Source organism: Spinacia oleracea, chromosome 1 (assembly GCF_020520425.1).
Source record: "Spinacia oleracea cultivar Varoflay chromosome 1, BTI_SOV_V1, whole genome shotgun sequence".
Taxonomy (NCBI): Eukaryota; Viridiplantae; Streptophyta; class Magnoliopsida; order Caryophyllales; family Amaranthaceae; genus Spinacia; species Spinacia oleracea.
The window spans coordinates 15825331-15886278 of NC_079487.1; the positions used below are offsets into that span (position 1 = coordinate 15825331).

At 37.7% G+C, this 60948-nt stretch overlaps 1 protein-coding gene across 4 annotated transcripts; it reads left to right on the forward strand.

Annotated features, from left to right (window-relative positions):
* The first annotated feature begins 48092 nt into the window (after positions 1 to 48092).
* Positions 48093 to 57167, forward strand: LOC110793658 (protein TOO MANY MOUTHS). 4 transcript variants are annotated; one of them, XM_021998561.2, is made up of 10 exons: positions 48096 to 48299; positions 48712 to 48955; positions 49642 to 49713; positions 49829 to 49900; positions 50014 to 50085; positions 50591 to 50662; positions 53856 to 53966; positions 54073 to 54130; positions 54211 to 54309; positions 56946 to 57167. In XM_021998561.2, the coding sequence occupies exons 4-10, from the start codon at positions 49890 to 49892 to the stop codon at positions 57048 to 57050; spliced, it is 528 nt and encodes a 175-aa protein (XP_021854253.1). In that variant the 5' UTR covers positions 48096 to 48299; positions 48712 to 48955; positions 49642 to 49713; positions 49829 to 49889; the 3' UTR covers positions 57051 to 57167. The 4 variants fall into 4 exon arrangements, 3 of the variants coding, with proteins under 3 accessions (XP_021854253.1, XP_021854254.1, XP_021854252.1); XR_008926345.1 differs by lacking the exons at positions 54211 to 54309; positions 56946 to 57167 and adding an exon at positions 51431 to 51608 and having other exon boundaries at positions 48093 to 48299; positions 54073 to 54102; XM_021998562.2 differs by lacking the exon at positions 48712 to 48955.
* Positions 57168 to 60948: the final 3781 nt, after the last annotated feature.

Genomic DNA, 60948 nt, shown 5'->3' on the forward strand with positions numbered 1-60948 from the left:
AGGCTAATTGAACCATAACTTTCGTTGGTTGACACTTTAGATTTTAACCCTTGGGTGTTCATTTGTCATGCGCCATTTTGCTTAATGTTGGCAAGGTAGTTAGTTGGGGAGATCGAATTTTCATTTTTGCAAGACTAGAATCATTAGTGCGGCTTCCCTCTTAGTGTGTATTGCTTTACCCCAATGGTAGCCTTATGGCGTGCCGATTTGGGTATTTTGGTTCGTCATGTTGCATTCGTGGAAAATCTTTTAGTCCGTACTTAGGAGTACTTCAGGGAGCGAGTGGCTCGAGAGGACTATGATAGTCGTGACCCAATGTGATCATAAGCCTTGAGGCCATTAATTTTTTTTGCCAATGGTATTGACACCTTAGGTTCACTCCGGGGGCTGTGCGACTATGGAGGAATGATTTTCAGAATGTGACTGTTTCCATTTTGCAAATACTTGAATTAAATAATATATTCTTTTTATTGGTGAGAGAGAGTATTGAGGCCGTAGATTCTTAGCAAGGGATGACAATTACATATGGGTGCTTATTGATTTAAATGTTAGGAAGGGAGACTAAATATGGTTTAACTTTTTAACTTGCAGCACGACACCAAGCATTAGGACCAATTCTATGTATAAGACAACTAAGACTTAAGATTTAGATTGTACTTTGGCATAGCCTAGTCTAGACTCGGATTTTTTTTTATTCGAACATTATTTTTCCTTGAAAACTTTATTCGAACATCATTTTTTGAATACTTTGCCCATGTGACATTCAAGGTCATTTTAATTAGCATGCTCGGTTTCGGTGCCGAACATTGTCGTCATAGGAGGCCTAATGACGACACAAGGAGTTGTTTATTTTTTAAGTCGTTCTTAGAATCGAGTGCCTTTTTCATACGTCCTCGTAGCAAATTTTTTACGAATTTTTTTATTGCTACGTATATTTTATACGCGGGCACCGAGGCTACTATGCCTGACTAAAAGGCCAGGCAGCAACTTCAGCGCCTAGAAGGGGCGTAGAAAATAATTGGCGCCCAGCCAGGGGCGTTGAAAATGCGTCCCTGACTGGTACTCGTATTCTGTTCGTCTATCCTTTTTAGTACGATTTAATTTTGCGTGCTTGCCTAATAACGTCCTTTACGCGTTGTGCAGCGTTATGGGATCCGTTACAGGCCGTCCTAGGCGTCTCTTATTTTTGTGGCGATCGCCCGGGGCTGCGGAACACGTATTTTGGTATAACTCTTTGGCCAATCGGTGTTTATGAATGTTTGGGAAGTTTTTAGGGTCGTTGGTTTTCCGGTATTATTTGTCACACACAATCACAACACAATCACATAATTCGCTACACATAACTAGCATTACAACATGAAGCAAAAAATAATATGTCACGTAGTTTATGATAGGCTTCTATGGGTAATATTTGCGCCGGCTTGGTACCGCTTCTATCGTAGATCCAACACATGCCCCGGTCGAGGTAGTGCATTCAACAGACGAATTTCGTCCCAAGAGGCCAATCACGATGTAAGCCAAGGGGGCATGCACCAATGAGAGGGACCTAGTGGGCGAGCGATTGGGTTTGGGACAGGTGTACTACTAGCGAAAGTGCCGAGTGGACAACATTCGAAGCGTATGCACCCCCCGAGTGGCGATGGGTATCCTTAGTCCCAACTCCCGAGATGAAACACACCAAGGGAGCCAAGATTCGTTATGCGGTTCTGTCCGTTCACATTAATATGCTGATTTTCAGGTCGTCCCAACTTGATAAGGAAATAAACGCGGAGTAGAATCGTTTCACCCTTCGGCTATTTTGATTACCTACGAGCACGAGTATTTCATTAACGTTCCCTAGCAGAGTCGCCACTGTGAGGGGGTCGAAAAAGCACGAGGCTAATGTGTGACCTCGTCCCTCGTGAGCGTAACGTTGTCAGTGTTAGGTTATGATACATATGAATAAACATAAATCATGCGGAAAAACCATAAAGCCAGGAAACATATAATTTACACATAATCATTTAGCATAATTCAGATGCATACACTTTGTAGCGTGCCCTCCCTAGCTGCGCCCGAACCGAACAAGAACAAGTCTTTAGGACTCCAAGTGTCGTCCCTCCGTAGATAGGCCACAGCACGTCCGGATCCGCCTTAAGCTTGACCAACTAGAATTGCCCTTAAGGTTCTAGGATTTTCGGCTAATATGGGTTGCAAGTGTTTGGCTGATTTTTGCTTGAAAATCTTACCTTTTGAATACTTCAAATCTCGATTTAAATTGTGAACCCAGGCCACATATTTATAGGGGTATGGAAAGAGAATTGGAATCCTACTAGGATACGAATTAATTAAATTATCTTTTAGAATTAGGAATTTAATCATATATCGAATCCTGATAGCTTTAGGATTCGTATAGCACGCACACGAGCATCGCACGAGCACCGCACACTCGTGCAGGCCTTGCGGCCCACGCTGAGCGCACAGCGCCTCGGCCCATGCTTGTTGCATGTGTCCGCGCGCGCGCCCAAGGCCTTGGCTGGGCCTGGCGTTGCGCTGGGCCTGGTCGAGGCTTGGTGTGTGTTGGTGATGCGTGTGGCTTGCTGGGCGATGGCCTGGCTTCGTGCTGGGCCTTCGTCTAGCGAGCCTCGTCCGATGCTAATTCGTACGATACGCTTTCGATTAAATTCCCGATTCCGGAATTTATTTCCGATACGAACAATATTTAATATTTCCGATTCCGGAATTAATTTCCGTTTCGAACAAATATTTAATATTTCCGTTTCCGGAATTAGTTTCCGATTCCGATAATATTTCTGATTCTGACAATATTTCCGTTTCCGGCAATATTTCCGATTCCGGCAATATTTCCATTTCCGATAATATTTTCCGATACGTACCATGTTTCCGTTTCCGGCAACATCTACGACTTGGATAATATTTATATTTCCGATACGATCCATATTTCCGTTTCCGGCAATATCATCGTTTCCGGAGTATTCATTTCTTGCTTGTGACGATCTCAGCTCCCACTGAAACCAAGATCCGTCGATTCCGAATATCCATAGATGGAGTATTTAATTCCATTAAATACTTGATCCGTTTACGTACTACGGGTTTGTTAGGTTATGATACATATGACAATTCATAAATCATGCGGAAAAACCATAAACCCAGGAAAACATATTATTTACACATAATCATTTAGCATAGATTAGATGCATACTCTTTGTTGCGTGCCTTCCCTAGCTGCGCCCGAACCGAACAAGAACAAGTCTTTAGGACTCCAAGTGTCGTCCCTCCGTAGATAGTCCACAGCACGTCCGGATCCGCCTTAAGATTGACCAACTAGAATCGCCCTTAAGGTACTATTATTTTCGGCACTTTATAGGCAAATGTGTGACTGAATTTTTCTCTCAAAAACTCACTTTGAATACTTTGAAACTTGTGTTATAAATTGTGAGCCCTAGCCTCATATTTATAGCGGTATGGAAAGGGAATCGAAATCCTATTCAGATACAAATTAATTAAACCTAGAATCCTACAAGAACTCTAATTTAATTAATTTATCAAATAGAATTAGGAATTTAATCATTAACCGAACTCTGCATGTTTTAGGAAACGTGCACGAATACAAACACTTGCACACACACGCACGGCAGCCACGATGGGCCCCATGCGTGCGCGCGAGCAGCAGCCCACTCAGCGCCCGCGCGCGCTGCGCGCTGCGCGTGCTGTGCGCGCTGTGCGCGCTGCGCGCTGCGCGCAGCCTGCTGGGCCTGGCCTTGCGCTGGGCCTGGCGTGGCTGTTTGTGCGGCGCGCTTGGCTTGCTGGGCGATGGCCTGGCTTCGTGCTGGGCCTCGTCCGGCAGGCCTCGTCCGATGCTTATTCGTACGATGCGCTTCCGATTAAATTTTCCGATTCCGGAATTTATTTCCGATACGAACAATATTTAATATTTCCGATTCCGGAATTAATTTCCGTTTCGAACAAATATTTAATATTTCCGTTTCCGGAATTATTTTCCGATTCCGGTAATATTTCCGATTCTGACAATATTTCCGTTTCCGGCAATATTTCCGATTCTGGCAATATTTCCATTTCCGATAATATTTTCCGACACGTACCATGTTTCCGTTTCCGGCAACATCTACGACTTGGATAATATTTATATTTCCGATACGATCCATATTTCCGTTTCCGGCAATATCATCGTTTCCGGAGTATTCATTCCTTGCCTGTGACGATCTTAGCTCCCACTGAAACCAAGATCCGTCGGTTCCGAATATTCATAGATGGAGTATTTAATGCTATTAAATACTTGATCCGTTTACGTACTATTTGTGTGACCCTACGGGTTCAGTCAAGAGTAAGCTGTGGATTAATATCATTAATTCCACTTGAACTGAAGCGGACTCTAGCTAGGCATTCAGCTCACTTGATCTCACTGATTTATTAACTTGTTAATTAATACTGAACCGCTTTTATTAGACTTAACATAGAATGCATACTTGGACCAAGGGCATTATTTCCTTCAGTCTCCCACTTGTCCTTAGGGACAAGTGTGCATTTCCTAATTCCTTTGTCGCTCGATGCTTGCTCTTGAACATAAGGTAAGAGTTGTCATCCTTATTATGTCCAGAGGTGTTCCTCGGTTTCAGAGTTCAACTGATCAAATAAACAGATAATCATAGCCTATGATTCATCCGAGCACGGCCATGCATTTCACAGTTTCTAGCTCTCCGAGTGGCCTTGTACAACTTTTAAGCATCTCATCCCGATTTATGGGAGGACAATCCCAATCTTGCGATCTTGAGATTAGACTTCGTTTGATAGGTGATTACCTGAGCGTTGCCTTTATAGCCTCCTTTTACGGTGCGACGGTTGGTCAACGTCAAAGCAACCAGTTCTCAAACAAGTAATCTCAAATCACTCAGGTATTGAGGATTTAGTGTCTAATAATTTAATGAAATTTACTTATGACAGACTTTCATCTCTTACAGTAAAGTTTCATAGGTCTCGTCCGATACTAGTCTTCCCAAAGTAAGTATCTATGCAAATGATTATGACATTGCCATGTCCACATAGCTCAAGAAACAGAACTACTAGTCATCTTGCATTCTAATCGTCTAACGTTTTCTATGCGTCCAATTTTATAGAAAACTCCGATTAGGGACCATTTTCAACCTTTGACATTCAAGTTCACTTGATAGACATTTCTTAGTCACAGGACTGGTCCTGACAGTCTATCTTGAATATATCGTCAAATTGAAGGGACTCATCATTTAATAAACCACAAATTAAATGGATAAATGAATTCTTTTCATTTATTGTGAATGATTAACCAATAATGTTTTACAAAGATTTAAACTCTAAAACTTTAAAACATTAAACAGAGACATCAAAGCCATTCTCCAATATGCTTGATTCCCATAGCTGCAGTGTGCGAGTTGTGCTTTGCCTGCGGCAGAGGTTTAGTTAATGGATCTGATATGTTGTCATCAGTTCCAATTTTGCTTATCTCGACTTCTTTTCTTTCAACGAACTCTCGTAGAAGGTGAAATCTACGAAGTACATGCTTGACTCTCTGGTGGTGTCTAGGCTCTTTTGCCTGTGCAATAGCTCCGTTATTATCACAATACAGGGCTATTGGTCCTTTAATGGAGGGGACTACACCAAGTTCTCCTATGAACTTCCTTAGCCATATAGCTTCCTTTGCTGCTTCATGTGCAGCAATGTACTCCGCTTCAGTTGTAGAATCCGCAATGGTGCTTTGCTTAGCACTTTTCCAGCTTACTGCTCCTCCGTTGAGGCAGAAGACAAACCCAGACTGTGATCTGAAATCATCTTTGTCGGTTTGGAAACTTGCGTCCGTATAGCCTTTAACAATTAATTCATCATCTCCACCATAGACCAGGAAGTCATCTTTGTGCCTTTTCAGGTACTTCATAATGTTCTTGGCAGCAGTCCAATGCGCCTCTCCTGGGTCTGACTGGTATCTGCTCGTAGCACTGAGTGCGTACGCAACATCCGGGGGTGTACATATCATAGCATACATTATTGAACCAATCAATGATGCATATGGAATCCCATTCATTCGTCTACGCTCATCAAGTGTTTTTGGGCACTGAGTCTTGCTTAGAGTCATTCCATGAGACATGGGTAGGTAGCCTCGCTTGGAGTCCGCCATCTTGAACCTATCAAGCACCTTATTGATATAAGTGCTTTGACTAAGTCCAATCATCTTTTTAGATCTATCTCTGTAAATCTTGATGCCCAATATGTACTGTGTTTCTCCTAGATCCTTCATCGAAAAACATTTCCCAAGCCAAATCTTGACAGAGTTCAACATAGGAATGTCATTTCCGATAAGCAATATGTCGTCGACATATAATACTAGGAAAGCAATTTTGCTCCCACTGACCTTCTTGTATACACAAGATTCGTCCGCGTTCTTGATGAAACCAAAGTCACTGACTGCTTCATCAAAACGTATATTCCAGCTCCTGGATGCCTGCTTCAATCCGTAGATTGACTTCTTTAGCTTGCATACCTTTTTAGCATTCTTTGGATCCTCAAAACCTTCAGGCTGTGTCATAAACACAGTTTCTGTTAAAACGCCGTTTAAGAAAGCAGTTTTGACATCCATCTGCCATATTTCGTAATCGTAATATGCAGCGATTGCTAACATTATTCGAATAGACTTTAGCATTGCAACTGGTGAAAAGGTTTCATCGTAATCCACACCGTGGACTTGCCTGTAACCTTTTGCAACCAATCTAGCTTTGAAAACTTCAAGTTTCCCATCCTTGTCCTTTTTCAGTTTGAAAACCCATTTGCTTCCAATGGCTTGGTAGCCATCTGGCAAATCGACCAAATCCCATACTTGGTTTTCAGACATGGAGTCTAATTCAGATTGCATGGCTTCTTGCCATTGCTTGGAGCTAGGGCTCGTCATAGCTTGCTTGTAAGTCGCAGGTTCATCACTTTCAAGTAATAGAACGTCATAGCTCTCGTTCGTCAAAATACCTAAGTACCTTTCCGGTTGAGATCTATATCTTTGCGATCTACGCGGGGTAACATTTCTAGATTGACCATGATTCTCACCAGATTCTTCTAAAGATCTCTGAGTTTCATCCTGAATGTCATCTTGAGCATTCTCTAGAGTTTGTTGTTCGACTCGAATTTCTTCGAGGTCTATTTTTCTCCCACTTGTCATTTTGGAAATGTGATCCTTCTCCAAAAAGACACCATCTCGAGCAACAAACACTTTGTTCTCAGATGTATTGTAGAAGTAATACCCCTTTGTTTCCTTTGGATAGCCCACAAGGATACATTTGTCAGATTTTTGATGAAGTTTGTTTGAAATTAATCGTTTGACGTATACTTCACATCCCCAAATCTTAAGAAAAGACACATTTGGAGGCTTTCCAAACCATAATTCGTATGGAGTCTTTTCGACAGCTTTAGACGGAGCTCTATTTATAGTGAGTGCAGCTGTATTTAGTGCATGTCCCCAAAATTCTAATGGAAGTTCGGCCTGACCCATCATTGACCTGACCATGTCTAGCAAGGTTCTGTTCCTCCGTTCTGACACACCGTTCCATTGTGGTGTTCCAGGAGGAGTCAATTCTGATAGAATTCCACATTCTTTCAGATGGTCATCAAATTCATAGCTCAGATATTCACCGCCTCTATCAGACCGCAGTGCCTTAATCTTCTTGCCTAATTGATTCTCTACTTCACTCTGAAATTCCTTGAATTTGTCAAAGGATTCAGACTTATGCTTCATTAGGTAGACATAACCATACCTACTGAAGTCATCAGTGAAAGTGATAAAGTAGCTGAAACCACCTCTAGCATTTGTACTCATTGGTCCACATACATCTGTATGGATTAAACCCAATAGTTCATTTGCTCTTTCTCCAACTTTAGAGAAAGGTTGCTTCGTCATTTTGCCAAGTAAACACGATTCGCATTTACCATAATCCTCTAAGTCAAATGGTTCTAGAATTCCTTCCCTTTGAAGTCTTTCTAAGCGTTTCAAGTTTATATGGCCTAATCGACAATGCCACAGATAGGTGAGATCTGAATCATCCTTTTTGGCCTTTTTGGTATTTATGTTATATACTTGTTTGTCGTGATCTAATAAATAAAGTCCATTGACTAATCTAGCAGATCCATAAAACATCTATTTAAAATAAAACGAACAACTATTGTCTTTTATTATAAAGGAAAATCCCTTAGCATCTAAGCAAGAAACTGAAATGATGTTTTTAGTAAGACTTGGAACATGGAAACATTCTTCCAGTTCCAAAACTAGCCCGGAGGGCAACGACAAATAGTAAGTTCCTACAGCTAATGCAGCAATCCGTGCTCCATTTCCCACTCGTAGGTCGACTTCACCCTTGCTTAACTTTCTACTTCTTCTTAGTCCCTGTGGATTGGAACATAAGTGTGAGCCACAACCTGTATCTAATACCCAAGAAGTTGAATTAGCAAGTATACAGTCTATAACGAAAATACCTGAAGATGGAACGACTGTTCCGTTCTTCTGATCTTCCTTTAGCTTCAAGCAATCTCTCTTCCAATGCCCCTTCTTCTTGCAGTAGAAGCATTCGGATTCAGAAGTGGGTTGACTGACCTTTCTCTTTGCAGATTTGGCGCCAGTTTGCTTAGTTGGGCTGGCTTTGTTGCCACCTTTCTTAGCATTCCTCTTCTTTCCAGATTTCTTGAACTTGCCCCCACGCACCATAAGCACATCCTGCTTATCACTTTTGAGCGTCTTTTCAGCGGTCTTCAGCATACCGTGAAGCTCAGTGAGCGTTTTGTCCAGACTATTCATATTGTAGTTCAGTTTGAACTGATCATACCCGCTATGAAGAGAATGGAGGATGGTGTCTATAGCCATTTCCTGAGAAAATTGCTGATCCAGCCGACTCATATTCTCAATGAGTCCAATCATTTTGAGAACATGTGGACTTACGGGCTCGCCTTTCTTAAGCTTGGTCTCAAGAATTTGCCTATGAGTCTCGAATCTTTCGACTCGAGCCAGATCTTGGAACATGTTCTTCAACTCACTGATGATTGTGAAAGCATCTGAGTTGATGAACGTTTTCTGCAGATCCGCACTCATGGTGGCGAGCATTAGACATTTCACATCCTTGTTGGCATCAATCCAACGATTGAGGGCTGCCTGAGTGACCCCGTCGCCTGCAGCTTCGGGCATCGCCTCATCTAGGACATACTCCTTTTCTTCCTGCATAAGAACTATTTGCAAGTTCCTTTGCCAGTCAAGGAAGTTTTTCCCGTTCAACTTCTCCTTTTCGAGAATTGATCGAATGTTGAATGAATTGTTGTTTGCCATATTAAAAACTACAATTGAAAAGAATAAATAAATAAATAACCATTCACAGTTTCTCTTAATAAACTTAAATTCTAGCATACATGCATAATTCTATGTTTATTAAGCATTTTATTCAATTTATGTGTTCCGGCAGGTGTGAATAAAATGATTCCAAGATCCTAAAATCATTGAAGAACTAAGCACAGTTTGTCGACTTAATCCTAGAACATCTTAGGTAAGCAAAAGCCTTTTGCTAATAGTCTAGAAACTATTCTTGGTTGATAGGTACGTCTAAGAACTTATTAGGTAAACCTATCAAATTTGCCACGACATAAAAGGACTCCTTACTTATATCGTTGAGTTTCACCAAAACTAACATGTACTCACAATTATTTGTGTACCTTGCCCCTTTAGGACCAATAAGTAACACCTCGCTGAGCGAAAACTATTACTAGATTGATGTAAAGGATATCCAAGCAAGTGTATATTTTGGCATGGCACCTTTTAACTCAATTTTTAAGTTTGGAACTTAAGGCTCTTACTATGTTGGTTAGATTTTAAGTGAACTAAAATCCTTAATCATGCAACATAATCAAGCTTTTGATCTCATGCATTTTAAGACATATTTAAAACAATAAATAACTTAAAACATGCATAAGATATTTGTGATCTAGTATGGCCCGACTTCATCTTGAAGCTTTGACTTCAAAGTCCGTCTTGAAAATCTCCGTGGGAGGCACCATTTTCTTCAAATAGGATAAGCTATAACTAATTACAACTATTTGATGGTTCGCAGACCATATTTGAATTGAAAAATAACTTTGGTACTTTAGACCAATTACATTCAAATTAATGGTACGCAGACCATATTTTCTATCCTATTTGGGTCATACTAGTCACTTCATAACCTGCAAAACAGTACATATACAATATATACCATTCACCCATTCATTATCATGAATGGCCCACATAGCTGGTTAGTAAAACACATTATGCATCACGTAAACATTTGCAGCAATTAATCAAGGGCACCAATAATCTACCAATTATTCAGTCCTTATTAATTCTAATCAAGTTGTTTTAACCTTAAGGATTTGTAGACCTAATCAAGAGTTTATGACTAAAAAGCGCTCCCACTTAAACCAATAAATTCATATGCTTTACCAATTTTAAACATAAAAATGTATTTCTAGTCTAACCGGAAACATACAAATTTAATTAAAATTTAAAGCTCATATAAATTTATAATTGAATCCAAAAAGTTTAATTTAATTTCAGTCGCATTTAAATTAATTCATGATTTTAATTTTAGTAAAATAATTAGAATAAATAACATTTATTATAATTATAATATTCAAAATTAAAATCCAAGAAAATAATTATTAATTTTAAAATTAATTAAAATTACGTGAACTGAAATTTTCAAATTAAACATTCAAAACGATCTAATCGTAACGCAAACACCCTACGCGTTGCACGCCCATGGGCCGCACGCACACAGCCATTGCTGGCCATGTGCGCGCAGCCCATGCGCTCGTCGCATAGCTGCTGCATCCCTATCGCAAGCCTCCGCACGCATTGGTGCTCGCTGCGCGCGCCAGCGCTCATCGCACGCGGGCTATCGCTCGCAGTGCGCGCGCGACATCGCTCGCTGGGCGCGCGACATCGCTCGCTGGGCGCGCGAGCTATCGCTCGCTGGGCGCGCGAGCCATCGCTCGCTGGGCGCGCGACATCGCTCGCTGGGCGGGCGACATCGCTCGCTGTGCGCGCGAGCAATGCTAGGCGCAGCGCTCGTGGCACGCGAGCTTGCGCTCGCTGCGCGCGAGGCTGCGCGCTCTTGTGCGAGGCAGCGCGCGTTGTGGCGCAGCTCGCTTGCTGCCCACACGCGACTGCCTTGGCTCGCCCTACGCCCATGCCCATTCGTCCATTGGTCGTGGCACACGACACAAGGCAGGGCTGCTGCCTTGTGCTCGTGCACTACGCCCTTGCTCATTGCATTCGTGCCGCACGGGCGACGAGCTCCCTTGCTCGTCGTCGCATGCCCGCATTATACAACCCCCCTTAAGGGTAACACGAAGCGTCCATTGCTTCGTGCGTGCAAGTTATATGAACGAATCGCATAAAAATTTAAAATTTATATTTAAAATTAATGACAAATTAATAAATAATATTAATTTCATAATTTTAGGGCGAAAAAATCGAAAATTTATTATCCAATTGATTTCCGATTGTTATGGATTCAAGTCTAGGTCATAAAAAATTTAAAATTTATCGTAAATTTACAATTTTTATGGTGGTTTTTAATCATAGGTTTCTAATTAAATTACAATTAATTATGAAAATCAAATTAATTCTAAATTATTCTAATTTTCAACAAATTAATCATAATTACAAATTAGATTGCATAATTAACAAGACTAGGCATTCAAACTTGTTAAACATATGCAGTAGGTCAATCAAAAATTCAAGATTTATCAACAAGAATCGCAAATATTTAATTTAACATCTTAAATTTACGAAATTTTGCATTCGAAAAACTAAAACCCTCGAAAAGTCATAGTTAGGCTTCGAATTTGAGAATTCTGGGTTCGGCAGAAAAATATTATTTTTGTCAAAATTTTAGAATGCCTTTTACATGCGGAATTGACACAAAAATCACTCAATTCGGATGAGTAACGAAGAAACTGCCGAAAAACTGCGTACGTATAATTAAATAAACGCAATTTGCAATTAATTAACAATTACGAAAATTAATCACCCCTTTTAATTCTTGCAAATTTGTAATATTTAACCATGTTCATGCAATTTAGATTATGAAAATAATAAGGGGCTCGTGATACCACTGTTAGGTTATGATACATATGACAATTCATAAATCATGCGGAAAAACCATAAACCCAGGAAAACATATTATTTACACATAATCATTTAGCATAGATTAGATGCATACTCTTTGTTGCGTGCCTTCCCTAGCTGCGCCCGAACCGAACAAGAACAAGTCTTTAGGACTCCAAGTGTCGTCCCTCCGTAGATAGTCCACAGCACGTCCGGATCCGCCTTAAGATTGACCAACTAGAATCGCCCTTAAGGTACTATTATTTTCGGCACTTTATAGGCAAATGTGTGACTGAATTTTTCTCTCAAAAACTCACTTTGAATACTTTGAAACTTGTGTTATAAATTGTGAGCCCTAGCCTCATATTTATAGCGGTATGGAAAGGGAATCGAAATCCTATTCAGATACAAATTAATTAAACCTAGAATCCTACAAGAACTCTAATTTAATTAATTTATCAAATAGAATTAGGAATTTAATCATTAACCGAACTCTGCATGTTTTAGGAAACGTGCACGAACACAAACACTTGCACACACACGCACGGCAGCCACGATGGGCCCCATGCGTGCGCGCGAGCAGCAGCCCACTCAGCGCCCGCGCGCGCTACGCGCTGCGCGTGCTGTGCGCGCTGTGCGCGCTGCGCGCTGCGCGCAGCCTGCTGGGCCTGGCCTTGCGCTGGGCCTGGCGTGGCTGTTTGTGCGGCGCGCTTGGCTTGCTCGGCGATGGCCTGGCTTCGTGCTGGGCCTCGTCCGGCAGGCCTCGTCCGATGCTTATTCGTACGATGCGCTTCCGATTAAATTTTCCGATTCCGGAATTTATTTCCGATACGAACAATATTTAATATTTCCGATTCCGGAATTAATTTCCGTTTCGAACAAATATTTAATATTTCCGTTTCCGGAATTATTTTCCGATTCCGGTAATATTTCCGATTCTGACAATATTTCCGTTTCCGGCAATATTTCCGATTCTGGCAATATTTCCATTTCCGATAATATTTTCCGACACGTACCATGTTTCCGTTTCCGGCAACATCTACGACTTGGATAATATTTATATTTCCGATACGATCCATATTTCCGTTTCCGGCAATATCATCGTTTCCGGAGTATTCATTCCTTGCCTGTGACGATCTTAGCTCCCACTGAAACCAAGATCCGTCGGTTCCGAATATTCATAGATGGAGTATTTAATGCTATTAAATACTTGATCCGTTTACTTACTATTTGTGTGACCCTACGGGTTCAGTCAAGAGTAAGCTGTGGATTAATACCATTAATTCCACTTGAACTGAAGCGACCTCTAGCTAGGCATTCAGCTCACTTGATCTCACTGATTTATTAACTTGTTAATTAATACTGAACCGCTTTTATTAGACTTAACATAGAATGCATACTTGGACCAAGGGCATTATTTCCTTCAGGGTTCAGTCAAGAGTAAGTTGTGGATTAATATAATTAATTCCACTTGAACTGAAGCGGCCTCTAGCTAGGCATTCAGCTCACTTGATCTCACTGAATTATTAACTTGTTAATTAATACTGAACCGCATTTATTAGACTTAATATTATATGCATACTTGGACCAAGGGAATTATTTCCTTCAGTCTCCCACTTGTCCTTAGGGACAAGTGTGCATTTCCTAATTCCTTTGTCGCTCGATGCTTGCTCTTGAACATAAGGTAAGAGTTGTCATCCTTATTATGTCCAGAGGTGTTTCTCGGTTTCAGAGTTTAACTGATCAAATAAACAGATAATCATAGCCTATGATTCATCAGAGCACGGCCATGCATTTTACAGTTTCTAGCTCTCCGAGTGGCCTTGTACAACTTTTAAGCATCTCATCCTGATTTATGGGAGGACAATCCCAATCTTGTGATCTTGAGATTAGACTTCGTTTGATAGGTGATTACCTGAGCGTTGCCTTTATAGCCTCCTTTTACGGTGCGACGGTTGGTCAACGTCAAAGTAACCAGTTCTCAAACAAGTAATCTCAAATCACACAGGTATTGAGGATTTAGTGTCTAATAATTTTAATGAAATTTACTTATGACAGATTTTCATCTCTTACAGTAAAGTTTCATAGGTCTGTCCGATACTAGTCTTCCCAAAGTAAGTATCTATGCAAATGATTATGACATTGCCATGTCCACATAGTTCAAGAAACATAACTACTAGTCATCTTGCATTCTAGTCGTCTAACGTTTTCTATGCGTCCAATTTTATAGAAAACTCCGACCAGGGACCATTTTAAACTTTTGACATTCAAGTTCACTTGATAGACATCTCTTAGTCACAGGACTGGTCCTGACAGTCTATCTTGAATATTTCGTCAAATTGAAGGGACTCATCATTTATTAAACCACAAATTAAATGGAAAATGAATTCTATTCATTTATTGTGAATGATTAACCAATAATGTTTTACAAAGTATTAAACTCTAAAACTTTAAAACATTAAATAAGGACATCAAAGCCATTCTCCAATATGCTTGATTCCCATAGCTGCAGTGTGCGAGTTGTGCTTCGCCTGCGGCAGAGGTTTAGTTAATGGATCTGAGATGTTGTCATCAGTTCCAATCTTGCTTATCTCGACTTCTTTTCTTTCAACGAACTCTCGTAGAAGGTGAAATCTACGAAGTACATGCTTGACTCTTTGGTGGTGTCTAGGCTCCTTTGCCTGTGCAATAGCTCCGTTATTATCACAATACAGGGCTATTGGTCCTTTAATGGAGGGGACTACACCAAGTTCACCTATGAACTTCCTTAGCCATATAGCATCCTTTGCTGCTTCATGTGCAGCAATGTACTCCGCTTCAGTTGTAGAATCCGCAATGGTGCTTTGCTTAGCACTTTTCCAGCTTACTGCTCCTCCGTTGAGGCAAAAGACAAACCCAGACTGTGATCTGAAATCATCTTTGTCAGTTTAGAAACTTGCGTCTGTATAGCCTTTAACAATTAATTCATCATCTCCACCATAGACCAGGAAGTCATCTTTGTGCCTTTTCAGGTACTTCAGAATATTCTTGGCAGCAGTCCAATGTGCCTCTCCTGGGTCTGACTGGTATCTGCTCGTAGCTCTGAGTGCGTATGCAACATCCGGGCGTGTACATATCATAGCATACATTATTGAACCAATCAATTATGCATATGGAATCCCATTCATTCGTCTACGCTCATCAAGTGTTTTTGGGCACTGAGTCTTGCTTAGACTTATTCCATGAGACACGGGTAGGTAGCCTCGCTTGGAGTCTGCCATCTTGAACCTATCAAGCACCTTATTGATATAAGTGCTTTGACTAAGTCCAATCATCCTTTTAGATCTATCTATGTAAATCTTGATGCCCAATATGTACTGTGCTTCTCCTAGATCCTTCATCGAAAAACATTTCCCAAGCCAATTCTTGACAGAGTTCAACATAGGAGTGTCATTTCCGATAAGTAATATGTCGTCGACATATAATACTAGAAAAGCAATTTTGCTCCCACTGACCTTCTTGTATACACAAGATTCGTCTGCGTTCTTGATGAAACCAAAGTCACTGACTGCTTCATCAAAATGTATATTCCAGCTCCTGGATGCCTGCTTCAATCCGTAGATTGATTTCTTTAGCTTGCATACCTTTTTAGCATTCTTCGGATCCTCAAAACCCTCAGGCTGGGTCATAAACACAGTTTCTGTTAAAACGCCGTTTAAGAAAGCGGTTTTGACATCCATCTGCCATATTTCGTAATCGTAATATACAGCGATTGCTAACATTATCCGAATAGACTTTAGCATTGCAACTGGTGAAAAGGTTTCATCGTAATCCACACCGTGGACTTGCCTGTAACCTTTTGCAACCAATCTAGCTTTGAAAACTTCTAGTTTCCCATCCTTGTCCTTTTTCAGTTTGAAAACCCATTTGCTTCCAATGGCTTGGTAGCCATCTGGCAAATCAACCAAATCCCAAACTTGGTTTTCAGACATGGAGTCTAATTCAGATTGCATGGCTTCTTGCCATTGCTTGGAGATAGGGCTCGTCATAGCTTGTTTGTAAGTCGCAGGTTCATCACTTTCAAGTAATAGAACATCATAGCTCTCGTTCGTCAAAATACCTAAGTACCTTTCCGGTTGAGATCTATATCTCTGCGATCTACGCGGGGTTACATCTCTAGATTGTCCATAAATCTCACCAGAAACTTCTAAAGATCTCTGAGTTTCATCCTGAATGTCATCTTGAGCATTCTCTAGAGTTTGTTGTTCGACTCGAATTTCTTCGAGGTCTACTTTTCTCCCACTTGTCATTTTGGAAATGTGATTCTTTTCCAAAAAGATACCATCTCGAGCAACAAACACCGTGTTCTCAGATGTATTGTAGAAGTAATACCCCTTTGTTTCCTTTGGATAGCCCACAAGGATACATTTGTCAGATTTTGGATGAAGTTTGTCTGAAATTAATCGTTTAACGTATACTTCACATCCCCAAATCTTAATAAAAGACACTTTTGGAGGCTTTACAAACCATAACTCATATGGAGTCTTTTCAACAGCTTTAGACGGAGCTCTATTTATAGTGAGTTCGGCTGTATTTAGTGCATGTCCCCAAAATTCTATTGGAAGTTCGGCCTGACCCATCATTGATCTAACCATGTCTAGCAAGGTTCTATTCCTCCATTCCGACACACCGTTCCATTGTGGTGTTCCAGGAGGAGTCAATTCTGATAGAATTCCACATTCTTTCAGATGGTCATCAAATTCATAGCTCTGATATTCACCGCCTCTATCAGACCGCAGTGCTTTAATCTTCTTGCCTAATTGATTCTCTACTTCACTCTGAAATTCCTTGAATTTATCAAAGGATTGAGACTTATGCTTCATTAGGTAGACATAACCATATCTACTGAAGTCATCAGAGAAAGTGATAAAGTAGCTGAAACCACCCCTAGCATTTGTACTCATTGGTCCACATACATCTGTATGGATTAAACCCAATAGTTCAGTTGCTCTTTCTCCAACTTTAGAGAAAGGTTGCTTTTGTCATTTTGCCAAGTAAACATGATTCGCACTTACCATAATTCTCTAAGTCAAATGCTTCTAGAATTCCTTCCTTTTGAAGTCTTTCAATGCGTTTCAAGTTAATATGGCCTAATCGACAATGCCATAGATAGGTGAGATCTGAATCATCCTTTTTGGCCTTTTTAGTATTTATGTTATAAACTTGTTTGTCATGATCTAATAAATAAAGTCCATTGACTAATCTACCAGATCCATAAAACATCTCTTTAAAATAAAACGAACAACTATTGTCTTTTATTAAAAAGGAAAATCCCTTAGCATCTAAGCAAGAAACAGAAATGATGTTTTTAGTAAGACTTGAAACATGGAAACACTCTTCCAGTTCCAAAACTAGCCCAGAGGGCAACGACAAATAATAAGTTCCTACAGCTAATGCAGCAATCCGTGCTCCATTTCCCACTCGTAGGTCGACTTCACCCTCGCTTAACTTTCTACTTCTTCTTAGTCCCTGTGAATTGGAACATAAGTGTGAGCCACAATCTGTATCTAATACCCAAGAAGTTGAATTAGCAAGTATACAGTCTATAACGAAAATACCTGAAGATGGAACGACTGTTCCGTTCTTCTGATCTTCCTTTAGCTTCAAGCAATCTCTCTTCCAATGCCCCTTCTTCTTGCAGTAGAAGCATTCGGATTCAGAAGTGGGTTGACTGACCTTCCTCTTTTCAGACTTGGCGCCAGTTTGCTTAGTTGGGCTGTCCTTCTTGTCACCTTTCTTAGCATTCCTCTTCTTTCCAGATTTCTTGAACTTTCCCCCACGCACCATAAGCACATCTTGCTTATCACTTTTGAGTGTCTTTTCAGCGGTCTTCAGCATACCGTGAAGCTCAGTGAGCGTTTTTTCCAGACTATTCATACTGTAGTTCAGCTTGAACTGATCATACCCGTTATGAAGAGAATGGAGGATGGTGTCTACAGCCATTTCCTGAGAGAACTGCTGATCTAGCCGACTCATATTCTCAATGAGTCCAATCATTTTGAGAACATGTGGACTTACGGGCTCGCCTTTCTTAAGCTTGGTCTCAAGAATTTGCCTATGAGTCTCGAATCTTTCGACTCGAGCCAGATCTTGGAACATGTTCTTTAACTCACTGATGATCGTGAAAGCATCTGAGTTGAAGAACGTTTTCTGTAGATCTGCACTCATGGTTGCAAGCATTAGACATTTCACATCCTTGTTGGCATCAATCCAACAATTGAGGGCTGCCTGAGTGACCCCTTCGCCTGCGGCTTCGGGAATCGCCTCTTCCAGGACATACTCCTTTTCTTCCTGCATAAGAACTATTTGCAAGTTCCTTTGCCAGTCAAGGAAGTTTTTCCCGCTCAACTTCTCCTTTTCGAGAATTGATCGAATATTGAATGAATTGTTGTTTGCCATAATTAAAACTACAATTGAAAAGAATAAACAAATAAATAATCATTCACAGTTTCTCTTAATAAACTTAAATTCTAGCATACATGCATAATTCAATGTTCATTAAGCATTTTATTCAAGTTATGTGTTCCGGCAGGTGTGAATAAAATGATTCCAAGATCCTAAAACCCATTGAAGAATTAAGCACATTATGTATTTAGACTCAATTCTAAAATCTTTTAAGTAAGCAAAAGCCTTTTGCTAATAGTTCTAGAAACTACTCTTGGTTGATAGGTACGTCTAAGAACTTATTAGGTAAACCTATCGATTTTGCCACGACATAAAAGGACTCCTTACTTATATCGTTGAGTTTCACCAAAACTAACATGTACTCACAGTTATTTGTGTACCTTACTAGATTGATGTAAAGGTTATCCAAGTAAGTGTTATTTTGGCATGGCACCTTTTAACTCAATTTTTAAGTTTGGAACTTAAGGCTCTTACTATGTTGGTTAGATTTTAAGTGAACTAAAATCCTTAATCATGCAAAATAATCAAGCTTTGATCTCATGCATATTTAAGACATATTTAATAGCAATAAATAACTTAAAGCATGCATAAGATAAATGTGATCTAGTATGGCCCGACTTCATCTTGAAGCTTCAACTTCAAAGTCCGTCTTGAAAATGGATTGGAAACTCCGTCTTGAATTTCACCGTGGGATGCGCCATCTTCTTCAAGTAGGATAAGCTATAATTAAACTAATTACAACTATTTGATGGTACGCAGACCATATTTTCTATCCTATTTGGGCCATACTAGTCACTTCATAACCTGCAAAACAGTACATATACAATATATATATATATATATACCATTCATCCATTCATTATCATGAATGGCCCACATAATTGGTTAGTTAAAACACATTGTATGCATCACATAAATATTTGCAGCAATTAATTAAGGGCACCAATAATCTACCAATTATTCAGTCCTTATTAATTCTAATCAAGTTGTTTAACCTTAAAGGATTTGTAGACCTAATCAAGAGTTTATGACTAAAATTAGCTCCCACTTAAACCAATAAATTTATATGCTTTACTAATTTTAAACATAAAAATGTATTTCTAGTCTAACCGGAAACATACAAATTTAATTAAAATTTAAAGCTCATATAAATTTATAATTGAATCCACTTATTTAATTTATTTTTCAGTTGGTTTTAAATTAAATCAAGGTTTTTAATTTTAGTAAAATAATTAGAATAAATTAAAATTTATAATAATTATAATATTCAAAATTAAAATCCAAGAAAACAATTTAAATTATTAATTTTAAAATTAATTAAAATTACATGAACTGAAAATCTCAAATTAAAATTTAAAACGATTTAATCGTAACACAAGGTACGCACATCACTACGCAACGCACAGCCATAGGCCACACGCACACGCAGCCATCGCTGGCCACGATGCGCGCAGCCTCTGTGTTGTGTCGCGTCTGCTGCTGCTCACCCTCGCAAGGCACTGCACGCGAGCCAGCGCTCGCTGTGCGCGCTGTGGCGCAGCTCGCTTGCTGCCCATACGCGACTGCTCGCTTGCCTTGCCCCTCGCCCTCGCCCATCACATAGCACACACGGCCAGCTCCTTTGCTTCGCGCGCGCGCCACGCTTTGTTGATCGCTGCATTCGTACCGCACGGGCGACGAGCTCCCTTGCTCGTCGTCGCGTGCCCGCACTATACAACACCCCTTAAGGGTAACACGTAGCTTCCATTGTTTTGTGCGTGCAACATTCATGAGCGTTTTCATAAAAATTTAAAATTTTTAATTTAAAATTAATGACGAATTAATAAAACATATTAATTTCATAATTTTAGGGCGAAAAATCGAAAATTTATTAATCAATTAATTTCCGATTAACATGGATTCAAATCTAGGTCATAAAAATTAAAAATTTAACATAAATTAACAATTTTTATGGTGGATTTTAATCATGGATACCTAATTAAATTATTAATTAATTATGAAAATCAAATCAATTCTAAATTATTCGAATTTCAACAAATTAATCATAATTACAAATTAGGTTGTATAATTAACAAGTCTAGGCATTCATAATTGTTAAACATATACTGTAGGTCAATCAAAAACTCAAGATTTATCAACAAGAATCGCAAATACTTAATTTAACATCTTAAATTTACAAACTTTTGCATTCGAAAAACTAAAACCTCCGAAAAGTCATAGTTAGGCTTCGAAAATGGGAATTCTGGGTTCGGACGAAAAATATTGATTTTGTCAAAATTTTAGCAAAGATCAAAGGTAAGATTTTGAAGCAAAAATCAGCCAAACACTTGCAACCATTTTAGCCGAAAATTCCTAGGAACCTTAAGGGCGATTCTAGTTGGTCAAGCTTAAGGCGGATCCGGACTGCTGTGGACTATCTACGGAGGGACGACACTTGGATTCCTGAAGACTTGTTCTTGTTCGGTTCGGGCGCAGCTAGGGAAGGCACGCTACAAATTGTATGCATCTAAATTATGATATATGATTATGTGTTAATAATATGTTTCCTGGCATTAAGGTTTTCCGCATGATTTATGTTTTGTCATATGTATCATAACCTAACAGTGGTATCACGAGCCTCTTATTATTTTCATAATCTAAATTGCATGACATGGTTAAATTTTACAAATTTGCAAAGAATTAAAAGGGGTGATTAATTTTCGTAATTGTTAATTAATTGCAAATTGCGTTTATTTAATTATATGTACGCAGTTTTTTGGCAGTTTATTCGTTACTCAACCAAATCGAGTGATTTTTGTGTCAATTCCGCATGTAAAAGGCATTCTAAAATTTTGACAAAAACAATATTTTTCGGCCGAAACCAGAATTCCCAAATTCGAAGCCTAACTATGACTTTTCGGAGGTTTTAGTTTTTCGAACGCAAAAGTTTGTAAATTTAAGATGTTAAATTGAATATTTGCGATTCTTGTTGATAAATCTTGAGTTTTTTATTGAACTACAGTATATGTTTAACAACTTTGAATGCCTAGGCTTGTTAATTATACAACCTAATTTGTAATTATGATTAATTTGTTGAAATTCGAATAATTTAGAATTGATTTGTTTTTCATAATTAATTAATAATTTAATTAGGTATCCATGATTAAAAACCACCATAAAAATTGTTAATTTATGTTAAGTTTTAAATTTTTATGACCTAGATTTGAATCCATGTTAATCGGAAATTTATTGATTAATAAATTTTCGATTTTTCGCCCTAACATTATGAAATTAGTATGTTTTATTAATTTGTCATTAATTTTGAATTAAAAAATTTTAATTTTTATGAAAAACGCCCATAAATGTTGCACGCACAAAGCAATGGAAGCTACGTATTACCCTTAAGGGGTGTTGTATAGTGCGGGCACGCGACGACGAGCAAGGGAGCTCGTCGCTCGTGCGGTACGAATGCAGCGAGCAACCAAGTCATGGCGCGCGCGCGAGGCGAGGAGCCTGGGCGTGTGTGCTGTGTTGATGGGAGGTGGGCGAAGGGGCGTAGCACAAGGTCGAGGCGCGCGCGCGGGAGAGCGCAAGCTGGGTCGCCCATCGAGCACTGCTCCACGCACCAACGAGCGCTGCCTCGCCACGAGGGACTGCTCGCGCCTAGCGAGCGATGCATCCCTTCGAGAGCTGATGCGATGCATGCGGGCGAGCAGGCTGCGCGCAAGCGTGGCTTGGCTTGCTGCGTTTGCGCGTGGCTGCTGCTGACATTGGGCCATGGCCATACGATCGGTCGTGCACACGATGGGGCTTGGGCGCAAGCCCAAGTGCTCGTCGTGTTACGATTGAGTCGTTTTGAATTTTAATTTGAAATTTTCAGTTCGGAAATAATTTTAATTAATTTAAAAATTAATAATTTAAATTGTTTTCTCGGATTTTAATTTTGAATATTATAATTATTATAAATTTTAATTTATACTAATTATTTTACTAAAATTAAACCTTGAATTAATTTAAATTCATTTAATTCAACTGAAAAATAAATTAAATAAATGGATTTGATTATAATTTTATATGAGCTTTAAATTTTAATTAAACTTGTATGTTTCCGGTTAGACTAGAAATACATTTTTATGTTTAAAATTAGTAAAGCATATAAAGTTATTGGTTTGAGTGGGAGGAATTTTAGTCATAAACTCTTGATTAGGTCTACAAATCTTTTAAGGTTAAACAACTTGATTAGAATTAATAAAGACTGAATAATTGGTAGATTATTGGTGCCCTTGATTAATTGCTGAAAATATTTATGTGATGCATAACGTGTTTTACTAACCAGCTATGTGGGCCATTCATGATAATGAATGGGTGAATGGTATATATTGTATATGTACTATTTTGCAGGTTATGAAGTGACTAGTATGGCCCAAATAGGATTGAAAATATGGTCTGCGTACCATTAATTTGAATGTAATTGGTCTAATGCACCAAAATTTGTTTTTCAATTCAAATATGGTCTGCGTACCATCAAATAGTTGTAATTAGTTTAATTATAGCTTATCCTGTTTGAAAAAAATGGCGCCTCCCACGGTGAAATTCAAGACGAAGTTTCCAACCATTTTCAAGACGGACTTTGAAGTTGAAGCTTCAAGATGAAGTCGGGCCATACTAGATCACACTTATCTTATGCATGCTTTAAGTTATTTATTGCTTTTAAATATGTCTTAAATATGCATGAGATTGTGGCTTGATTATGTTGCATGATTAAGGATTTTAGTTCACTTAAAATCTAACCAACATAGTAAGAGCCTTAAGTTCCAAACTTAAAAATTGAGTTAAAAGGTGCCATGCCAAAATAACACTTACTTGGATAACCTTTACATCAATCTAGTAATAGTTTTACGCTCGGCGAGGTGTTACTTATTGATCCTAAAGGGGTAAGGTACACAAATAACTGTGAGTACATGTTAGTTTTGGTGAAACTCAACGATATAAGTAAGGAGTCCTTTTATGTCGTGGCAAAATTGATAGGTTTACCTAATAAGCTCTTAGATGTACCTATTAACCAAGATTAGTTTCTAGACTATTAGCAAAAGGCTTTTGCTCACCTAAAAGATTTTAGAATTGAGTCTAAATACATAATGTGCTTAATTCTTCAATGGTTTTTAGGATCTTGGAATCATTTTATTCACACCTGCCGGAACACATAACTTGAATAAAATGCTTAATGAAAATTAAATTATGCATGTATGCTAGAATTTAAGTTTATTAAGAGAAACTGTGAATGATTATTTATTTGTTTATTCTTTTTCAATTGTAGTTTTAACTATGGCAAACAACAATTCATTCAACATTCGATCAATTCTCGAAAAGGAGAAGTTGAGCGGGAAAAACTTCCTTGACTGGCAAAGGAACTTGCAAATAGTTCTTATGCGGGAAGAAAAGGAGTATGTCCTGGAAGAGGCGATGCCCGAAGCCGCGGGCGATGGGGTCACTCAGGCAGCCCTCAATCGTTTGATTGATGCCAACAAGGATGTGAAATGTCTAATGCTTGCAACCATGAGTGCAGATCTACAGAAAACATTCATCAACTCAGATGCTTTCACGATCATCAGTGAGTTAAAGAACATGTTCCAAGATCTGGCTCGAGTCGAAAGATTCGAGACTCATAGGCAAATTCTTGATACCAAGCTTAAGAAAGGCGAGCCCGTAAGTCCACATGTTCTCAAAATGATTGGACTCAGCAATTCTCTCAGGAAATGGCTGTAGACACCATCCTCCATTCTCTTCATAACGGGTATGATCAGTTCAAACTGAACTACAGTATGAATAGTCTGGACAAAACACTCACTGAGCTTCACGGTATGCTGAAGACCGCTGAAAAGACGCTCAAAAGTGATAAGCAAGATGTGCTTATGGTGCATGGGGGTAAGTTCAAGAAATCTGGAAAGAAGAGGAATGCTAAGAAAGGTGGCAAGAAGGCCAGCCCGACTAAGAAAACTGGCGCCAAGTCTGAAAAGAGGAACTTCAGTCAACCCACTTCTGAGTCTGAATGCTTCTATTGTAAGAAGAACGGGCACTGTAAAAGAGATTGCTTGAAGCTAAAGGAAGATCAGAAGAACGGAACAGTCGTTCCATCTTCAGGTATTTTCGTTATAGACTTTATACTTGCTAATTCAACTTCTTGGGTATTAGATACAGGTTGTGGCTCACACTTATGTTCCAATCCACAGGGACTAAGAAGAAGTAGAAGGTTAAGCAAGGGTGAAGTCGACCTACGAGTGGGAAATTGAGCACGTATTGCTGCATTAGCTGTAGGAACTTATTATTTGTCGTTGCCCTTGAAGGAAATAATGCCCTTGGTCCAAGTATGCATTCTATGTTAAGTCTAATAAATGCGGTTCAGTATTAATTAACAAGTTAATAATTCAGTGAGATCAGGTGAGCTGAATGCCTAGCTAGAGGCCGCTTCAGTTCAAGTGGAATTAATGATATTAATCCACAGCTTACTCTTGACTGAACCCGTAGGGTCACACAAATAGTACGTAAACAGATCAAGTATTTAATGGCATTAGATACTCCATCTATGGATATTCGGAATCGACGGATCTTGGTTTCAGTGGGAGCTGAGATCGTCACAGGCAAGAAATGAATACTCCGGAAACGATGATATTGCCGGAAACGGAAATATGGATCATATCGGAAATATAAATATTATCCAAGTCGTAGATGTTGCCGGAAACGGAAACATGGTACGTATCGGAAAATATTATCGGAAATGGAAATATTACCAGAATCGAAAATATTGCCGGAAACGGAAATATTGTCAGAATCGGAAATATTATCGGAATCGGAAAATAATTCCGGAAACGGAAATATTAAATATTTGTTCGAAACGGAAATTGATTCCGGAATCGGAAATATTAAATATTGTTCGTATCGGAAATGAATTCCGGAACCGGGAATTTAATCGGAAGCGTATCGTACGAATTAGCATCGGACGAGGCCTGCCGGACGAAGGCCCAGCACGAAGTCGGGCCATCGCCCAGCAAGCCAAACGCGCGCCCAGCCAAAGGCAGCGCCCAGGCCCACCGCAAGGCAGGCCCAGCGCGCGCCTAAGGCCATGGGCCTCGCTGCGTGGGCTGCTGCTCGCACGCACGCATGGGCGGCCCTCGTGGCTGCCGTGTGTGTGTGTGAGTTTGTGTTCATGCACGATTCCCAAAACTATTAGAATTAGTATATGATTAAATTCCTATTCCTAAAAGGATAAATTAATTAATTAGAGTTCTTATAGGATTCTAAGTTTAATTAATTCGTATCCTACTAGGATTCCAATTCCCTTTCCATAACTCTATAAATACGTGCCTAGGGTCACATATTTTCAGAGATTAATTCAAGTATTCAAAGTGAGTTTTGAGAGAAAAAATCAGCCATATTTCTTACCTAAGAGTGCCGAAAATTCTAGTACCTTAAGGGCGATTCTAGTTGGTCAATCTTAAGGCGGATCCGGACGTGCTGTGGACTATCTACGGAGGGACGACACTTGGAGTCCTAAAGACTTGTTCTTGTTCGGTTCGGGCGCAGCTAGGGAAGGCACGCAACAAAGAGTATGCATCTAAATTATGCTATATGATTATGTGTAAATAATATGTATTCCTGGCTTAATGGTTGTTTCCGCATGATTTATGTATTATCATATGTATCATAACCTAACAGTGGTATCACGAGCCCCTTATTATTTTCATAATCTAAATTGCATGAACATGGTTAAATATTACAAATTTGCATGAATTAAAAGGGGTGATTAATTTTCGTAATTGTTAATTAATTGCAAATTGCGTTTATTTAATTATACGTACGCAGTTTTTCGGCAGTTTCTTCGTTACTCATCCAAATCGAGTGATTTTTGTGTCAATTCCGCATGTAAAAGGCATTCTAAAATTTTGACAAAAATAGTGTTTTTTTGCCGAACCCAGAATTCTCAAATTCGAAGCCTAACTATGACTTTTCGAAGGTTTTAGTTTTTCGAATGCAAAATTTCGTAAATTTAAGATGTTAAATTAAATATTTGCGATTCTTGTTGATAAATCTTGAATTTTTGATTGACCTACTGTATATGTTTAACAAGTTTGAATGCCTAGCCTTGTTAATTATGCAATCTAATTTGTAATTATGATTAATTTGTTGAAAATTAGAATAATTTAGAATTAATTTGATTTTCATAATTAATTATAATTTAATTAGAAACCTATGATTACAAACCACCATAAAAATTGTAAATTTATGATAAATTTTTATGACCTAGGCTTGAATCCATAATAATCGGAAATCAATTGAATAATAAATTTTCGATTTTTCGCCCTAAAATTATGAAATTAATATTATTTATTAATTTGTCATTAATTTTAAATATAAATTTTAAATTTTTTATGCGATTCGTTCATATAACTTGCACGCACAAAGCAATGGACGCTTCGTGTTACCCTTAAGGGATGTTGTATAGTGCGGGCATGCGACGACGAGCAAGGGAGCTCGTCGCCCGTGCGGCACGAATGCAATGAGCAAGGCATGGTGCACGAGCACAAGGCAGCAGCCCTGCCTTGTGTCGTGGGCCACGAGCTATGGACGAATGGGCATGGGCGAAAGGCAAGCCATGGCAGTCGCGTGTGGGCAGCAAGCGAGCTGCGCCACAACGCGCACTGCCTCGCGCAAGGGGCGCGCAGCCTCGCGCGCAGCGAGCGCAAGCTCGCGTGCCACGAGCGCTGCGCCCAGCGTTGATCGCGCGGAATTGCTCGCGCACAGCGAGCGATGGCTCGCGCGCACAGCGAGCAATGGCTCGCGCGCACAGCGAGCGATGGAGCGCGCGCAGCGAGCGCTGGCGAGCGCGCACAGCGAGCGATGGCTCGCGTGCGTCGAGCGCTGGCGCGCGCGCAGCGAGCACCACATCGTGCGATGGCTTGCGATGGAAGATGCAGCAGCTATGCGACGAGCGCATGGGCTGTGCGCACATGGCCAGCAATGGCTGTGTGCGTGCGCCCCATGGGCGTGCAATGCGTAGGGTGTTTGCGTTGCGATTAGATCGTTTTGAATGTTTAATTTGAAATTTTTCAGTTTACGTAATTTTAATTAATTTTAAAATTAATAATTTAAATTGTTTTCTTGGATTTTAATTTTGAATATTGTAATTATAATAAATTTTATTTATTCTAATTATTTTACTAAAATTAAAATCATGAATTAATTTAAATACGACTGAAATTAAATTAAACTTTTTGGATTCAATTATAAATTTATATGAGCTTTAAATTTTAATTAAATTTGTATGTTTCCGGTTAGACTTGAAATACATTTTTATGTTTAAAATTAGTAAAGCATATGAATTTATTGGTTTAAGTGGGAGCCCTTTTAGTCATAAGACTCTTGATTAGGTCTACAAATCTTTAAGGTTAAAACAACTTGATTAGAATTAATAAGGACTGAATAATTGGTAGATTATTGGTGCCCTTGATTAATTGCTGCAAATGTTTACGTGATGCATAATGTGTTTTACTAACCAGCTATGTGGGCCATTCATGATAATGAATGGGTGAATGGTATATATTGTATATGTACTGTTTTGCAGGTTATGAAGTGACTAGTATGGCCCAAATAGGATAGAAAATATGGTCTGCTTACCATTAATTTGAATGTAATTGGTCTAAAGTACCAAAGTTGTTTTTCAATTCAAATATGGTCTGCGTACCATCAAATAGTTGTAATTAGTTTTAATTATAGCTTATCCTATTTGAAGAAAATGGTTCCTCCCACGGAGATTTTCAAGACGGACTTTGAAGTCAAAGCTTCAAGATGAAGTCGGGCCATACTAGATCACATTTATCTTATGCATGCTTTAAGTTATTTATTGCTTTTAAATATGTCTTAAATATGCATGAGATTGTGGCTTGATTATGTTGCATGATTAAGGATTTTAGTTCACTTAAAATCTAACCAACATAGTAAGAGCCTTAAGTTCCAAACTTAAAAATTGAGTTAAAAGGTGCCATGCCAAAATATACACTTGCTTGGATATCCTTTACATCAATCTAGTAATAGTTTTCGCTCAGCGAGGTGTTACTTATTGGTCCTAAAGGGGCAAGGTACACAAATAATTGTGAGCACATGTTAGTTTTGGTGAAACTCAACGATATAAGTAAGGAGTCCTTTTATGTCGTGGCAAAATCGATAGGTTTACCTAATAAGTTCTTAGACGTACCTATCAACCAAGAATAGTTCTAAGATGTTTTAGGATTAAGTCGACAAACTGTGCTTAGTTCTTCAATGATTTTAGGGTCTTGGAATCATTTTATTCACACCTGCCGGAACAATAAATTCGAATAAAATGCTAATAACTTGTTGAAATTGCATGATTGCTTTAATTTTCAAGTTATTACTCATGATAGATGTTTAGACTTTGCATGCTTCAATGTATGTTTTAATTATTGTTTATAATTAAATATCTTGCACTGCAATAAATCCTTTTAGAAAGGTAACAGTAAATTTCCTCGATTGGTAGTGAATCCAAGAACGATTCACGGAAATGAGAGAAAGTGAGCAATTTAAAATGTACGTTTCTTATAGCGACTTTTATGGTTGTTTTCGAACATCAAAGTCGAATGGCAAACCAATTGGTGCTTGTGAATTCAAAATACATTGTAGTTTTGAGATCATAAAGCATTGAGTTTAATACGCTCAGCTTTACCAATGGTTAACAACCTAATATCTTTGTCCATTTAATTCTCGAATGAGTCTAGTCCCTAGACATTCGAATAGATCGATGCTTAGAGAACTTTAGAAGCTTCTGGTAAGATCATCTAGTTGAAACAGAATGTTTAACATAAATTAAATGGAAAGAACCTTGTTGGTGACATTGGACATGTCTAACAAAGTATAAAAGTCAACACTAAAGAATTCAATTCTTAAGACTATAAGAAAGGGTACAAGAAATAGGAAAACGAGGAACAAATGAAAGGAATTTACGATTCCGTTTCTACCTATAAGTTTATGTTTAAAGAGAAGTGACCTAGCAATCAAACTTCCTTGGTATCGTATACCGCTTGAGGTTCTTACTTCGGTAATAACTCAAATAATGGAAGCTAGGATACACTAATGACCTACAAGTGGGAAATGAAGCATGACAATGCTACATTAGTTGTAGGGTCATCTAGTTTGTTTTAAGTCCTTTCAAAGGCTGGAACTTAATGGCTATTTTGTTCCATAATCAACATACCTAAATTTCTGTTTTCAAACACAGAAAGACTCACATTCAGAAGAACAAAAACAATGTTTGTTTGTTTATTTGAATGAAATGGTCATTTAAGGGTTGAGTCAGTATGCTTGATTAAAACAAACAACTCTTTAAAGAACTTTACTAGGTTCAAATCAACCCCTTGATTTGAGTTCCACTAATCTTTGGCATTGTTGCTTAGACCATATCAATAAGTTAACATTCAAAAGTTCTATTTTGATGGAATTTTGAAAGTTGATTGATTTCTAGATCATTTTAAGACAACTAGTCTTACTTGTTGAAAGTAACAAAAGATATGAACTATTGTTAGAACGCCTAGACAATAGAGTTCAAAGCTAAAGAAAGATTTTATGACTTTATTATTTCACATGGATTTGAGTGAATATAGGTTTATTTACTCAAATGTGATATAAGTTGAATCTGTTTGGCTAGTTCAAAGATTCAGAAGTATAAAATCCACTTGGCAAGAAATCATAAAGATCTAGGTTAGATCATGTTGATGATTACTTGAGACCAAATATGATCATCAATGATTGTGTGTTGTAATTTCACAATCTAGGTCCATAAGATATGGCATATCTACGTTGGAATGATCGAAGTCAATTAGTACTTGATTCAATCAATGATGAATCATAAAGACTTTTCCTATAATTTCTAAAACAAAATGCTCAACTACCACCAAACTAAACGAAATTCGTCAAAGCTATTGAAAAGTAATTTTAGAATAACTTTTCATAAAATATATCTAGAGAGTTGCAAAACTCAGTGGGAGCTTAGTGTTTGTCATTCGACAAACTAAGGCCCAAGTATAGATATATGTTTCATTGTGATTTATTCAAATGAGACACAAGGGTATTGTTTCTACCACGAATTTTTGAGAACATAATGTTTGTTTGCTCGAAATAATGTCCTTTTGGAGATTCATTTCCAAAATGACAAGTGGGAGAAAATAGACCTCGAAAGTTTTCGAGGCGAACAACAAACATAAACGGAGATTCCGGAGGCTTTTCGAAGTGCTTCAGAAAATCCGAACTTATTCTTTAAGGACTTTATAAGTGGCTTTAAAGAATAGACATCTCTTAGAAGACTTTACAAGTGCTTCAAGGAGAACAGAATATTCAAAGGACTTTTAAGTGGCTATTGATATTCTATTTGTTTGATGTTCTATACCCAAAGTAGGCATAGAGTTCAAGTCACTGGAACTATGATATTCTTCTATTGGATAGTGAAGAAACATGGAGTTCAGGTCACTGAAACTATGCAATTCTTCTATTAGATAGTGAAGAAACCTACAACTTACAGTCAAACTATTATCATGTAGATCAATGAGTTTGTGACCTGTAAGAAAGCTATGACGAAACCCAGATTCCCTAAAATGGTTAGAGGCCATATATAGACTCAAATGTTTTAAATGGTTAGAGGCCATAAAACATACTCAATGTTTTGATGACAAAATTGAAATTTTGTTGATTTGCAAGAATAGTTTCACACCTATTGGTTGCAAAAGTTTGTTTTAAGGATAAAAACCATCAAACATGAAATTGTGTTCACACACAAATCTAGATTAGTTGCTAAAGGTTACAAGAAAATTCACGATGTGGATTGTGTTGAAACCTCATGCAAAATCGTAATGCTTAAGTCTATAATTCAAGCAATGATTGCATATTGGTACATATGGCAATTGGATGACAAAACATCTTCCTCAGTCAAATGTTGGAAGAAACTATGCACATGACATGTCATAGGATTTGTGGATCCAAGTAATGCTTGAAAAGGAAGCTAGCTTATAAAATCTAAGTACAGATTTAAGCAAGCAATTGGGAATTGGAACTGTATTTTAAGTGAAGCTAATAAGCATTTTAGTTTCATAAAATATACATGATTCTTATAGATGTATAAGAAGTTTAGTGGGAGTACATAAAAACTTATTTGGTCCTATGTGTATCACACACATATCTCTCTATTGTGAAATAACATTCAAATGCTAATGACTTAGATTTGAAATTATTCATCAATGATGGACCATGGCGAAACTTAGTGCATACTGGGTATTAAGATCTGGTTACAAAGATCTTATAATATTGTTTTAGATTAAGTAATGAAATTTACTAAATCAAACACGAAAGACTCCATTGGAGATATTCGACCCATATGAATAAATCTAAGTAAAGGATGTTTGAACTATGTATAAGCATTTACTAAGTTAAACATCAAAGAATCTAAGTAAGATTCTTAAACCTATATTATATGTCAAAGAATTTAGCTGGATTTAGTATCTACTGAAACTAGATGAGCTAAAGTTACATGAATAGAATTCAATTGGGAATTATTCTGCAAAAGAATTTATCATGTATGATATAATATGAGGATCGCCAAAAACGTATTGTATGACTTTAGGCATGACGAACATATACCAATCTCTATTGATCTAAGTGAAGATCAACTGGATTGAGATCAAGAACACTTATGGTACTTGAAAAGGTACATAGGAATAGTTCTTGATTCAAGGAAATAAAGATATGCTAAATATTGATGCTACACGCATAAACACTGGCAAAGGATCAAGCAAGACCCTTTGGAGTTAACCATTGACAAGGACGAGCTAAAGAGCATCGTGTTTCGAAATGGCAACATGGATTGGAGACCATGCGTTGTTGCGTGGGAAATTAAAATATTAATTTCTATGTTCTAAGATACAGCTGGAAAGTCTTCCACATATCTGTGAACTGCTTGGATAAGCAAATCCAAACAAAGCATCACTAGCAACCTAAACAGTTGAAGTAAAAGTAATTATTGCCTAAGAAGCAATAAAACAGGGTTGTTTAAAGTTCTTCACTGAACTTGGGTAGATCACCTATCTGCTGGCTTGATGGTTCTTCATTGAAAAATGCGTAGAACCACTCTTGAAGCAAGAAAAACGTCTGCTAACTTGATGGTTCTTCATTGCAAAATGAGTAAAACCACCATCGAAGTAAGAAAGACTAGATCACATAATAAACAAACTCGAAAAGATCTTATCATCATATCTCGAAGAACATTCGATGAAAAGGATATTAAGATTGGCAAAGCATGATAACTAAACCTATGCAACAAGTGAGAAGCAACACTCACGTTGTAGCACTGGAAATCAAGCATAGCTTTAAATTCCATAAATTGTTTTAGAAGATGGGTTTGAGGCCCATGGTTGTAAAACATTGGGGTTGAACATTTATCATATATGAAATGTATTTTCATATTTCATTTAATCTTGGTTTAGTATTAAATGATGAGTCCCTTCAAATTTGACGATATATTCAAGATAGACTGTCAGGACCAGTCCTGTGACTAAGAAATGTCTATCAAGTGAACTTGAATGTCAAAGGTTGAAAATGGTCCCTAGTCGGAGTTTTCTATAAAATTGGACGCATAGAAAACGTTAGACGATTAGAATGCAAGATGACTAGTAGTTCTGTTTCTTGAACTATGTGGACATGGCAATGTCATAATCATTTGCATAGATACTTACTTTGGGAAGACTAGTATCGGACAAGACCTATGAAACTTTACTGTAAGAGATGAAAGTCTGTCATAAGTAAATTTCATTAAATTATTAGACACTAAATCCTCAATACCTGAGTAATTTGAGATTACTTGTTTGAGAACTGGTTGCTTTGACGTTGACCAACCGTCGCACCGTAAAAGGAGGCTATAAAGGCAACGCTCAGGTAATCACCTATCAAACGAAGTCTAATCTCAAGATCGCAAGATTGGGATTGTCCTCCCAAAAATCGGGATGAGATGCTTAAAAGTTATACAAGGCCACTCGGAGAGCTAGAAACTGTGAAATGCATGGCCGTGCTCGGATGAATCATAGGCTATGATTATCTGTTTATTTGATCAGTTGAACTCTGAAACCGAGGAACACCTCTGGACATAATAAGGATGACGACTCTTACCTTATGTTCAAGAGCAAGCATCGAGCGACAAAGGAATTAGGAAATGCACACTTGTCCCTAAGGACAAGTGGGAGACTGAAGGAAATAATGCCCTTGGTCCAAGTATGCATTTTATGTTAAGTCTAATAAATGCGGTTCAGTATTAATTAACAAGTTAATAATTCAGTGAGATCAGGTGAGCTGAATGCCTAGCTAGAGGCCGCTTCAGTTCAAGTGGAATTAATGATATTAATCCACAGCTTACTCTTGACTGAACCCGTAGGGTCACACAAATAGTACGTAAACAGATCAAGTATTTAATGGCATTAGATACTCCATCTATGGATATTCGGAATCGACGGATCTTGGTTTCAGTGGGAGCTGAGATCGTCACAGGCAAGAAATGAATACTCCGGAAACGATGATATTGCCGGAAACGGAAATATGGATCATATCGGAAATATAAATATTATCCAAGTCGTAGATGTTGCCGGAAACGGAAACATGGTACGTATCGGAAAATATTATCGGAAATGGAAATATTACCAGAATCGGAAATATTGCCGGAAACGGAAATATTGTCAGAATCGGAAATATTATCGGAATCGGAAAATAATTCCGGAAACGGAAATATTAAATATTTGTTCGAAACGGAAATTGATTCCGGAATCGGAAATATTAAATATTGTTCGTATCGGAAATGAATTCCGGAACCGGGAATTTAATCGGAAGCGTATCATACGAATTAGCATCGGACGAGGCCTGCCGGACGAAGGCCCAGCACGAAGTCGGGCCATCGCCCAGCAAGCCAAACGCGCGCCCAGCCAAAGGCAGCGCCCAGGCCCACCGCAAGGCAGGCCCAGCGCGCGCCTAAGGCCATGGGCCTCGCTGCGTGGGCTACTGCTCGCACGCACGCATGGGCGGCCCTCGTGGCTGCCGTGTGTGTGTGTGAGTTTGTGTTCATGCACGATTCCTAAAACTATTAGAATTAGTATATGATTAAATTCCTATTCCTAAAAGGATAAATTAATTAATTAGAGTTCTTATAGGATTCTAAGTTTAATTAATTCGTATCCTACTAGGATTCCAATTCCCTTTCCATAACTCTATAAATACGTGCCTAGGGTCACATATTTTCAGAGATTAATTCAAGTATTCAAAGTGAGTTTTGAGAGAAAAATTCAGCCATATTTCTTACCTAAGAGTGCCGAAAATTCTAGTACCTTAAGGGCGATTCTAGTTGGTCAATCTTAAGGCGGATCCGGACGTGCTGTGGACTATCTACGGAGGGACGACACTTGGAGTCCTAAAGACTTGTTCTTGTTCGGTTCGGGCGCAGCTAGGGAAGGCACGCAACAAAGAGTATGCATCTAAATTATGCTATATGATTATGTGTAAATAATATGTATTCCTGGCTAAATGGTTGTTTCCGCATGATTTATGAATTGTCATATGTATCATAACCTAACAGCCCTCTGGGCTAGTTTTGGAACTGGAAGACTGTTTCCATGTTCCAAGTCTTACTAAAAACATCATTTCTGTTTCTTGCTTAGATGCTAAGGGATTTTCCTTTTTAATAAAAGACAATAGTTGTTCGTTTTATTTTAAAGAGATGTTTTATGGATCTGTTAGATTAGTCAATGGACTTTATTTATTAGATCACGACAAACAAGTTTATAACATAAATACCAAAAAGGCCAAAAAGGATGATTCAGATCTCACCTATCTGTGGCATTGTCGATTAGGCCATATTAACTTGAAATGCATAGAAAGACTTCAAAAGGAAGGAATTCTAGACCCATTTGACTTAGAGGATTATGGTAAGTGTGAATCATGTTTACTTGGAAAAATGACAAAGCAACCTTTCTCTAAAGTTGGAGAAAGAGCAACTGAACTATTGGGTTTAATCCATACAGATGTATGTGGACCAATGAGTACAAATGCTAGAGGTGGTTTCAGCTACTTTATCACTTTCACTGATGACTTCAGTAGATATGGTTATGTCTACCTAATGAACCATAAGTCTGAATCCTTTGACAAATTCAAGGAATTCAGAGTGAAGTAGAGAATCAATTAGGCAAGAAGATTAAGGCACTGCGGTCTGATAGAGGCGGTGAATATCTGAGCTATGAATTTGATGACCATCTGAAATAATGTGGAATTCTATCAGAATTGACTCCTCCTGGAACACCACAATGGAACGGTGTGTCGGAACGGAGGAACAGAACCTTGCTAGACATGGTTAGATCAATGATAGGTCAGGCCGAACTTCCAATAGAATTTTGGGGACATGCGCTAAATACAGCTGCACTCACTATAAATAGAGATCCGTCTAAAGCTGTTGAAAAGACTCCATATGAGTTATGGTTTGGAAAGCCTCCAAATGTGTCTTTTCTTAAGATTTGGGGATGTGAAGTATACGTCAAACGATTAATTTCAGACAAACTTCATCCAAAATCTGACAAATGTATCCTTGTGGGCTATCCAAAGGAAACAAAGGGGTATTACTTCTACAATACATCTGAGAACAAGGTGTTTGTTGCTCGAGATGGTATCTTTTTGGAAAAAGATCACATTTCCAAAATGACAAGTGGGAGAAAAGTAGACCTCGAAGAAATTCGAGTCAAACAACAAACTCTAGAGAATGCTCAAGATGACATTCAGGATGAAACTCAGAGATCTTTAGAAGTATCTGGTGAAAATCATGGACCATTTAGAAATGTAACCCCGCGTAGATCGCAGAGATATAGATCTCAACCGGAAAGGTACTTAGGTATTTTGACGAACGAGAGCTATAACGTTCTATTACTTGAAAGTGATGAACCTGCGACTTACAAACAAGCTATGACGAGCCCTAGCTCCAAGCAATGGCATGAAGCCATGAAATATGAATTAGACTCCATGTCTGAAAACCAAGTATGGGATTTGGTCGATTTGCCAGATGGCTACCAAGCCATAGGAAGCAAATGGGTTTTCAAACTGAAAAAGGACAAGGATGGAAAACTTGAAGTTTTCAAAGCTAGATTGGTTGTAAAAGGTTACAGGCAAGTCCACGGAGTGGATTGCGATGAAACCTTTTCACCAGTTGCAATGCTAAAGTCTATTCGGATAATGTTAGCAATCGCTGCATATTACGATTACGAAATATGGCAGATGGATGTCAAAACCGCTTTCTTAAACGGCGTTTTAACAGAAACTGTGTTTATGACACAGCCTGAGGGTTTTGAGGATCCAAAGAATGCTAAAAAGCTATGCAAGCTTAAGAAATCAATCTACGGATTGAAGCAGGCATCAAGGAGCTGGAATATACGTTTTGATGAAGCAGTCAGTGACTTTGGTTTCATCAAGAATGCAGACGAATCTTGTGTATACAAGAAGGTCAGTGGGAGCAAAATTTCTTTTCTAGTATTATATGTTGACGACATATTACTTATCGGAAATGACATTCCTATGTTAAACTCTGTCAAGATTTGGCTTGGGAAATGTTTTTCGATGAAGGATCCAGGAGAAGCACAGTACATACTGGGCATCAAGATTTACAGAGATATATCTAAAAAGATGATTGGACTCAGTCAAAGCACTTATATCAATAAGGTGCTTGAAAGGTTCAAGATGGAAGACTCCAAGCGAGGCTACCTACCCATGTCTCATGGAATGACTCTAAGCAAGACTCAGTGCCCAAAAACACTTGATGAGCGTAGACGAATGAGTGGGATTCCATATGCATCATTGATTGGTTCAATAATGTATGCTATGATATGTACACACCCGGATGTTGCGTACGCACTCAGTGCTACGAGCAGATACCAGTCAGACCCAGGAGAGGCACATTGGACTGCTGCCAAGAATATTCTGAAGTTCCTGAAAAGGCACAAAGATGACTTCCTGGTCTATGGTGGAGATGGTGAATTAATTGTTAAAGTCTATACGGACGCAAGTTTCCAAACCGAAAAAGATGGTTTCAGATCACATTCTGGGTTTGTCTTCTGCCTCAACGGAGGTGCAGTAAGCTGGAAAAGTGCTAAGCAAAGCACCATTGCGGATTCTACAACTGAAGCGGAGTACATTGCTGCACACGAAGCAGCAAAGGAAGCTATATGGCTAAGGAAGTTCATAGGTGAACTTGGTGTAGTCCCCTCCATTAAAGGACCAATAGCCCTATATTGTGATAATAATGGAGCTATTGCACAGGCGAAGGAGCCTAGACACCACCAAAGAGTCAAGAATGTACTTCGTAGATTTCACCTTCTACGAGAGTTCGTTGAAAAATAAGAAGTCGAGATAAGCAAGATTGGAACTGATGACAACATCTCAGATCCATTGACTAAACCTCTGCCGCAGGCGAAGCACAACTCGCACACTGCAGCTATGGGAATCAAGCATGTTGGAGAATGGCTTTGATATCCTTGTTTAATGTTTTAAAGTTTTAGAGTTTAATTCTTTGTAAAACATTATTGGTTAATCATTCGCAATAAATGAATAGAATTCATTTTTCCATTTAATTTGTGGTTTATTAAATGATGAGTCCCTTTAATTTGACGATATATTCAAGATAGACTGACAGGACCAGTCCTGTGACTAAGAAATGTCTATCAAGTGAACTTGAATGTCAAAAATTTGAAAATGGTCCCTGGTCGGAGTTTTCTATAAAGATGGACGCATAGAAAACGTCAGACGACTAGAATGCAAGATGACTAGTAGTTTTGTTTCTTGAACTATGTGGACATGGCAATGTCATAATCATTTGCATAGATACTTACTTTGGGAAGACTAGTATCGGACAGACCTATGAAACTTTACTGTAAGAGATGAAAATCTGTCATAAGTAAATTTCATTAAAATTATTAGACACTAATCCTCAATACCTGAGTGATTTGAGATTACTTGTTTGAGAACTGCTTACTTTGACGTTGACCAACCGTCGCACCGTAAAAGGAGGCTATAAAGGCAACGCTCAGGTAATCACATATCAAATGAAGTCTAATCTCAAGATCGCAAGATTGGGATTGTCCTCCCATAAATCGGGATGAGATGCTGAAAGTTGTACAAGGCCACTCGGAGAGCTAGAAACTGTAAAATGCATGGCCGTGCTCAGATGAATCATAGGCTATGATTCTCTGTTTATTTGATCAGTTGAACTCTGAAACCGAGAAACACCTCTGGACATAATAAGGATGACAACTCTTACCTTATGTTCAAGAGCAAGCATCGAGCGACAAAGGAATTAGGAAATGCACACTTGTCCCTAAGGACAAGTGGGAGACTGAAGGAAATAATGCCCTTGGTCCAAGTATGCATTTAATGTTAAGTCTAATAAATGCGGTTCAATATTAATTAACAAGTTAATAATTCAGTGAGATCAAGTGAGCTGAATGCCTAGCTAGAGGTCGCTTCAGTTCAAGTGGAATTAATGATATTAATCCACAGCTTACTCTTGACTGAACCCGTAGGTTCACACAAATAGTACGTAAACAGATCAAGTATTTAATGGCATTAAATACTCCATCTATGGATATTTGGAATCGACGGATCTTGGTTTCAGTGGGAGCTGAGATCGTCAAACGCAAGAAATGAATACTCCGGAAACGATGATATTGCCGGAAACGGAAATATGGATCGTATCGGAAATATAAATATTATCCAAGTCGTAGATGTTGCCGGAAACGGAAACATTGTACGTATCGGAAAATATTATCGGAAATGGAAATATTGCCGGACTCGGAAATATTCCCGGAAACGGAAATATTGTCAGAATCGGAAATATTATCGGAATCGGAAAATAATTCCGGAAACGGAAATATTAAATATTTGTTCGAAACGGAAATTAATTCCGGAATCGGAAATATTAAATATTGTTCGTATCGGAAATAAATTCCGGAATCGGGAATTTAATCAGAAGCGTATCGTACGAATTAGCATCGGACGAGGCTTGCTAGACGAAGGCCCAGCACGAAGCCAGGCCGTCGCCCAGCAAGCCAAGCGCAACAAACCACACGCCAAGCCTCGACCAGGCCCAGCGCAAGGTCAGGCCCAGCCAAGGCTTGGGCGCGCGCACGGATCAGGCAGGCTGCGAGCAGTGGGCCTCTGCGTTGTGCGCTCGGCGTGGGCCGCAAGGCTTGCGCGCGGGCGTGCGATGCTTGTGCGCTGCTCGTGTGCGTGTTACACGAATCCTAAAGCTGTCGGGATTCGTCATATGATTAAATCCTAATCCTAATAGATAAAGTTTATTTAATAGAGTCCTAGCAGGATTCTAATTAAACTAAATTAGTTTCCTAATAGGATTATAAGTCCTTTTTCATAACTCTATAAATAGGTGCCTAGGGTCACAAATTTATACACAACATTGAAGTATTCAAAGGTAAGATTTTGAAGCAAAAATCAGCCAAACACTTGCAACCATTCACTAGAGGAAAAATACTCATAGGTTGCTCATCAAAGGTTGCCCTTATTAAACAAGTGCAACCTTTAAGAAAAAAAAAATTAAAAAAAAAATATTTAAAATCTAAACTTTTAACTCCAAACAAACGCATCCTTTAACCTTAGGAACTAACAAAAAAACCAACACTGCCTCTCCTCCCTGCAGCCAACGTACTGCATGAAGGAAATATGTCCTTCATCCAAGGTGCATTAAGTCTAATACCAAGGTTCAGATTAATTGCGAACAATTAATTCAGTGAGATCAAGTGATCGGAACAGCTAGCTGGAGCAATGCTTCCGATCAGTGAGATCTAATGGATATTGAACTCACAACTTACTCTTGACTGAACCTACAAGGTCACACCAATGACACGTAACAGATCACCGGATTAAATGAATCGGAAATTCATTTAATAGCTTTTCGGGAATTAGTTGGAAAACGTATTATACGATACGACCTTGCATCGGAATCGTATATCGTATCGCGAATATTCGTAAGCTAGGCGAAACGAATAAATCGTATCGTACGACGGTGATTCGTCGTATACAAAACGATAAATAATATATCGGAAATATATTAATCGCGGATACGAAACGGGCAACGCTGCCAGCCCAACGAGCCAAGGCGCGCAAGCGCGCAAGGCCCACTAGGCGTAGCAGCGAGCCAGCGCGCAAGGCCCAAGCCTTGGCTGGGCGCGCGCGCGCATGCGAGGAACAGCAGTTGCGGCGCACACAGCGCGGCCCAAGGCCCAGCGCCTGTGTGGTTGTGCGCGTGTGGGCTTGCACGGACGTGGCTGGCTGGCGCATGGCCTATGTGCCTTGGCCGGTTGATATTATAACCTAAGGGTTATAATATTATTCCAACTCACGTTTTCCAATAACGTAATGCAAAATCAGATTCTAACCTAAGGCAAGAGAAACCCAAAACTCTTTGTGCCTCCATTAGAATTGTTCTTCCCAAAAGCACAAACTCTTGATCGATTGTCTAAGCTACGATAATCAAGACGGATCTGATCGTGTCGGTGAACCAAGTAGAGGAACGACAAGTGGAGTTCTTTTTTCGTGTTCGTTGACGGATTATTGTGGAAAACACGCTTCGAATGTAAGTTTGCTTAATCTGTGCTTTATACATGTTTCCTGGGTTTGGGGATTGTTCCGCACATGTTATTATGTTTAAATGTATTCCCCTACAGTGGTATCATGAGCCTTATGTATTCAAAGCATGAATTAGCATGATTTTTAATTTTTTTTGCATTGTCGAAATTTTTGGAATTTTTGTTGATTTTTCGGAATTTTTTCGAATGATGGGATTAATTGCGAAATTGGCAGTTCCGAAATCAAAAATATTCGCTTTTTCGATTTTTAAAACCCTAATCTGATGGAAAATGATTTTCTAAGATAACCTAATGAGAATAGAATTGCGAAAACAGGCCTCGAAGCATCGTTTTTTGGGCGTTTTTGTTAATTTTTCGTTAAAAATTAAAAGTGTCGGACAGTAATTCAATTAAAAGGTCAATCTAAACTACTCGGAATTGCTTGCAATTTTGACACAATGTTTCTGGGTACATGCTTGATCTATGGTAAAAATTTCAGATTTTTCCGATAAGTATAAACCCTAATTTTGCCTTTCCCCAATTCGTAAAATTTACAACCCTAATTGAATTTTAATTTATTTTGGTTTAATAATTCGGTTAATTGGGGAAGGGGGTATAATTTCATGGGGCAGTGGATGAATGTATGTATGCTTTGCATGAACAGGTTGTTTCCTATGAATCGATTAGTTTTAAGTTCACTTAATAATCGAACCAACATAGAAACAACTAGGTCCAAGTAATATTGAGTTTTAAAAATTGCCTTCCAAATCAACACTTACAAAAATATAGGGATCTAAGATAGTAGGTTTACGCTAAAGCGAGGTGCTATTTTAGTTGACTTAGGTGGTAAGGCGTCCTAAAGGAGCACGTTGATTGTGGTTACAACTCAAACAACAATGGCATTAAGTTGTGGCAATGGGATAAATTATGGTATTAATTTATTAACCAAGAGTAATTTGGAGATTACTAGCAATAGGTTTTGCTTACCTAAAATCTTAAACTACTTAAGACATGCTAAAGCTGCTTAAGGATTTAGGACTTTTGGGGTCTTGGAATCGTTTCATTCATTTTGGACCATGTTTTATTTTTGCATGAATGAAATGTTTAATATCTTTGATGATTGCGTGAATGCTTTTATTTCAAGTTATTAAAGTATGATAAGTGTTTTTCTTTGCTAGTTCATTTTGTAGAATCGTAAATCTTCAACTTTATTGCATTCGGACAATAGAATTGCGATATTTCCTCAATCGATTGGTAACTATTTTTGAGAGCAATTCTCAAAGAAAAGGAGAGTGAGAGCGTATCTTGAATGCTATTTTCTTATAGTGATCTTCATGGTTGTTTTCAAACTAAAATTTGAATGGTAGACCAATTGGACCTCATATATTCAGAATACTGGGTACTTTTGAAATAATGAAGTATTGAGTTAAAGACTCATATATAACCAATGGTTAACAACCAATTTTCTTTTGATTCGATAATGAACTAGACTCATTGGATGCGGTCGTTCAAAGTGAATAAAAGAAAGGGACTTTGTACACATAACAAAGTAAGAAGATCAAGCAAAGAGTTAAATCTTTAGGACTATAAGAAAACATGCTAGAAAGGATAGGAAAGGGGAACAAAAGAAATGAATTCAATATTTAATTTCTACCTTGAAGTTTATGTTAAAGAGAAATGACTTAGCAAATAAACTCCTATGGTATTAGATTACCGCTTGAGGTTCTAAACTCTTGTTAAGAACTCAAATTCCGGGAGCTAAGTCTGGTTATTGACCTACAAGTTGTGCTACATTGATTGTAGGGTCATCATGTTTGTTTTAAAGTCCTTCTAAAGGCTGGAACTTAATGGTATTATGTTCCATTAATCATCATAATCAATTTCTGTTTGGACAATGGAAAGACTCACATTCAAAATAAACAAAAACATTAGTTGAGTGTTTATTTGAATGAAATGGTCACTTAAGGGTTGAGTCATATGATTGATTAATAAACAAACGAATCTCTTCACACTCAAACTTCAGAAGGTTCAAATCAAACATTTTGATTTGTGTTCTACATATCTTTGGCAATGTCATACGACCATATCAACAAGTCAACATTATATGATTCCATGGCATGGATTTCTGAAAGTTGGTTAATTAAAGACACGTGGGTCTTGCTTGTTGAACATGACATAGAAATGGACTACTGTTAGAAGTATCTAGACAATGAAGTTCATGGGCCAAAGATGGATTTTATGACCTACCTATTTCACAAGAATTTGAGAAAATATGGCTATATTTACTCAAAGTGAAATGTGTGAAATGCTTCAGTGTAATTCACAAAAGGGTATAAAATCAACTTGGCAAGAATTTTGGAACATCTAGGCTGGGTCAAGGTGATGTTTGCATGAGCCAAGAGAAATTATCTAGATTGTTTATATGGCATTATAACAATCGAAGCTCCATAAGAATATGGTATGTCCAAATGGAGAAATCGGAATCTATTTCGATTAACGATAATCACGACTATTTTCCTATATAGTTTCTAAATGATACTCTCAAGTGACTTTCACACTAAACAAAGTTGTCAAAGCTAAGGATAAGATGTCATAAGGATTGAACTTCGGTTCAGTACATCTTTTCAGTACATATATATCTAGGGTTGTCGAACCCAGTGGGAGTTAGTGTTTCATCAAATAAACTCAAGGATAGATATATGTTTCTTTATGAGCGACTCATAGAAACAAAAGGTATTGATTCTACCACAAATCTGAGAACATATGGTTGTTGCTTAAGATAATGTCTTTTAGGAAACCATCATATTTCCAAAAAGGCAAGTGGGAGAAAATTGACCTCGAATGGACTTCGAGTCAAGCAACAAACAAATATAGGATACTTAGGAGTCTTTGGAAAAGCTCCGAACTTAGAAGCCTTTGGAAGAGCTTCAGGAAGACTTTAGAAGTGCTTCAAGAGAATCCTAATACTCAAAGGACTTGAGTAATGTCTTTATAGACACTACCGTTTGATGTTCAATACCTAGGTAAATCGTATAAGGAATAGAATTCAACCAAGATAGATACATAGATATCTTGAGGAATGAAAACTATGAAGACTTTGGAAAGTGCTTCAAAAACATACAACTTACAGGTTAGCTACGACGAATTAAAATTCCCAAGTATGGTTCGAGGCCATACAAAATGGTTTGAGGCCATTTCATCCAAAGTACCTTCATCTTGAAGAATCAAATCTATGATTTGGTTGATTTGCATAAAGGGTTCACTCCCATTGGTTGCAAACATGTTTTCTAAACATACAACGTTGATTTGCATAAAGGGTTTACTCCCATTGGTTGCAAACATGTTTTCAAAACATACAGAGATGATATTGTATACACATACAAAAGAGAAGCTAGATTGGTGGTTAAAGATTGTAAACAACTTCACGGCGTTGATAATGTTGAAATCTTTTTCACCAAGTCGAATGCTTGAACTATTTTGGATAAATCTAGCAATCATTGCATATGGCAATATGGCAATTGGAAAACGAAACACCTTACTCAATTGGACTTGTAGAAAGGAATTGTGTACATCACACAATGTAAAAGTTTTGGATGCTAGATAAAAGAGCAAGCTTAAGAAATCTATTCGTAGATTAAAGCATGCAAGTGGGAATTGGACCATATTTGTCTAAACGGCTATTGATCAATCATAGCTTTATGAAAATATGGATAATCTTATAGATGAGGAGTTTAGTGGGAGCCAAGTCAATTTTATTGGTTCTATATATGAGATACATATCTCTCTATTGAAAATGACATTCAAATTCTAAATGGTTAGATTTGAAAGTATTTGTCAAAATTAGAACCATGGAGAAATTTAGAACATACTGGGTTAAAGATCTATTGGATAGGATCTAAAGCATTGTTTGGATTCTGTAAGAATAATTACTAAATCAAACACAATGGAGAGACTCAAAAGAGACTCTCAACCCATATGAGTAAGTCTAAGTTATGAATGCTTTGACTAAGTATATAGCTAGGCTATTATCACTAAAGTTAAGCATGAAGGACCTTGAAGAGGTGCCTTCGCCTTATATCACATGGCAATGCCAAGATTTTAGCAAGATTTAGTATCTCTTGAAACAGAATAAAGCTAAAAGTCACATGGATGGATTTTAAAATGCGAATGGTTTTTGCATTACAATCAATCATGTATAATGTGATATATAGATCGCCAAGATAACTCGTGAACATTGGATCGTGACGAGTTTATACCAATCTCTATTGATCTGGATCAAAGATCATTGGAACAGTATCAAGAACATCCAATACATTTGGAGATGTAGGATGATCACTTGATAAGTGGAAGTGAAGATAACTAAAGTTTTGATGCTACATGCATTTGCCTAAGAAAAAGTTGAATCTTGTTGTTAGGCAAACCACAAACATACACGGGCAATTGGGCGTCGTGATTAAAAGGTGGTTACATAGGTTCTAAACCATATGTGATGCATGGGAAACTGAATCAATGATTAGTTTCCAAGTTCTCAGTTGAAAGATGTATCTCTGTGAACTGGTTGGAGTATTCCAAAAGGATAGCATCATTTGAAATTCTACATAATTGAAATGAATTCATTGTTGCCTAAGAAGCAATGAAAGGGAATTGTTTTTAGTGGGAGTTCTTCAATGAACTCAGGTTGATCACAGGTCTGCTACCTGGATGATTTTCTATTTTAGATATGATTATCATTCTAAAGAGTAACGAAAGACTAGATCATTCTAGAAACATATTCAAAGATCTTTTTATCTTACATCGAAAGGCTTTCGATTGAAAAGATGCTAAGGATAGCAAAGGATGATAAACTAAACCTCTGCATTGAATGATACACAACATTCATATGCAGATATGGAATCAAGTTTGAGTTCCATGAATGTTTTAAGTATTGGGTGAAAGGCCTATATCTGTAAAACATTAAATGCTCGATTTTGGGTTAGAGGCCCACAAATTGGTAAGCATTTGGTTTAAACATTTATCATTTATGAAATTATATTTCATAGTTCATTTAATCTTGGTTTAGTATTAAATGATAAGTCCATGTGATTCAAATCATTCAAATGGGATGTCAAGATGGATTCTTTGACAAAGAAACACCCATAAGTGAACTTGAATATTGAAGTCACAAAGGATCCCTAATCCAGGTCATTGAAAGGTGGACGACCAATGACTAATGAAGATTAGATTGCAAGTTTGATTACTTAGTTCTGTTTCTTGAACTAGAGTGACTGGATGTCAGAATCTTTTGCATAGATACTTATTGGATCTTGTATCAGATTGACCATGAGAACACTTTAAGAGATTAAATTCATGTCATAGGTAGTTCTCATTAATGGTGATTAGAAACCGTTCCTCAGAACATGAGCGATTATGTCTGCTCGTTTGAGAATTAGTTCGCTTTGATACTAGCTAAACGTCGCACCGTAAAAGGAGGCTATAAAAGCAGTTATTGGGCGTACTATGAATCAAAGTGAGTATTCATAGATTGCAAGAATGGATTTTCCTCCTATATTTGATAGGATATGGTGTTGTTGTGTAACAAGGCCTCTCGGAGAGTTAGATACTGTAAAATGCATGGCCGTGCTCAGAATGGTTAGGCTTAACCTTCTGCAAAGTTTGACAGTTGAACTCTGTAATCCGAGAAACACTTCTAGACCTAATAAGGATAGCTTGGATCTTACCTTATGTTCAGTAAGTAACACTAAGCGACAAAGGAATGTGGATGCACACTTGTCTGAATGACAAGTGGGAGATTGAAGGAAATATGTCCTTCATCCAAGGTGCATTAAGTCTAATACCAAGGTTCAGATTAATTGCGAACAATTAATTCAGTGAGATCAAGTGATCGGAACAGCTAGCTGGAGCAATGCTTCCGATCAGTGAGTTCTAATGGATATTGAACTCACAACTTACTCTTGACTGAACCTACAAGGTCACACCAATGACACGTAACAGATCACCGGATTAAAATGAATCGGAAATTCATTTAATAGCTTTTCGGGAATTAGTTGGAAAACGTATTATACGATACGACCTTGCATCGGAATCGTATATCGTATCGCGAATATTCGTAAGCTAGGCGAAACGAATAAATCGTATCGTACAACGGTGATTCGTCGTATACGAAACGATAAATAATATATCGGAAATATATTAATCGCGGATACGGAAAGGGGCAACGCTGCCAGCCCAACGAGCCAAGGCGCGCAAGCGCGCAAGGCCCATTGGGCGTAGCAGCGAGCCAGCGCGCAAGGCCCAAGCCTTGGCTGGGCGCGCGCGCGCATGCGAGGAACAGCAGCAGCAGCGCACACAGCGCGGCCCAAGGCCCAGCGCCTGTGTGGCTGTGCGCGTGTGGGCTTGCACGGACGTGGCTGGCTGGCGCATGGCCTATGTGCCTTGGCCGGTTGATATTATAACCTAAGGGTTATAATATTATTCCAACTCATGTTTTCCAATAACCTAATGCAAAATCAGATTCTAAGCTAAGGCAAGAGAAACCCTAAACTCTCTGTGCCTCCATTAGAATTGTTCTTCCCAAAGGCACAAACTCTTGATCGATTGTCTAAGCTACGATAATCAAGACGGATCTTATCGTGTCGGTGAACCAAGTAGAGGAATGACAAGTGGAGTTCTTTGTTCGTGTTCGTTGACGGATTATTGTGGAAAACACGCTTCGAATATAAGTTTGCTTAATCTGTGCTTTGTACATGTTTCCTGGCTTTGGGGATTGTTCCGCACATGTTATTATGTTTAACTGTATTCCCCTACACTACAAACCATCTCCCTGCTCCCTCTCTCTCGTTACTAACTCCATTGATTGAGAAATGGAAGGCAAAACTGGATTGGAAACCCTAATTGTTTTTTCGTTGAAGATGGTCTTGTCGTTGACGCTCAATTCGACTACACTCCTCCCCACCTCCGCCAACTCGTCGCCGTCTCTCAGTCCGGCGACCTCCCTGCCCTCCGCCTCGCTCTTGGTACTAACTCTCTCTCTGTCTCCTCTTCTTCTTCCTTTTATTTTCGCTCTTTCAGTTTCAATTATCTCTCTCTAGGGTTTATGTTCCCGCTTTTTAATCTTTTCTCCTGTATAAAAAATTTGAAAGCTTAATTTGTCAAGGTTGTATTGATTCAAGGAGAATTTCTGAAATAGCAATCATATTTGTGCTGTTTCTTTTTTTTTCAATTATATGCTTCATTTGGGTTTATTTGCGATTATCCGAGCTTTGCAGCATTTGCTAACTGGAATTAAGTTCATGTTTGTATTTGTTATTGACCTGAGACTTACTTTCTGGATATGTATTTAAAGTTAGCTTAGTTGTGACACCTTGATTTCAAGCTAATTAACGCACAACATTTCTACCATTAATATGTTTAATAATCTGTCGGTAGAAAAAAGATGATTAACGCACCACGACCACCACCAGTGCGCGCTCTTGCTTATGCTCACCACCACCACCACCACCAATTATGCGTGCTGCTTCTGCTCACCCCACCAATTCTGCAGCCTGCTTCTGCTCACCCCACCCCCATTTGCGAAGTTCAAATGTCTACCACTACTACCACCAGTGTGAACCTCCCCCACTTGCGACGAAATTTTACATCCCCTTCCGCCTAGCTCTTCCCCTGTCACAAGGTTAGGGTTTATCTCAATGTTCTTGTTTATTTCACAATTTCTCTTTTGGTTGATGTTAGAGTCGGGTAATTCTAGGTTTGCCTTGTTATTTGGTTAATTTCATGGCCTATGTGAATTTTATCTTTAGATTATTTGACAATTGAATTACATTGAAATTAAAACCGTAGAAATGATTCAGTGAAGCAGATTTAGGTTCTTTTATTGGATTAGAGTTGAATCTAGAGTTGGAAAAGAAATGGAATGCGCATTACCGTTACTGCTGACTCAGTGTAAAATTGTGTGTGGTCACTGACTTCTTTAGGTTTATGTTGTTATATAACAAGATGATATTAGGTGAAGGCTTCATTATTAGACTAGTGCCTCCTAGTAATGCATAATTGTCGTTGAGTCCCATAAAAAGTTTTACTGGAGGTTCAATGTAGTTTAGATTGAAATTTATTTCAGAGTTAATAAAGTTGTGTTTTAAGTCCAAACATCCAAACGGGGATAGGGTTTAGATTTTATGACAGGTAACTTATGACAGGTTTACATATTCCTATATAACTAAAGTAAACAGGTTGAGCAATAATCAGCTTTAGTACTGCAATGTTATTCAGGAGTACCTGGATATTGTTTTTCTGACTGTTTTCATACATCAAGGACTTCATGGATATGGAAGCTGAAGTCTATGTCTTAAATTTTGACAGGAAGGTCTATGCAATAGATGCAATAAGTGTGCTACCTGACGAGCTCTGGAATTTGGTTTAGCACACTAATTTGTATGGTTCTCTTTACTTTAGAAGAATCATCTCTGTCTTGGTTTTACTCTGAATAAGATGAACACCTGCTCTTTGTTCATGTTATCTTATAAAGTGATGCCTTCTTTCTGTGTAGGAAATTTGGACAAAATTACTTGACATGCTCTATCTCTTCAGGCGTTGGAAACCTAACTCGCATGGAATACCTGTACTGGGCACTTCAGCTAATCTTCAAATATTACACTAATGATAATTTAGGCTAGTTTCCATTGCCATATTCTGTTTTTATCTTTTCTAATTCAATTTTGAAATATTTTCTAGGGATTTTGGTATTAATGCATTATCTGGGCCACTTCCGAGAGAACTCGATCTACTTACTGAGTTGATATTATTGTAAGTTTTCTGCGTCTGTCAATTTTCTTATATTAGTTACTTCTTTAATCATACTATGAGAACTAATATTGCAGTTTCATTTAATGATTTTCTTTCGTGAATTCATGTCCTTAGAAGTCATATTCTGATCGCTTATGAGGAACATCTACAGTGAAAAGTTTGAGTTACAGTTCATTCTGTATTTCAGAAATCAACATAGCATATTGGGGTATTTATATACATAAAAGCTACTAAGTTTACAATTAGCTGATATTGATAATCAAAAATTCTAAACAATTTCATGATATAATAAAATACCCTAAAAATAAATATGAAAATAAACTGTCTGATATCCTCTTGCCCCCCCTTAGCATATCCTTCTGAGTTTCTGTGATCTGTATATATGATGATTCCTGTGCGGAGTAAAACTTTAAACTGTTCACTTCTAACACTTACCACAGGGAAAATTGTAGTATAGATTATAAAATTTATATTGGCTCTGATACATTATGTGCTACATTTGCAGGGGTCTTAGTGGAAACAATTTCTCTAGCCCCCTTCCATCAGAGATTGGAAACATAAGAACTCTGCAGCAACTGTAAGCTTGATTTGTTCCAATAATTATAGCAGTTTTATCTACAAACTAATGCATGAATGAGACTCTGAGTAGGAAATAAATTTTTGGCATTACCTTGTCTTTTCATTGGGTTGTCAGACTGCAGCTCTAGATGGTCTGAGCACTTATTTCAATATAGTTTTCAAGGCTCCATACATCTAAACCCTTACCCCCAGTGGCATCATTCTTTTACCTTAAGAGCCAACGAAACAAGAAAGGTTCCTTTTCTATCCTAACCAGTATTGATTAGCATCTAAAATAAGCTATCCTGTTATGAAAATTCGTTTTGCTCGGGACATGGACGGTCCCAAAGCTTGAGAAAAGTCCATGTACCATTATAAATTGTAGGATCACCCTGTCCTTTGTCCTTCCACTTGATTTTTCATTTCTCCACTTTTTTCTAGGTATGTGAGCCATTAGCGGTATTGGGAAAAATGATACATTATACGTGTTAGAATATTACCCGAATGTTTGGTGCAATTTCATTGATGTACCCTCAGTCCATCACTCTTGACTCTATGTACATCACAGGTGCTAGTGTCAAATTTTGATTATTTTCTTCCAGGTTCAGGTTATGGACTGGGTATTTTTCATTTGAGCCGACTATAAGCGTTTCACATTAATTTAGGGCCTGGTAAAAATGTATTCACTTATAGGGTTTGTTTCAAAAAGACAAGTGCCTATGATTCAGCAACTGGGACACAACAGTGAAAGCAGGGGCACTGAGTCACTGTATGTGTTGAACTGCAGGGTTGTTCATGTCATTGCAGCTGAGGATTATAGCTTGTGGGAATTCCGTTGCTTCGTTTGCAGCAGCGATGAGGTTTATCACTGGTCCAGCTGTCATGGCAGCTTCCTCCATCGCGCTTGGGCTAAGAGGGACCCTTCTACACGTTGTCATAGTGCAGCTAATCCATACTTCCTACTTGTACATTCTTTTCCTAGAGACATTTTTTAATTACTACAAGGTTGAGAGCGATGATTCACTTCTTAAAATTTTATGGAATAACTGGGTGCAAAAATGCAAAAATGGGGTGCAAAAATCTGCACAAAACTAATCAGAACTGTGCATTGATCTTCACAGAACTGATCAGAACTGTACATTCAAAGCACATAACTGATCAAAACTGTGCACTGATCTACATAGAACTGATCAATACTGATCAGAACTGTGCAGATCAGTGAACAGTTCTGATCAGTTCTGTGCAGATCACTGCACAATTCTGATCAAATCTGTGCACTGATCTGCACAATTTTGATTAGTTCTGGTTTCTTCAGACATTTGCTGATCAGAAGCATGCTCTGCTGGACTCTTAATGGCTGCAGTCTCATTCAGTGAAGAAACGTCTTTGAATGAGTTCACGTATCCAACCTGTATTTGTTCATGATTATCATTCACATCTTCACAACTTTAATTGCAGGGTTATCTGTTTCTTTCTAGTTTCTGATGAGTGTTTTATTGCCATTAGCATGCAATATTTATATTCTTGGAGGGAGTGGGGAGCATAATATTGAAGCCTGGGTAGAAAGGAAATGTAGAACCATGATGTTGAAAAAGGTTTAGAATGTGGATATAGGTTCGTTTGTTGGTAGTTGAGATCAAAAATGCCATTTTTGGCCATAATGACCTATATCGACCCAAATGACCCATAGGCGTGCATAAAGAACTTGAAATGAGTCCTATAAACATATAATTAATCATATGAATCATGAAAAACGTTTAGAATATGGAAATAGGTTCGTTTGTTGGTAGTTGGGATCGAAAATGCCATTTTTGGCCATAAATGAACTATATCGACCCAAATGACCCATAGCGTGCATAAAAAACTTGAAATGAGTCTTATAAACATATTACTAATCATATGAATCATGAAAAACGTTTAGAATATGGAAATAGGTTCGTTTGTTAGTAGTTGGGATCGAAAATGCCATTTTTTGCCATAAATGACTTATATCGACCCAAATGACCCATAGGCGTGCATAACGAACTTGAAATGAGTCTTATAAACATATAACTAATCATATGAATCATGAAAAAGGTTTAGAATTTTAATATAAGTTCGTTTGTTGATAGTTGGGATCGAAAATGCCATTTTTGGCCATAAATGACCTATATCGACCCAAATGAACCATAGGCGTGCATAACGAACTTGAAATGAGTTTCCTAATCATATTACTAATCATATGAATCATGAAAAACGTTTAAAATATGGAAATAGGTTCATTTGTTGGTAGTTGGGATCGAAAATGCCATTTTTGGCCATAAATGACCTATATCGACCCAAATGACCCATAGGCGTGCATAATGAACTTGAAATGAGCCTTATAAACATATAACTAATCATATGAATCATGAAAGCTTTAGAATTTGAGTATAACTTCGTTTGTTGGTAGTTGGGATCAAAAATGCCATTTTTGGCCATAAATGACCTATATCGACCCAAATGAACCGTAGGCGTGCATAACGAACTTAAAATGAGTTTCATAAACATATATCTAATCATATGAATCATTAAAAAGGTTTAGAATGTAGAAATAGGCTTGTTTGTTGGTAGTTGGTATCGAAAATGCCATTTTTGGCCATAAATGACCTATATCGACCCAAATGACCCATAGGCTGCATAACGAACATGTAATGAGTCTTATAAACATATAACTAATCATATGAATCATGAAAAACGTTTAGAATATGGAAATAGGCTCGTTTGTTGGTAGTTGGGATAAAAAAATGCCATTTTTGGCCATAAATGAACTATATCGACCCAAATGACCCATAGCGTGTATAACAAACTTGAAATGAGTCTTATAAACATATTACTAATAATATGAATCATGAAAAACGTTTAGAATATGGAAATAGGTTTGTTTTTGTTAGTAGTTGGGATCGAAAATGCCATTTTTGGCCATAAATGATTTATATCGACCCAAATGACCCATAGGCGTGCATAACGAACTTGAAATGAGTTTTATAAACATATAACTAATCATATGAATCATAAAAAAAGGTTTGGAATTTGAATATAAGTTCTTTTGTTGATACACTAGAGGAAAAAACCTTATAGGTTGCTCATCAAAGGTTGCCCTTATACAACAAGAGCAACCTTTGATGGCTAATGATATTTTGTGATTTTAGTGGCATATTATGGATTATTAAACCACTATTTTGTGATTGCAGCCTCCATTGGATGCTCCTTGTGATATGTGTTCCAAGTCACACAATTTACCAATTTGATTCTCGTCGTCGAGATCCATTACGATCCGTGTTGGTCAAGTCACTATTGAATAAGTACATTCCGTAATTTTTTTTTGTACATATCAAATAAAACTTTCAATTATATTTTACATTCAAGCATTTAATGTTAATTAACGTCCAATGAATTGTGGAATTTCAGAGTGTTGATGAAAATGAATGTCAAAAAAAGCGCACTTCCTCAATGGAAATCAGTTAAGGTAAATTATAATTTGTTCACTACTTATTGTACGGCCAAAACAATTATATTTCCTATTAATTTATGTTCTCTTTAATCTAGTGCGCCCAACAAGAGGGTGGGGTCGAGTGTGGCTATTACGTGATGAAATTCATGCAAGACATATTCAAAAGTTGCAAGGAAGTTCAAGATCTGGAAAAGGTACATAAAAAACTATTCGCCTATAATTGGCATGAACCGTCAAAAATGTTATTTTGGGCCAAATATGACCTATCGTAATTGCCATGAAATCTGTCACTTAGTTTCTCTTATAATTTGCATATGTTCTTCATTTTTCTTTGCGCTATCGGAATATTATTGATATCGGAATGCTTCTCATGTGAATTTTATGCGTTAATGTGTGTTGCAAGATACAACTAATGTTAATAACTCATTTGTAGCTCTAAAAATGAGCAAACGAGCAAAAATAATATCGCAATGAGAAACTGATCAATTTCTGATCTGTTCAGCAGCTGATCTGCTGCTGCTGATCTGCAACTGAACAGATCAGAAACTAATCAGTTCAGCTGCTGATCTGCTGCTGCTGATCTGCAGCTGAACTGATCAGTTTCTGATCTGTTCAAATATTAGATGTTATATTGTTGTCTTTTAATAAAAAGGCTCGGGAATATATGCTCGGGACTATACATGTTAACTATTCGCCTATAATTGGCATGAACCGTCAAAAATGTCATTTTGGGCCAAATATGACCTATATCGTCCCAAATAGGCCTTATGTGTGCATAAAGAACTTGAAATGAATCTTAGTAAACTCTAACTAAGCATATGAAACATAAAAAAGATTTAGAAAGTGTCATTAGGTTCATTTGTTGGTAGTTGGGATCGAAAATGCCATTTTTGGCTATAAATGACCTATATCGACCCAAATTACCCATAGGCGTGCATAACGAACTTGAAATGAGTCTTATAATCATATAACTAATCATATAAATCATGAAAAAGGTTTAGAATGTGGATATAAGTTCGTTTGTTGGTAGTTGGGATCGAAAATGCCATTTTTGCCCATAAATGACCTATATCGACCCAAATTACCCATAGGCGTGCATAACGAACTTGAAATGAGTCTTATAATCATATAACTAATCATATAAATCATGAAAAAGGTTTAGAATGTGGATATAAGTTCGTTTGTTGGTAGTTGGGATCGAAAATGCCATTTTTTGCCATAAATGACTTATATCGACCCAAATGACCCTTAGGCGTGCATAATGAACTTGAAATGAGTCTTATAATCATATAAATAATCATATAAATCATGAAAAAGGTTTAGAATGTGGATATAAGTTCGTTTGTTGGTAGTTGGGATCGAAAATGCCATTTTTGTCCATAAATGACTTATATCGACCCAAATGACCCTTAGGCGTGCATAATGAACTTGAAATGAGTCTTATAATCATATAACTAATCATATAAATCATGAAAAAGGTTTAGAATGTGGATATAAGTTCGTTTGTTGGTAATTGGGATCGAAAATGCCATTTTTGGCCATAAATGACCTATATCGACCCAAATTACCCATAGGCGTGCATAACGAACTTGAAATGAGTCTTATAATCATATAACTAATCATATAAATCATGAAAAAGGTTTAGAATGTGGATATAAGTTCGTTTGTTGGTAGTTGGGATCGAAAATGCCATTTTTTACCATAAATGACTTATATCGACCCAAATGACCCTTAGGCATGCATAATGAACTTGAAATGAGTCTTATCATCATATAAATAATCATATAAATCAAGAAAAAGGTTTAGAATGTGGATATAAGTTCGTTTGTTGGTAGTTGGGATCGAAAATGCCATTTTTGGCCATAAATGACTTATATCGACCCAAATGACCCTTAGGCGTGCATAATGAACTTGAAATGAGTCTTATAATCATATAACAAATCATATAAATCATGAAAAAGGTTTAGAATGTGGATATAAGTTCGTTTGTTGGTAGTTGGGATCGAAAATGCCATTTTTTGCCATAAATGACCTATATCGACCCAAATGACCCTTAGGTGTGCATAACGAACTTGAAATGAGTCTTATAAACATATGACTAATCATATAAATCATGAAAAATGTTTAGAATATGGAAATAGGTTCGTTTGTTGGTAGTTGGGTTCGAAAATGCCATTTTTGGCCATAAATGACCTATATTGACCCAAATGACCCATAGGCGTGCATAAAGAACATGAAATGAGTCTTATAATCATATAACTAATCATATGAATCATGAAAAAGGGTTAGAATGTGGAAATAGGTTTTTTTGTTGGTAGTTGGTTTCGAAAATGACATTTTTTGCCATAAATGGCCTATATCGACCCAAATGACCCTTAGGCTTGCATAACGAACTTCAAATGAGTTTCATAAACATATAACTAATCATATGAATCATGAAAAAAGGGTTAGAATGTGGAAATAGTTCGTTTGTTGGTAGTTGGTATCGAAAATGCCATTTTTGCCATAAATGACCTATATCGACCCCAATGACCCATTAGCGTGCATAACGAACTTGAAATGAGTCTTATAAACATATAACTAATCATATAAATCATGGAAAAGATTTAAAAAGTGTACTTAGGTTCACTTTTTGATATTTGGGATCGAAAATGCCATTTTTGGCCAAATATGATCTATATCGAGCTAAGTGAGCCTTAGATGTGCATAAAGAACTTGAAATGAATCTTAGTACACTCAGAAAGTTGTTTTCGCGACCAATATAATTTCTGTTTTTGCATATGAAACTTAATTTAATTTATTGTTTTGCATGTACGTTGTTCTTTTAAAGGTTTTCACAACTCCAAGGGAGGGGCCCTTCACCAAAGAGGAGTTGGATGAAGTTCGAGACAAGTGGACTACTTACTTCAACGACTGTGAATTACCCTCAGTGTAATAATTAGAGCAGGCTTGTAGTTATTCGTGACTTTTACATTATTTTGTTATTTATCGATTTAATTAATTACATTTGAATTAATTCGGCAATATTATTGGAAATTTGAAATTTATATCATTTTTAAGGAATGTCAAGATGATGTTTGGTGAAACAGTATTCTATAAATTATAATGCAGAATTTTATATTGCAAAATATCAGGAATTATATTGCAGAATTTTTTTTTTAAGAAAAAAAAAAAAAATTAAAAGTTGCCCTTGTTTGCAACAAGAGCAACTTATTTGCAGCTTATAAGTTGCCCTTATTTCAAACAAGAGCAACTTATGTGAAGCTTATAAGTTGCCCTTGTATGCTACAAGGGCAACTTATAAGTTTCACATAAGTTGCCCTTGTTGCAAACAAGGGCAACTTATAAGATTATAAGTTGCCCTTGTTAAGGGCAACCTTTGATAATTTCACAAAAGTGACCCCCCCATATGTTGCCCTTGCAATTGGCAACCTATAAGCCTATTTTAAGGGCAACCTATAAGGTTTTTTCCTCGAGTGATAGTTGGTATCGAAAATGCCATTTTTGGTCATAAATGACCTATATCGACCTAAATGAACCATTGGCGTGCATAACGAACTTGAAATGAGTTTCATAATCATATAACTAATCATATGAATCATGAAAAACGTTTAAAATATGGAAATAGGTTCGTTTGTTGGTAGTTGGGATCGAAAATGACATTTTTGGCCATAAATGACCTATATCCACCCAAATGACCCATAGGCGTGCATAATGAACTTGAAATGATTCTTATAAACATATAACTAATCATATGAATCATGAAAAAGGTTTAGAATTTTAGTATAAGTTCGTTTGTTGGTAGTTGGGATCGAAAATGCCATTTTTGGCCATAAATGGTCTATATCGACCCAAATGACCCTTAGGCTTGCATAACAAACCTGAAATGGGTTTAATAAACATATAACTAATCATATCAATCATGGAAAAGGGTTAGAATGTGGAAATACGTTCGTTAGTTGGTAGTTGGGATCGAAAATGCAATTTTTGGCCATAAATGACCTATATCGACCCAAATGACCCATAGGCGTGCATAACGAACTTGAAATGAGTCTTATAAACATATAACTAAGCATGAAAAAGGTTTAGAATTTAAGTATAAGTTTGTTTGTTGGTAGTTGGGATCGAAAATGCCATTTTTGGCCATCGATGGCCTATATCGACCCAAATGACCCTTAGGCTTGCATAACGAACCTGAAATGAGTTTCATAAACATATAACTAATCATATGAATCATGAAAAAGGGTTATAATGTGGAAATATGTTCGTTAGTTGGTAGTTGGGATCGAAAATGCCATTTTTGGCCATAAATGACCTATATCGACCCAAATGACCCATAGACGTGCATAACGAACTTGAAATGAGTCTTATAAACATATAACTAATCATATGAATCATGAAAAAGATTTAGAAAGTGTCTTTAGGTTCATTTGTTGATATTTGGGATCAAAAATGCCATTTTTGGCCAAATATGATCTATATCGAGCTAAATGAGCCTTAGATGTGCATAAAGAACTTGAAATGAATAGTAATACATTCAGAAAGTTGTTTTTGCGCCCAATATAATTTCTGTTTTCGCATGAGAAATTTAATTTAATTTATCGGTTTTTTCATGAAATGCCCCTGAGGTTTCACGAAATTCACCAAATACCCCTACGTGTTTCAAAATACATAATATACCCCTATTTTTCCGTACAGTTCATAAAATACACTTGGATTTAACGTCCGTTAGTCTTCCGTTAGCAGGATTTTACGTTTTTGCCCTTATATGGCTTTCTTCCCCATTCATCTGCAAACGTTCTCTCTCCTCCTGAAGGAAATAATGCCCTTGGTCCAAGTATGCATTCTATGTTAAGTCTAATAAATGCGGTTCAGTATTAATTAACAAGTTAATAATTCAGTGAGATCAAGTGAGCTGAATGCCTAGCTAGAGGCCGCTTCAGTTCAAGTGGAATTAATGATATTAATCCACAGCTTACTCTTGACTGAACCCGTAGGGTCACACAAATAGTACGTAAACGGATCAAGTATTTAATGGCATTAAATACTCCATCTATGAATATTCGGAACCGACGGATCTTGGTTTCAGTGGGAGCTAAGATCGTCACAGGCAAGAAATGAATACTCCGGAAACGATGATATTGCCGGAAACGGAAATATGGATCGTATCGGAAATATGAATATTATCCAAGTCGTAGATGTTGCCGGAAACGGAAACATGGTACGTATCGGAAAATATTATTGGAAATGGAAATATTACCAGAATCGGAAATATTGCCGGAAACGGAAATATTGTCAGAATCGGAAATATTGCCGGAATCGGAAAATAATTCCGGAAACGGAAATATTAAATATTTGTTCGAAACGGAAATTAATTCCGGAATCGGAAATATTAAATATTGTTCGTATCGGAAATAGATTCCGGAAATGGAAATTTAATCGGAAGCGTATCGTACGAATTAGCATCGGACGAGGCTTGCCGGACGAAGGCCCAGCACGAAGCCGGGGCCATCGCCCAGCAAGCATGCGCGCCACAAAGCCCAGCCAAGGCAGCGGCCAGGCCTACCGCAAGGCAGGCCCAGCGCGCGCCAAGAGGCCACGGCTGCGTGGGTCGTGCTGCGCGGGCTGCTGCTCGCACGCATGGGCAGCCCTTGTGGCTGCCGTGTGTGTGTGAGTTTGTGCTCATGCATGATTCCTGAATCTGCAAGAGTCAGTGTATGATTAAATGTCTATTCCTAATTGGATAAATTAATTAAATAGAATTCATGTAGGATTCTAATTCTAATTAATTCGCATCCTACTAGGATTACGATTCCTTTTCCATAACTCTATAAATAAAGGCCTAGGGGTCATAATTTATACACAAGTTTCAAAGTATTCAAAAGTGAGTTTTTGAGAGAAAATTAAAACACATCTTGCTCATAAAAGTGCCGAATTTTCTAGTACCTTAAGGGCGGTTCTAGTTGGTCAATCTTAAGGCGGATCCGGACGTGCTGTGGACTATCTACGGAGGGACGACACTTGGAGTCCTAAAAGACTTGTTCTTGTTCGGTTCGGGCGCAGCTAGGGAAGGCACGCAACAAAGAGTATGCATCTAATTATGCTATATGATTATGTGTAAATAATATGTTTCCTGGGTTAATGGTTGTTTCCGCATGATCTATGTAAATGTCATATGTATCATAACCTAACAGTGGTATCACGAGCCCCTTATTATTTTCATAATCTAAATTGCATGAACATGGTTAAATATTACAAATTTGTAAGAATTAAAAGGGGTGATTAATTTTCGTAATTGTTAATTAATTGCAAATTGCGTTTATTTAATTATATGTACGCAGTTTTTCGGCAGTTTCTTCATTACTCATCCGAATTGAGTGATTTTTGTGTCAATTCCGCATGTAAAAGGCATTCTAAAATTTTGACAAAAATAGTATTTTTCTGCCGAACCCAGAATTCTCAAATTCGAAGCCTAACTATGACTTTTCGAAGGTTTTAGTTTTTCGAATGCAAAATTTCGTAAATTTAAGATGTTAAATTAAATATTTGCGATTCCTGTTGATAAATCTTGAATTTTTGATTGACCTACTGCATATGTTTAACAAGTTTGAATGCCTAGTCTTGTTAATTATGCAATCTAATTTGTAATTATGATTAATTTGTTGAAAATTAGAATAATTTAGAATTAATTTGATTTTCATAATTAATTATAATTTAATTAGAAACCTATGATTAAAAACCACCATAAAAATTGTAAATTTACGATAAATTTTAAATTTTTATGACCTAGACCTGAATCCATAACAATCGGAAATCAATTGGATAATAAATTT

Bases quoted from the DNA above. Each gene is read 5' to 3' on its own strand.
- LOC110793658 (XM_021998560.2), top strand. From the start codon at position 51,439: ATGTCATTGCAGCTGAGGATTATAGCTTGTGGGAATTCCGTTGCTTCG. The intron at 51,609-53,855 runs GTACATTCTTTT...TTGTGATTGCAG, and splicing joins CTAATCCATACTTCCTACTT to CCTCCATTGGATGCTCCTTG. The intron at 54,131-54,210 runs GTAAATTATAAT...TCTTTAATCTAG, and splicing joins CTCAATGGAAATCAGTTAAG to TGCGCCCAACAAGAGGGTGG.